This window comes from Oryx dammah, unplaced genomic scaffold, assembly GCF_014754425.2.
Source record: "Oryx dammah isolate SB20612 unplaced genomic scaffold, SCBI_Odam_1.1 HiC_scaffold_11209, whole genome shotgun sequence".
In the NCBI taxonomy this organism is placed as follows: Eukaryota; Metazoa; Chordata; class Mammalia; order Artiodactyla; family Bovidae; genus Oryx; species Oryx dammah.
In genome coordinates this window covers 2,418,133-2,489,697 of record NW_024080602.1, presented here as the reverse complement: position 1 = coordinate 2,489,697, position 71,565 = coordinate 2,418,133, and the positions used below count along the sequence as shown (strand labels likewise).

Genomic DNA, 71,565 nt, shown 5'->3' with positions numbered 1-71,565 from the left:
AGTCAGGTTGAATCCATTGAAAGGGGACCAGAAATTTCAGTCACTAAAAAGAACAAGTGGCACTGAGTGAGCTGACGTAGAACAATCTTCAAAGCAGATGACAGAAGGCAAAGTACAGAACAGTACATTCTGGCACACAGGGGTGTGTGTGTGTGTGTGTGTGTGTGTGTGTGTGTGTGTGTGTGTGTGGCAGCTGTCATGTGTATACCACCAACACCACTCATGGCATCACCTGTGGGAAGTGAGACCAGCAGCTGAGGTGGGAGGGGTGTTCCTCTCCTTGCCTACTCTCTTGTGCTTTTGCAGCTTTCACTACATGCATGGCTCGCTTTTATTAAAAGGACATGGAATTATTTTGGACCCTCCTTAAGTAGGAGGGGTGTATCCTGCACAGTCATATCCTCATATCCTCACATAGTCATATCCTTGCTTTTTCCTCTCCCCTGGGTTTACAAAAGGCCCTCTAGGGACTTTGCATTCTTAAAAGGGGGTTTTGCAGCCTCCAGTTGCCATGGTAGCTGTTGCTCCTGGTGACACAAGATGCAGGCCTGGCCCTCCTGGCCCTCTGTGCAGGGAGCTTGGAATCCCCACCGGGGGATGATAGCACCCCCACATCACCCTCGGTCCCAGATGTTTAAAAGATGTCTCTATCAATGCTAGTGTGGGAATGAGTCAGCTGTGTCATTTCAGGAAGACATTGTGTTCAGTGATCTGTGCTGTGTGGTGTACTCTTTCTAAAGACAAATGCTCTTCACCTAAAAACACATTTACCTCTATCTTAGAGCACCAGACCCATTCTCCTCCCCTCCAGGCTAATCTGGTTTAACTGCCTCCAGCTAAATATAAGAGTCCTGTTTAGAGATTGTAGAAGGGCAGCTCATTCTCACACCAGGGTTCCCTCCCAGCACACTCAACTTCCTCTCAGACCCAGAAACAGGAAGAATTGTTTATTGCTTCTTAAGGGACGGGAGAATGCTTACTGACCATAGGAAGAAAACTGAGTGAACTTCCAGTGGGTGGGATGCGTCAAGATAGTTATTGTTCTTTCCCAGTAAGTCAGTAAGAGCAATATATGACATAAATTAATTTGTTAATAAATTATGGTGGTAGTTAAATTCCCATGAAATTCTTCTCCTTCAATAACAGAAAGGTCTTGCTTTTCATAGGTGCCATGGTTAGTGGTATTTGTTTGTGTATGTACACATGACATCTGATTACAGAGCTCTCTCTCTCTCACACACACACACACATACACACACCAGAATGTACCATTCAACATTGTGTGTTGACAGAACAAAAGTAAAGTTCAGTGAGAATTGGAGGAGAGAACCAAGTAAGCTCTTCTCTTGGGGAGGAGTGGGCTGGGGAGGGCAACATTTGTGGTGGCCCTTGAGGTGGGGAAGGATTTCGCCAGGTGGAGATATAAGGAGGAGAGCTATCACATCCTTGGTGCTAAAACTAGGGTCCTGAGTCTCTCCAGAGATTTTCCAAACTATGTCATGCTGCCATGGCCCTGACCCCTCTTCATCTCAAGGATCAAAGGCATAGGTTCAGGTGAACACAAAGCCTGGAGAGAGGCAATGAGTTTTTGTCACCTGACCAGGATATGCTCAGTCCAGATGGAGCCTGCAATATGCTGATGTGCACTGGATTGCCAGACTCCACTTCTTCTCTAGTGGAACCAGTGTCCTGGGGACAGGCTGGGGCTGCTGCCCTAAAGTAAGGCTTTGTCATTCATGCTGTGATTTCTGTGGGTGCAAACTAGATAGGGTTAAAGGAAGGAGGGGGAGGGAAGAAAAGAAAGGCAAGACAAGGTGGAGAAATCAGGGAAGGCCAGGCAAATCTACTCTGCAGAAGGTCTCAAGCCACGACTCACAGTAGGAACCAGAGACAGACATCCTTCAAGGCCTGTTGTTTGAGGCCCACATTTCCTCCCTCTGGGATTCCCAAAGCCTAATGGTTCTTGGCACCTCTCAAAAACAAAAGGCAAAAATAATGTTTTAATTTCCTCCAACAAAAGTTTGAGTTATAAATACTGATCTTGTTTCAAGAACCAATTCTTAGGAAATGGGATTAAGACATAAATTAACTGAGTTCCTAGATGAGCCTGGATTCTTTTCCCACTTAGGCCACATGTGCTCCACCCTGCCTTTTTCCTGCCTGTGTCTACGAGCCCAGCCTCAGGGATTGTAATCACCCCCTTAGCATGGAGCCTGGTGGGAACAGTCTGCGTTAGGGGACTAGGACTCTAGTTCCATCTCCACCAACTCCTGAGTGACCGCCAAGAGGCCACATCCACTCCAAGGATTCTGCTTCCCCATCTAGAAAAGAAAGGAGGATACTTCCTTGATGTTCTAGTGGTTGAGAATGTGCCTTGCCAAGGCACATGGATTTGATCCCTGGTCAGGGAACTAAGATTCCACTTGCCAGGGAGCAACTAAGTGCATGTGCCACAACTAGAGAGTCTGTGTCCCACAATGAAGATCCTGCGTGCTGCAGCTAAGACCCAATGCAGCCGGATAAAGAAATGCATGATTTTTTAAGAAAAGAAAGAAAAGGTTACACTAGATCTTTCATAGAAAAAAATCTGCATACACAATTTTAGGGAGGTGAGTCAGTTAAAAATTTACCCAAATAAGTAAAAATTAATTTTAAGTGTTTGGAAGTCATGGAACAAATCATCTTCAAGGCTATGTGCTGTGACGTGTTTAGTCGCTCAGTCGTGTCTGATTTTTTGCAACTCCATGGACTGTAGCCCACCAGGCTCCTCTGTCCATGGGGATTCTCCAGGCAAGAATACTGGAATGGATTGTCACGCCCTCCTCCAGGGGCTCTTCCCAGCCAGACCAGGGATCGAAACCCGGTCTCCCGCATTGCAGGTGGATTCTTTACCATCTGAGACACTAGGGAAGGCCAAGAATACTAGAGTGGGTAGCCCTTCAGTTCTCCAGGGGAACTTCTCGATCCAAGAATCAAACTGGGGTCTCCTGTATTGCCAGACAGATTCTTCACCAGCTGAGCTACCCGGAAACCCCTTCAAGGCTATATCCAGATCTAACTTCTATATGTCTTTAGACTTCTCCACCCTCAAAAGTGGAAGTAGAGTGGGGAGGAGGGAGGTGGCTTGTCTTCTACAGCCAGGTCCCCATAGCAACCCTCCCACCATTGCCCTCTTTTATGAAAGGAGAGTGTCTCACACATGTCTTCTGTCTCTTGGGCTGGAGTGGTGGTGGTAGCAGCAGCTGGCCCTTGTTGCGTGTGTTTCTGATGGCTGGAGCAGTGAAGGCATTTCCTGTGCTAAGGGTATAGACGGGGGTGAGAAGAGAGTGGGGTAGCCGAGGACAAGAGGTTCTTGCCCAGCCTCTAGGTCCTTCCCCACCCTCTCTGAAGAACAGCCCCCTCCAGAAAGGAGAAGGAAGGGAATCAGAAGCATGTATCCAGTGGGGCCCATTGGAATGTGTACTCGAAGGGTCTCAGTGGAGCCACATAACCTCACAGGAGTAAGTCTGATGTTACTGAGTCCAAGCTCGTCCTGCTTACTGCACAACAGGCCAATCAATAGAGAGATGAGTTGTTAGGGCCAAGAATCGCAATTTCATTCAGAAAGACAGCAGACAAGAAGATGGTGGACTGGTGTCACAAAGAACCATCTGGCCCAGGTTTGGGTGTTGGTTTGTTTGTTGTTTGTTTTTTTCTTAAATAGAACAAAGAGGGGAGGGTAAGGAGGTAAAGTAAAAAGAAGGTGGTAAGTTGTTGCATATATTTCCTGGTTCTGGCCAGACTCCAGAGGGAATGTGTTGTTTCTTCTTGCCTGCAGCCATTCACAGGTGGGTCTGGTCAGGGGGTTTCCTGTGAGCTAAGCAAAGGTATTTTAGCTTAACGCTCAAGTGTTCCTTGGCAGAGTTCCTTGTTGTTATTTACTGGCTAAGTTGTGTCTGACTCTGATCCCCGTGGACTCTAGCCTGCCAAGATCCTCTGTCTATGGGATTTCCCAGGCAGGAATATTGGAGTGGATAGCCATTTCCTTCTCCAATGGGATCTTTCCTATTCAGGAATTGAACCCTGTGTCTCCTACATTAACAGGTAGATTTTTTTTTTTTAAACCACTGAGCCACCAGGGAAGCCCACAGTGTTCCTAGAGATGGGCAGTTATGTATACTTTAAGCTACAGGCAACATCCCTTTAATAGTAAAAGCAATACAACGCAAAGGTTAAAGTGACAGAAACATCCAATATGGAGTCAGATTTGTTTTTCCCTATCTCATGAGCAGTCCCTTTCTACAGGTAAGAAAAGTGAGGAACAGGGAAAGGAAGCACGTCGGCTTCAGGCCTCAAGTGATGAGCCCAAAATACCCATTCTGAGGGTGGCTGGATGAGCAGGAGCATCAGGACCATGACCCCTGGAGGAGGCAATTGCGGTCACATGAACTCACTGATTCCTGCTTCAGAACGACTAGCCAGGATGCTTTTTCCGGGATTTAGGAAACAAAGGAGGTGGTTGGGAATAATGGAAACAGCCTTCTGAACGAGTGAAAATGAACTGAGTGTCTGTTCCAGGACAGGTGCTTCCTCATATGGTGCTTCATTTAGTCCTCAACCATGTGATCTGGTAGGCATGGCAGACACACCTCCACCTACCCTACACAGAACCCTCAGAGAGGGTCAGAGGGCTTCCAGGGAGGGCAGAACTCCAGTCAATCTCAGCCCCTCTCACTCACAGGTCTCGCTCCTATCAAGGGGCCCACTGGCCACAGCTGCCAAACAGCTGATCATCCTGTGTGATTTCCTGGAGTACAGTCAGCCCGCCCCCCATCCCATGCCCAGTGCTGGGTATGGAGGAGACACTCAGAATCAGAGCACAAGTGTTTTCCAGCCTATTTAAAAGTAATGGAAGCCACTGTTGTGAATTGGTCTCCCCACTCCTCTTTCCACCTGCCAGTGTGCCAGAGTGACTTCCAATAGCTAAGTGGGAAAATAAATCTTTCCCTTTCGCAGGAAATTACACCTCAGGGGGTCCTAGGAAAAGACCACTATGCTCGGAGTCCTGCACTGGATCAGCCATAAGCCTGCTGGATGCCTCAGTTTCCCCATCTGGGCCACGAGAGTGCCTTTGGTATGCCTAAAGGCCTCTTCAGAACCCACAACTCTGACTCTTTTGTGGTTGGAGCTTCCAGTCTCTCCCAGAAGGAATTCCCTTCTAGGCTTGCCGTCCAGAGGCAGCCCTGCTCTGGCCCCATCTCTGTGGTCCTTCCTGCTTTTCTACTTAACAATAGTCTTCACTAGTCTATGACCAGATAAAAGAGACACACGCAGCTGGAACTTTCTGGCCAGAGACTGTCACTATTAACTCCTGCCTGCTGGTTATAGATGGATTATAGCAGGTCCTACAGGGAGCCAGAGCAGGGACATAAAAAATAAATGGGCAAAAAAAAAAAAAAAAAAAGAATAAATGGGCTCCCCTAGTAGCTCAGATGGTGAAGACTCAGCCTGCAATGCAGGAGACTCGGGTTCAAACCGTGGGTTGGGAAGATTGCCTGGAGTAGGAAATGGCAACCCACTCCAGTATTCTTGCCTGGAGAATTCCATGGACAGACCATGGGGTCACAAAGAGTCAGACACAACTGAGCAACTAACACTATCACTATGAAAGAATAAGTAAGGAATATGAGTTCTGTGAGGGCAGCAATCGTGGATCATCTATTTATTGCAGGGATGGCATAGAATATTTCTTAAAGGAAAAACTTGAGTGTACTAGTGAATGAGTGGAGGTGATTCCTACTTAGAGCTGATAGGCATGTTGGGGAGAGAAGAGATATATACATGAAAAGTTAAATAATGACCTAAGTACCAAATCCTCCCCCAACCCCCCACCCATACAAAGCAATGGTATGAAATGTTGCAAGACAGCATGTGTTCAGCCAAATCTATGGGCAGGAACACGGTGTAATTAACTCTGGGTTGGGGACAGAAGGAAGAGTCTCCAGAAGAAGGTGGACTTTGGGCCGGCTCTTGAGGGATGAGCCCAGTTTGAGGGGTGTGGTGTCTCCAGATGCTTGCCCAGAAGACCAGGCAGTTCCTGCAAAGGTTCTGTGTTGAAAATGAGTAAAACATGCTCAAGTTTTCCAACAGAGGCTGTGTCTCTGCTTCAAGAGTTGGGATACTGGGCAGGACTGATGGAGCTTAGAGTATTCTGTTCCAGACTCTGCCCCTTAGTTTGTCAGATGGATCTCAGAATATCTGCCCCACTGGGATCTTGTTGGGAATTCCTGGGATGTATTTGCACAAACATTTTGGTCTGGGAAATGTTTCGTAAGTACCCATTGTAACCCCAAGGGGAAACCTGTCGCCTGAGGCAGGCACACTGTTGGCTCTCTCCACATTTCCCTCAGGCTGAGGGCAGTTACTCAAGGTCCCAAATGCTGACCAAATCGGTAAGCAGCTCGTGGAGCCCCACGGTTGTATACGAGAGGAAGAAAATAGGTCCCAGCCTTCCAGAGCTTAAAGAGGAGATAAGAAAAGCTGGTGAAAACTTAATATCCTCTGAGATTTTGTTTATCAGTTTAAAAGGATGATAGAACTTGCTGGAATGATATTAGGTCAACTTAACTGCCCTGTTTTCTATGAGGTCATTTCAACCCCAGAGGGGTGAGACTAGGGTAGGGGTGATAAGCCATATTCAATCTCATTAAAAAGAGACCTAGTGACATCAGCAGGGAGACAGAGGCTCTGTTTACTTCTCTTGGCCCCAGGAACAGCACCTCGTGAGCCTCTCTCCCAAACACAAAGTGCACAGTGTGGATGAAGTGGAGTGTTAGTCACTCAGTCGTGTCCAACTCTTAGCGACTCCAGGGACTGTGGCCTGCCAGGCTCCTCTGTCCATGGGATTCTCTAGGCAAGAATACTAGAGTGGGTTGCCATTTCCTTCTCCAGGGGATCTTCCCGACCCAGGAATTGAACCTGGGTGGTCTGCATTGCAGGTGGATCTTTTACCATCTGAGTCACCAGGGAAGCCCAGTGTGGATGAGGTCAGTTTTAATGGCTTTAAACGTGTATATCCCTGTGACTGCTCTAACAGTGTGTCTCAAGGCAGGGAGAACAGGAGAACATCTCCACTGAGCAGATGAGGGACTGGATCTGGAACAGGGGATGTGACTTTCCTAGGCCAGAAAGTGAGTTAAGCTAGCCATGGAAGCCCCTTCTCCTGATTAATGCCTGGAGCTGGTTCGGTGCCTGCTGGCCCTGGTTAGAACTGAGTTGGGCATTGGGAGTGGTTGATTGAAGTTGGAGGATTCCTCTGTGGGATGCTGATGTGGCTAGCCCACTAAGCTGCATGCTTGCTTAGTCATGTCCGAATCTTTCCGACCCCATGGACTGTAGCCTGCCAGGTTCCTTTGTCCTTGGGGTTCTCCAGGCAAGAATACTGGAGTTGGTAGCCATTCCCTTCTCCGGGGGATCTTCCTGACCCAGGGATCAACCCCAAGTCTCCTGCATTGCAGGCAGATTCTTTACTGCTTGAGCCATTGGGGAAGCTCAGGCTTGCTAAGTCATTTACTAAATACAGACTGACTGACTGTTACAGTCCAAGCACTGCTCTAGTGTTGAGATTCGTTCAAGAATGAAATGGACACAAGTCCCTACCCTCATGGAGCTTAAATTCTAGTGTGGGGGGAGGCAGACAAGAAACAATAAGAAAGCACATTATATAGCACACTGGAAGATGATACATGTCATGGAAAGAAGAGGGTAGATCAGGGTAATGGGAACCAGTAGTTTGGGGTGGGTGAGGTTCAACTTTAAGACAGGATGCTCAGGGTAGACTTCATTAAGAAGATGTGAGATGAGTAAAGGCTTGAAGGAGGTGAGTGAGTTAGCCAGGTAGATCTCCGGAAGAAGAACGTTCTGGGCACAGAGAATGGTCAGTGCAATGGCCCTGGGGCAGAAGTGTGCCTGGTATGTTCAAGAGATACTGAGGAGGCCAGTGTGGCTGGAGCTGAGTGAGCAAGGGGAGAGCCTGAGATGAGGGCACATGGGTCATGGGGTCATGTCATGGTGGGGGTTATGGAGGGCTTTGTGGTTATTCTAAGCAGGATAAGAGCAGTTGAGTACTCATCTAACTTGCATTTGAACAGGATCCCCAGGGCAGCCAAATAGAGGATAGACTCTAAGGCAATGATGGTGGAACAGAGGGTGAGTTAGAAGGCTGTCAGCATGGTTCAGGTGAGCAGCAATGGTGCCTCTGGCTAGGCTGGGACCTGTGGAGAAGCAGTGAGATTCTGTATCTATTTCTAATGTAGAAGTACAAGCTACAAGATTGGCTTGCGGGTTAGATGTCAGACATGTAGGAAAGGAAGGAATAGATGAGTACTCCATAGTGCTGAGGGGAATGGGGGAGGGGTCATTTACTGAGATGGGAATACCAGCTGGCTCAGAGTTAGGAACTGTGAATCCAGTTTTGGATGTGTTCAATTTTAGATGTAGATTGACAGCCAAGTGGAGATAGTAACTGGCAGCTGGAATTACTGGACCACAGTTCAGGGCCAAGGTTGGGGCTGGAAACATGCACTTGTAGATGAGCTAGTTAGCTTAACAAGGAAGTTATTAGTTTAGATAGAAAGATAGGCTAAACCCAACTTACAAAGGCCACATAAAAGAGCAGAATCTAGGGACTTCCCCTGTGGTCCAGTGGTTAAGACTCCGCACTGCCAGTGCAGGGGGCCTGGGTTTGATCCTTAGTCAGGGAACTAGATCCCACAGGCTGCAACTAAAGCTCTCACATGCTGCAACTAAGACCAGGCAGAGCCAAATAAATACATATTTTTTAAAAAGAGCAGGGTATATCAATAAGTTAGGATACTGACAGGGAGACAGTGAGTGAGAAACCGGAAGAGGGTGGGATTCAGGAAGTCAAGAGAGGACAGAGGTTCAAGAAAGGAACTCACCTTCATCAAATGCTGCTGTGACCCCTGGGCTTGGAGGGACAGAAATCTCATTGGAATGGGTTCCAAAAAAAGGGGGAAAATGAGACTGAGTATAAGCAACTCTTTCAAGAAGCTTTGCTATTAAGGAGAAACTGGGCACTAGCTGGAGAAAGAATGATCTAGCCGAGAAGGGGAAAATGCTGCAGAAAGCACAGGGTTGCCATCCTCGAATGGGCAAGGGGATGCAGGCTCCAGGGCACAGGGGGCCACAGGGAGGAGCGCAGGCACGTGACCTATTGCCTTCCCCACGGCTTGTCAGCGTGTCAGCTGCTTTTCCTGACTCATCCAGGCGGAGGAAGCATTGTTTCCACTCTACAGCAAGCAGAGAAAATCCAGGCGCTACAGACTCAGAACTTAACATCAGCCCCAAGAATTAAATCATATGTTATAGGGCTGGAGTGAAGACATCATGACTTTGACAAAAAATGTAGAAGAAAAATGCTTTCTGGCAAAAAGCAACCAGTTGGGAGCATGGCGTGTAATGAAGTGCTGTGTCCCCTCTACAGGAAATCATGTCCTACTTTACTCACAAAAATGAGGGAAAGAAGTTTTCATATTTTTCCTTCCATGATGGTGTTTCACTTTGTTACTAATCAGACAAAGGCAAATAAAAACTGAAAGCAGTATTTTTTTGCCAAATGGACAAATATTTTAAAGAATAATTCTTAGTATTCAAAAGTGTTTGGTAAAATAGACATTTTCTTCAAACATGGGTGAGAGTGAAAAATTGGTTTAAGATCTTTGAGAAGCAATTTTGCTATTGGCTGTAACCAAAAGACTTAGACAGTTTCATACTTCAGTAATTCCTCTTTTGGAAATGCAATCTAGAGAAGTGATTGAAAATTTGGACAAAGATTTAATAACAAGATTTCTCACAAATTTGTTTATAGTAATGGAATAGATATACAAAAGTTAACTGTCCAAACACAGAAAACTAGTTTACAACATTTTGACATGGTCATATTTAATGGTATGGAGAAATGTAAATGCTGGTAAGTGAAAAGAAGTTACAAAATTATTCCAAGTGAATTATTCAATACTATCTTAGGAATTGTACATCTACTCTTCAATTATGTACAGACTAAAAATTATCTTATTTATTGAATTATTTAAAATTTTAACAACTATATTCTTCTCCACATTTCTAGTTGTGTTTTCTAACAGATGTTTTTCTTTCCTTTCTTTGAGGATTCTAAATATGCTTAACATCTATTATTTTCACTTCTTATAGAATGAAATCCCCCTACTGTTGGTTTGATTGGCTGTCTTTTTAGTACAGTGCTCTGCCAAAAGACTTACTTTTGGTTTTAGGTTAAGAGGATTCACCAGCAAAACACCACTCTGCACTTAAGTAAACAAGAAATAAGTATTATTATACTGATAGCCAGACATCCTGGAATGTTAAGTCAAGTGGGCCTTAGGAAGCATCACTGTGAACAAAGCTAGTGGAGGTGATGGAATTCCATTTGAGCTATTTCAGATCCTGAAAGATGATTCTGTGATATGCTAGCAAATTTGGAAAACTCAGCAGTGGCCACCGGACTGGAAAAGTCAGTTTTCATTCCAATCCCAAAGGGCAATGCCAAAGAATGTTCAAACTGCACAATTGCACTCGTTTCACATGATGGCAAAGTAATGCTCAAAAAAGCTTTCAATCCAGGCTTCAACAGTATATTAAACAAGAACTTGCAGATGTTCAAGCTGGATTTAGAAAAGGCAGAGGAGCCAGAGATAAAATTGTCAACATCCACTGCATCATAGAAAAAGCTAGAGAATTCCAGAAAAACATTTACTTCTGCTTTATTGACTATGCTAAAGCCTTCAACTTTGTAGATTACAACAAACTGTGGAAAATTCTGAAAGATACGGGAATACCAAACCATCTTACCTGCCTCCTGCGAAACCTGTATGCAAGTCAAGAAGCAACAGTTAGAACTGGATATGGAACAACAGACTGGTTCCAAATTGGAAAGGAAGTATATCAAGGCTGTATATTGTCACCCTGCTTATTTAACCTATATGCAGAGTACATGATGTGAAATGTACTGGGCTGTATGAAGCACAAGCTAGAATCTAGATTGCCGAGAGAAATATCAATAAACTCAGATATGCAGATGACACCACCCTTATGGCAGAAAGTGAAGAACTTCTTGATGAAGGTGAAAGAGGAGAGTGAAAAAGTTGGCTTAAAACTCAACATTCAAAAAATGAAGATCATGGCATCCAGTCCCACCACCTCATGGCAAATAGATGGGGAAACAATGGAAACAGTGACAGATTTTAAGGGCTCCAAAATTACTGCAGATGGTGACTGCAGCCTTGAAATTAAAAGACGCTTGAACCTTGGAAGAAAAGGAATGACAAACCTAGACAGTATATTAAAAAGCAGAGACATTACTTTGCCAACAAAAGTCTCTACAGTCAAAGCTATGGTTTTTCCAGTAGTCATATATGGGTGTGAGAGTTGGGCCATAAGGAAGGCTGAGCACTGCAGAATTAACTGATGCTTTTGAACTGTGGTGTTGGAGAAGACTCTTGAGAGTCCCTTGGACAGCAGGGAGATCAAGCCAGTCAATTCTAAAGGAAATCAATCCTGAATATTCATTGGAAGGACTGATTCTGAAGCTGAAACGCCAATACTTTGGCCACCTGATGTGAAGAGCCAAGTCATTGGAAAAGACCCTGTTGCTGGGAAAGATTGAAGGCAGGAGAAGGGGATGACAGAGACGAGATAGTTGGACGGCATCACCGACTCAATGGACATGAGTTTGAGCAAACTCTGGGAGATGGTGAGGGACAGGGAAGCCTGGCGGGCTACAGGCCACAGGGTCACAACTGAGCAACTGAATAACAAAAAAGCTCAAATATTTCAGTAAAACTTACTTTTTCAAATTGAGTGAACTCTATGACCCTGAAGTCTCTCCAGTCCTGAATTTAAGAAAAGCAAATCAAATCAAATAAGCTAAAACCAAAAGACTGAACTCCTGGATTGTTGTCATCACATCATAAAACCTGGACAGTTCCCCCGAAGGAAAAACAGATGCTCTTTATCCTTTCTGATACTCTGTCTTAAACCATTTGGACCCAATAGATTTGATCTCTTGTCACATTGGAAGGGAAGCACTTGCCAAGGTCACCAGATAAGTTCCACAGAACTCATCTTCCCTTGGGACTTAGTCAAATGAGAACTGCTGAGCCTGTGAGCAGAGGAGCATGTGGGCAACAGCAGAGGGATTTGAGGGAGCATTTTAGGTTCAGAGGCTACCTTGACTGTCACTCAAGGAGCCCTTTAAATATCCCACCAGGGGCCAAACAATTGGAGAAACTTCTTTAAAACAAAGCAATAATTATTTCCCCCATTTTGGAAATGAACCAGGAACATCTGAAATAACCAATAGGAGGTCCTAATGCGCAACAGATGTCTAGGAATATCAACCTGAGCTGACATCTTACAGACAGGAGAAAAAGTGAAAAACACTTGGCATTTTAATTGCAGGGTGGCCTTATCTAAATGACTGCACAATTTCTTTTTGTGTTTTAACAAACAGAGCTTACAGACCACCAATTTCCCCCAGACCCCTTGGACAGAAACCCCTTACAGATGACTGTTCCAACTTATTTTTACACAGGACACTGGGTCCGAGTTGCACTCCCCACATGGTTAAATGCAGTCTCCAGATCAAATTCTTGCTGAGCTGCCTGGGCATGTTACTTCACTTCTCTGAGCTTCACTTTCCACATCTGCAGAGTGATGATGCTAACACCCCCAAGCAGGGCTGGGTTACATATTCAATCAGGCACCATGTGTGAAGTCCTCAGCATTTTTGTTGGTAACTGATGGGACTGTGGGCCATGAAGTCTCATGGAGCACTTTTTTTCATGGTACATTTCTAGATCTCCTGCCTGTCCAGTCTCCTTGAGGGAGGGAAGGTGGAAGGTACTGGACTAGATGGAACATAGCCAACATCATTCCCAGGAAAAGGCTTGCCCCACTCTGTTCCAGGTTTCCTTCTTAAAATTTCTCTGAAACAAGCTGGCCACCAGCCAGCACATGGCTCAATGAGCAGCTGTGGGTGTGAGCAGCTTTGTAGGAAAGGCAGGAAGAGTAGCTGGGGAGAGATAAACTGTGGGCTTCAGGACGCGGGCTGCTGTACGAACAGCAGCCTTTCCGGGACCTGTGGTCTAAAAGACAGTGAAGAAGATGAGTGCGCTGGGAGACACAGCCTGGACAGACTCTGAAGGCTTCAGAGGGTGAGTGGCTCATTTGTCTCACATTCCATACCAGGGACAAGGGAAAGGCAGGAGTGCTTATTCCTTTGGGGGTCCACAAAGGGTAGACTACCTGTGGCAGAAGTAAGGAGATCCGAGCATGCTCTTTTCTGGTTACTAGCAAGCTGTATAGTCTTGAGCAAGTCACCTGCCCTCTCTGGGCCTGTTTTCTCATCTATAAAATAAGGAATTGGCCAAGTCTAATAACCAGACTAATAACCATACCTAACATTTGTGCAGTGTTCACCAGTTTCACTTTTGAAACAGAATCTCATTGGGTCCCCGTGGCAACCCTTGGTTGAAAGATTGACTGTCACATTTACAGGTGAAGAGGGCTTCCCAGGTGGCACTAGTGATTTAAAAAAAAAAAACAAAAAACCCACCTGCCAATGCAGAAGACGTAAGAGACATGGGTTCAATTCCTGGGGTGGGAAGATCCCCAGGAGAAGGAAATGGCAACCCACTCCAATATTCTTGCCTGGAGAACCCCATGAACAGAGGAGCCTGGCAGGCTACAGTCCATGGGTTTGCCAAGGGTTGGACACGACTGAAGTGCCTTAGCACACATGAACACACAGATGAGGAAACTATTACACACTGGGGCCAGTGGACCTAAGAACCGGGTCTCCTGGGGACAGTTCTGGGCTCTCGTCAGCACCAGCTTCCCCTTGAGCTCTGAAACCTGCAGATTCCTGGTTTCTTGTCGAGGACCACCTCGTTTTCCCCACCCTCCCTCACTCTTTACTTCCCACCAGTTGTCTCTTCCCCAGCCCCTTTGCAGAGTTTCCTTTCTCATCCTGTAGGCCAGGCACACTAATATTTCTGAGACGAGGGAGGTTAATATTTGATACCCTGCCCCCATGCTCCCTGGGTTAGCAGTGGTGTGCAGCCTGTTTCCTAGAATTCGCTCTGCTTATGGAATGTCTTCTTGTGGGGTCCCAAGAGAAGTAGTGGGTGAGGCTGCCTAATCCTCAGGGCCATGCTTCTCCAGGTGTGAGCCTGGGCCACATTGTGTGGGTCACAGTCAGGGTGCTGCCTACACATGCAGATTCCTGGGCCCCGCCCCAAAGTTGGTGAATACGCAGATTCCTGGACCCTGCCGCAAATTTGGTGACTCAGAATGGGCATTTCACCAGCTTCCTCTGTTTCTGACAAGCACTAACCAGGGTCTGAGAATCATGCTCTTAGGAGACTGTCCTGTTGGGCTGCAGAGGGCTGTTGATAGACTTCTTAGAAGTGAACCACACTTATATTACTAAAGTAAGTCCTTCCTGATGATGATGATAATTGATTTTTACTTCCTGGCCATGCCATGTGGCATGTGAGATCTTAGTTCCTCGATCAGGGGTGAGAACCCCCTGTAGTGGAAGCTTGGAGTCTTAACCGCTGGACCACCAGAGAAGTCCCTAATTTTTAAAGTAAACTTTAGGATTTAACTAGGTTATATTTTAGAGTTTTGCATCTCTGTAAGTGAAACTTGTCCAGAATTTTCTCTTTTCACATGCTGTCCTCAGTGGGATTGGGTAATGATAGCTTATAAACTAGGGATCTTACCATCATTTTCTACAATCTGAGATAGTTTGTCATTGGACTTGTTTTCTGAAGATTAAAGAAAGCTCAACTGTGAAAACAAGCTGGGCCTGACATTATTTTATTTTATTTATTTATTTTTTTAATTTTTATTTTTACTTTATTTTGCATTACAATACTGTGTTAGTTTTGCCATACATTGACATGAATCCGCCATGGGTGTACATGAGTTCCCAATCCTGAACCCCCCTCCCACCTCCCACCGCATACCATCTCTGGATCATCCCCGTGCACCAGCCCCAAGCCTCCTGTATCCTGTATAGAACATAGACTGGCGATTCATTTCTTACATGATAGTATACATGTTACAATGCCATTCTCCCAAATCATCCCACCCTCTCCCTCTCCCACAGAGTCCAAAAGACTGTTCTATACATCTGTGTCTCTTTTGCTGTCTCGCATACAGGGTTATCATTACCATCTTTCTAAATTCCATATATATGTGTCAGTATACTGTATTGGTGTTTTTCTTTCTGGCTTACTTCACTCTGTATAATAGGCTCCAGTTTCGTCCACCTCATTAGAACTGATTCAAATGTATTCCTTTTAATGGCTGAGTAATACTCCAGTGTGTATATGTACCACAGCTTTCTTATCCATTCATCTGCTGATGGACATCTAGGTTGTTTCCATGTCCTGGCTATTATAAACAGTGCTGTGATGAACACTGGGGTATACGTGTCTCTTTCGATTCTGGTTTCCTCAGTGTGTATGCCCAGCAGTGGGATTGCTGGGTCATAAGGCAGTTCTATTTGCAATTTTTAAAGGAATCTCCACACTGTTCTCCATAGTGGCTGTACTAATTTGCATTCCCACCAACAGTGTAAGAAGGTTCCCTTTTCTCCACACCCTCTCCAGCATTTATTTCTTGTAGACTTTTGGATCGCAGCCATTCTGACTGGTGTGAAATGGTACCTCATTGTGGTTTTGATTTGCATTTCTCTGATAATGAGTTATGTTGAGCATCTTTTCATGTGTTTGTTAGCCATCCGTATGTCTTCTTTGGAGAAATGTCTATTTAGTTCTTTGGCCCATTTTTTCATTGGGTCGTTTATTTTTCTGGAATTGAGCTGCGTAAGTTGCTTGTATATTTTTGAGATTAGTTGTTTGTCAGTTGCTTCATTTGCTATTATTTTCTCCCATCCAGAAGGCTCTCTTTTCACCTTGCTTATAGTTTCTTTTGTTGTGCAGAAGCTTTTAATTTTAATTAGATCCCATTTGTTTATTTTTGCTTTTATTTCCAGTATTCTGGGAGGTGGGTCATAGAGGATCCTGCTGTGATTTATGTTGGAGAGTGTTTTGCCTATGTTCTCCTCTAGGAGTTTTATAGTTACTTGTCTTACATTTAGATCTTTAATCCATTTTGAGTTTATTTTTGTGTATAGTGTTAGAAAGTGATCTAGTTTCATTCTTTTACAAGTGGTTGACCAGTTTTCCCTGCACCACTTGTTAAAGAGATTGTCTTTAATCTATTGTATATTCTTGCCTCCTTTGTCGAAGATAAGGTGTCCATAGGTGTGTGGATTTAACTCTGGGCTTTCTATTTTGCTCCATTGATCTATATTTCTGTCTTTGTGCCAGTACCATACTGTCTTGATGACTGTGGCTTTGTAGTAGAGCCTGAAGTCAGGCAGGTTGATTCCTCCAGTTCCATTCTTCTTTCTCAAGATTGCTTTGGCTATTCGAGGTTTTTTGTATTTCCATACAAATTGTGAAATTATTTGTTCTAGCTCTGTGAAAAATACCGCTGGTAGCTTGATAGGGATTGCATTGAATCTGTAGATTGCTTTGGGTAGTATCCTCTTTTTAACTATACTGATTCTTCCGATCCATGAACATGGTCTATTTCTCCATCTATTAGTGTCCTCTTTGATTTCTTTCACCAGTGTTTTATAGTTTTCTATATATAGGTCTTTAGTTTCTTTAGGTAGATATAGTCCTAAGTATTTTATTCTTTTCGTTGCCTTGGTGAATGGAATTGTTTCCTTAATTTCTTTTTCTACTTTCTCATTATTAGTGTATAGGAATGCAAGGGATTTCTGTGTGTTGATTTTATATCCTACAACTTTACTATATTCATTGATTAGCTCTAGTAATTTTCTGGTGGAGTCTTTAGGGTTTCCAATGTAGAGGATCATGTCATCTGCAAACAGTGAGAGTTTTACTTCTTCTTTTCCAATTTGGATTCCTTTTATTTATTTATTTTTTCTGCTCTGATTGCTATGGCCAAAACTTCCAGAACTATGTTGAATAGTAGCAGTGAAAGTGGACATCCTTGTCTTGTTCCTGACTTTAGGGGAAATGCTTTCAATTTTTCACCATTGAGGATAATGGTTGCTGTGGGTTTGTCATATATAGCTTTTATTATGTTGAGAAGTGTTCCTTCTATTCCTGCTTTCTGGAGAGTTTTTATCATAAATGGATATTGAATTTTGTCAAAGGCCTTCTCTGCATTTATTGAGATAATCATATGGTTTTTATTTTTCAATTTGTTAATGTGGTGAATTACATTGATTGATTTGTGGATATTGAAGAATCCTTGCATCCCTGGGATAAAGCCCATTTGGTCATGGTGTATGATCTTTTTAATGTATTGTTGGATTCTGATTGCTGGAATTTTTTTAAGGATTTTTGCATCTATGTTCATCAGTGATATTGGCCTGTAGTTTTCTTTTTTTTGTGGCATCTTTGTCAGGTTTTGGTATTAGGGTGATGGTTGCCTCATAGAATGAGTTTGGAAGTTTACCTTCCTCTGCAATTTTCTGGAAGAGTTTGAGTAGGATAGGTGTTAGCTCTTCTCTAAATTTTTGGTAGAATTCAGCTGTGAAGCCGTCTGGACCTGGGGTTTTGTTTGCTGGAAGATTTCTGATTACAGTTTCAATTTCCGTGCTTGTGATGGGTCTGTTAAGATTTTCTATTGCTTCCTGGCTCAGTTTTGGAAAGTTGTACTTTTCTAAGAATTTGTCCATTTCTTCCACGTTGTCTATTTTATTGGCATATAATTGCTGATAGTAGTATTTTATGATCCTTTGTATTTCTGTGTTGTCTGTTGTGATCTCTCCATGTTCATTTCTAATTTTATTGATTTGATTTTTCTCCCTTTGTTTCTTGATGAGTCTGGCTAATGGTTTGTGAATTTTGTTTATCCTTTCAAAGAACGAGCTTTTGGCTTTGTTGATTTTTGCTATGGTCTCTTTTGCATTTATTTCTGCCCTAATTTTAAAGATTTATTTCCTTCTACTAACTCTGGGGTTCTCCATTTCTTCCTTTTCTAGTTGCTTTAGGTGTAGAGTTAGGTTATTTATTTGACTTTTTTCTTGTTTCTTGAGGTATGCCTATATTGCTATGAACTTTCCTCTTAGCACTGCTTTTATAGTGTCCCATAGGTTTTGGGTTGTTGTATTTTCATTTTCATTCATTTCTATGCATATTTTGATTTCTTTTTTGATTTCTTCTGTGATTTGTTGGTTATTCAGAAGCGTGTTGTTCAGCCTCCATATGTTGGCATTTTTAATAGTTTTCCTCCTGTATTTGAGATCTAATCTTAACGCATTATGGTCAGAAAAGATGCTTGGAATGATTTCAATTTTTTAAAATTTATCAAGGTTAGATTTATGGCCCAGGATGTGATCTATCCTGGAGCAGGTTCCGTGAGCACTTGAGAAAAAGGTGAAATTCATTGTTTTGGGGTGAAATGTCCTAGAGATATCAATTAGGTCTAACTGGTCTATTGTATCATTTAAAGTTTGTGTTTCTTTGTTAATTTTCTGTTTAGTTGATCTGTCCATAGGTGTGAGTGGGGTACTAAAGTCTCCCACTATTATTGTGTTATTGTTAATTTCCCCTTTCATACTTGTTAGCATTTGTCTTACATATTGCGGTGCTCCTATGTTGGGTGCATATATATTTATAATTGTTATATCTTCTCCTTGGATTGATCCTTTGATCATTATGTAGTGTCCTTCTTTGACTCTTTTACAGCCTTTGTTTTAAAGTCTATTTTATCAGATATGAGTATTGCTACTCCTGCGTTCTTTTGGTCTCTATTTGCGTGGAATATCTTTTTTCAGTCCTTCACTTTCAGTCTGTACGTGTCCCTTGTTTTGAGGTGGGTTTCTTGTAGGCAGCATATATAGGAGTCTTGTTTTTGTATCCATTCAGCCAGTCTTTGTCTTTTGGTTGGGGCATTCAACCCATTTACATTTAAGGTAATTATTGATAAGTATGATCCTGTTGCCATTTACTTTATTGTTTTGGGTTTGGGTTTATACACCCTTTTTGTGTTTCCTGTCTAGAGAAGATCCTTTAGCATTTGTTGGAGAGCTGGTTTGGTGGTGCTGAATTCTCTCAGCTTTTGCTTGTCTGTAAAGCTTTTGATTTCTCCTTCATATTTGAATGAGATCCTTGGTGGGTACAGTAATCTGGGCTGTAGGTTATTTTCTTTCATCACTTTAAGTATGTCCTGCCATTCCCTCCTGGCCTGAAGAGTTTCTATTGAAAGATCTGCAGTTATCCTTATGGGAATCCCCTTGTGTGTTATTTGTTGTTTTTCCCTTGCTGCTTTTAATATTTGTTCTTTGTGTTTGAACTTTGTTAATTTGATTAATATGTGTCTTGGGGTGTTTTGTCTTGGGTTTATCCTGTTTGGAACTCTCTGGGTTTCTTGGACTTGGGTGGTTATTTCCTTCCTCATTTTAGGTAAGTTTTCAACTATTATCTCCTCAAGTATTTTCTCATGGTCTTTTTTTTTTGTCTTCTTCTGGGACTCCTATAATTCGAATGTTGGAGGGTTTCATATTGTCCTGGAGGTCTTTGAGATTGTCCTCATTTCTTTTAATTTGTTTACCTTTTTTCCTCTCTGATTCATTTATTTCTACCATTCTATCTTCTATTTCACTAATCCTATCTTCTGCCTCCGTTATTCTACTATTTGTTGCCTCCAGAGTGTTTCTGATCTCATTTATTGCATTATTCATTATATACTGACTCTTTTTTATTTCTTCTAGGTCCTTGTTAAACCTTTCTTGCATCTTCTCAATCCTTGTCTCCAGGCTATTTATCTGTGATTCCATTTTGATTTCAAGATTTTGGATCATTTTCACTATCATTATTTGGAATTCTTTCTCAGGTAGATTCCCTATCTCTTCCTCTTTTGTTTGGTTTGGTGGGCATTTCTCCTGTTCCTTTACCTGCTGGTATTCCTCTGTCTCTTCATCTTGGTTATATTGCTGCGTTTGGGGTGGCTTTTCTGTATTCTGGGAATTTGTGGAGTTCTCTTTATTATGGAGTTTCCTCTCTGTGGGTGGGGTTGTATCAGTGACTTGTCACAGTTTCTTGGTTAGGGAAGCTTGTGTCGGAGTTATGGTGGGTGAAACTGGATTTCTTCTCTCTCGAGTGCAATGAGGTGTCCAGTAATGAATTATGAGATGTCACTGGTTTTGGAGTAACTTTGAGCTGCCTGTATATTGAAGCTCAGGGCTGTGTTCCTGTGTTGCTGGAGAATTTGCCTGGTATGTCTTGCTCTGGAACTTGTTGGCCCTTGGGTGGTGCTTGGTTTCAGTGTAGATGTGGAGGTGTTTGATGAGCTCCTATCAATTAATGTTCCCTGGAGTCAGGAGTTCTCTGATGTTCTCAGGATTTGGACTTAAGCCTCCTGCTTCTGGTTTTCAGTTTTATTTTTACAGTAGCCTCAAGACTTCTCCATCTATACAGCACCAATGATAAAACATCTAGGTTAGAGATGAAAAGTTTCTCCACATTGAGGGATACCCAAAGAGGTTCACTGAGTTACATAGAGAAGAGAAGAAGGAGAGGGGAGTTAGAGGTGACTGGAATGAGATGAGGTAGGATCAAAAGAGGAGAGAGCCAGCTAGCCAGTAATCACTTCCTTATGTGTGCTCCACAGTCTGGACCGCTCAGAGATGTTCACGGATTTATACAGGGAAGAGGAGAGGGAGGAAGTAGGCAGAGGTGGCCAGTAGGATAAAAGAGAGAAGTGAAAAGGAGAGAGACAGATCCAGCCAGTAACCAGTTCCCTAGGTGTTCTCCATTGACTGGAACACACAGAGATTCACAGAGTTGGTTAGAGAAGAGAAGGGGGAGGGAGGAGACAGAGACAACCTGGTGGAGAAAAAGGAGAGTTCAAAGGAGGAGAGAGTGGTCAAGCCAGTAATCTTGCTCTCAGGTAAAATTGGGTACTGAAGATTGGGTTTTTAAATGTACAAAATTGACAACAAATACCAAAAAGCAAAGATTAAAAATCTAGAGTAGAGGTTGGATTTTCAAAAATACAATATTAAAGAAAAGAAGAAGAAGAAGAAAAAAACAAAGTCACAAGAATTATTAAAATACAACAACCATAAAAAATATATATATACGGCGTTTGCTTTAAAAATAGGGTCTTTTTTTTTAAGTAATAGTCAGTCAGTCAGTCAGTTCAGTCGCTCAGTCGTGTCCGACTCTTTGCGACCCCGTGAATTGCAGCACGCCAGGCCTCTCTGTCCATCACCATCTCCTGGAATTCACTCAGACTTATGTCCATCGAGTCCGTGATGCCATCCAGCCATCTCATCCTCTGTCGTCCCCTTCTCCTCCTGCCCCCAATCCCTCCCAGCATCAGAGTCTTTTCCAATGAGTCAACTCTTCGCATGAGGTGGCCAAAGTACTGGAGTTTCAGCTTTAGCATCATTCCTTCCAAAGAAGTCCCAGAGTTGATCTCCTTCAGAATGGACTGGTTGGATCTCCTTGCAGTCCAAGGGACTCTCAAGAGTCTTCTCCAACACCACAGTTCAAACACATCAATTCTTTGGTGCTCAGCCTTCTTCACAGTCCAACTCTCACATCCATACATGACCACAGGAAAAACCATAGCCTTGACTAGACAGACAGACCTTTGTTGGCAAAGTAATGTCTCTGCTTTTGAATATACTATCTAGGTTGGTCATAACTTTTGTTCCAAGGAGTAAGCGTCTTTTAATTTCATGGCTGCAGTCACCATCTGCAGTGATTTTGGAGCCCCCCAAAATAAAGTCTGACACTGTTTCCACTGTTTCCCCATCTATTTCCCATGAAATGATGGGACCAGATGCCATGATCTTTGTTTTCTGAATGTTGAGCTTTAAGCCAACTTTTTCACTCTCCTCTTTTACTTTCATCAAGAGGCTTCTTAGTTCCTCTTCACTTTCTGCCATAAGGGTGGTGTCATCTGCATATCTGAGGTTATTGATATTTCTCCCGGCAATCTTGATTCCAGCTTGTGCTTCTTCCAGTCCAGTGTTTAGGTTATAGAAATAAAAATTAAAGGAGAAATGGAGGACTTAAAATTTTTAAAAAGTTAAATAAAAAAAAGAAAAAGAAAAGAAGAAAAAACAATCAAACAGCAACATCAATTTAAAAAAAAAGAGAGAGAGAATGATCGTAAAAATAGTAAAGATATATCTGGGACTTTCTCTGGTGTTGTGGGCAGTGTGGGGTCACTTCCAAGGCGGTTGCCTCTGCTTAGCTTCTTCTGTTTGCTGGTCTCTTCAGTTTCTGATTTCCTCCCTGACACAAGGGGGACAGTGGTGGACACTTTTTTTTTTTTTCAGGCTCACTTGTTCAGTCGCACTGTTGGGAGGAAGGGATGCTGCAAACAAATAATACTGATGTGTGCTCACAGTGTCTCAGCCACGCATGCTCACGGTGCACACTGCTCAGGCTCTACGTTGCTCCCCCAGGAACCGTCTGAGGCTGGCCCTAGGTTGCATGCACCTCCCCGGTCTAAGCTGCTCAGGCTTGGCTCTCAGGTAGCCCTCAGAGGTGCAGATTCGGTTGGGCCTGCCTTTTGGGCCCTTCCCAGGTCCGAGTAGCTCAGGTGTTTGGCGAGCGTGGTCGCTGCGACTTATCACCTTTCCCGTGCCTGCTGCTCAGTTTTCTGGGTATACTGCTGGCGCCCCTTCAGAGGCGGATGGTGACTGTCCAGAACCCCAAGAAGTCTTAGCAAAGAAGCCTGCTTACAGTTTGGTAGGAGATGTCTCTCCGGGGCTGCAATTTCTCCCTTCCAGCCCTTATGGCTGGGGCTGCCTGTCACCAGAGGGGGATGGTCTACAGCCGGCTATTTCTGTTCCGTCCTTTGTTCTGTGCGCAGTCCTGGTGGTGTCTTACATTAGAGCTTTTCGCGTGGTAGCTATCTGACTGTGTGGTATGCTAGCCCAAGTTAGGTCGCTCTGGTTACACTCGGGGCATTCTGGCCTGATTCTTAAAAAGCACTGCAGCCCGCGCCTCCCTGCCCAGCCCCCACTTGCTAGTGATGGATGCAGGCGTCTGTGCTGCTTCTCCACTGGGGGAGTTACAGTTGGGCTCGTAATCTGTTGGTTTTAATTATTTATTTATTTTTCTTCCCTGTTATGTTGCCCTCTGTGCTTCCAAGGCTTGCCACAGACTCAGCAGCGAGAGTGTTTCCTGGTGTTTGGAAACTTCTCTCTTTTTAAGACTCCCTTCCCAGGACAGGACTCCCTTCCTGGGACGGAGCTCCCGCCCTACCTCCTTTGTCTCTTTTTTTGTCTTTTATATTTTTTCCTACCTGTTTTTGAAGACAATGATCTGCTTTTCTGGGTGCCTGATGTCCTCTGCCAGCATTCAGAAGTTGTTTTGTGGAATTTACTCAGAGTTGAAATGTTCTTTTGATGAATTTGTGAGGAAGAAAGTGGTCTCCCCGTCCTATTCCTCCGCCATCTTCCTGACATTATTTTAAATGCTGACATTTAACCCCCTTACTATTTAAATGATTATTGGTCTGTTCAGAGTGTTACTTCTTGAAATTAATTCATTTCTCTATGTTCACCAATTGGTTGCACAGAATAGTCGTATTTCTGTAGCTGTTTTCTGGATTCTATTGCCTTTCTCAATATTAATATTTTATTTTTTCACTTTCTCTAATCCTGCTTTTTTACTTAGTATTATCATAGAACCAACTTGTTTTTTCACTATGTGCATGCATGCTTAGTCGCTCAGTCATGTCTGTTTGTGACTCCATGGACTGTAGCCTTCCGGGCTCCTCTGTTCATGGGATTCTCCAGGCAAGAATACTGGAGTGGGTAGCCGTTCCCTTCTTTAGAGGATCTTGCTAACCCAGGGATCAAACCTGGTTCACCTGCATTGCAGGTGGATTCTTTATCACCTGAGCCACTAGGGAAGAAGCCCTTTTTTCACTATACTGAGGCATAATTGATGTACAATTATTAAAATGAACAATTTGATGAGTATTGACACGTGCATGCATCTGTAAAACCATTGCTGTAACCAAAATCAGTTTACCATTTTGACCTTTTTTTCCCCAGTATTCTAGTTTCTTAATTTCAGATTTTATACTTGAGTCTATCCTTCTATTTGTGTATGTGTGTGTTTTATTCTTTTTCTAGTTTCTTAAGTGAAAGCCCATTTATTTCATTTTTCTAAAGGTTATACTCCATTTATAGTTAAAAATATTAGCTACATTCCCTGTGTTATACAATATATACTTGTAGCTTATTTTATACATGGTTTGTACCTCTTAACCCCTTACCTCTATCTTTCCTCTCCACCTGTCCTCTCTCTATGGGTAAACACTAGTTTGCTCTCTATATCTGTGGATCTGTTTCTTTTCCATTATGTTCATAGTATGTTTTAGTTTTTACATTCCACATATAAGTGATATCATAAAACATTTGTCTTTCTCTGACTCATTTCACTTTAACTCATTTATTTTTAATCTTATTTATATATACAATTAATTCTCATTTTTTGTGGTAGTTGTATACAATAAACTGTGGAAAATTCTGAAAGAGATGGGAATACCAGACCACCTCATCTGCCTCTTGAGAAATCTGTATGCAGGTCAGGAAGCAACAGTTAGAACTGGACATGGAACAACAGACTGGTTCCAAATAGGAAAAGGAGTACGTCAAGGCTGTATACTGTCACCCTGCTTATTTAACTTCTATGCAGAGTACATCATGAGAAACGCTGGACTGGAGAAACACAAGCTGGAATCAAGATTGCCGGGAGAAATATCAATAACCTCAGATATGCAGATGACACCACCCTTATGGCAGAAAGTGAAGAGGAACTAAGAAGCCTCTTGATGAAAGTAAAAGAGGAGAGTGAAAAAGTTGGCTTAAAGCTCAACATTCAGAAAACAAAGATCATGGCATCTGGTCCCATCATTTCATGGGAAATAGATGGGGAAACAGTGGAAACAGTGTCAGACTTTATTTTGGGGGGCTCCAAAATCACTGCAGATGGTGACTGCAGCCATGAAATTAAAAGACGCTTACTCCTTGGAACAAAAGTTATGACCAACCTAGATAGTATATTCAAAAGCAGAGACATTACTTTGCCGACTAAGGTCCATCTAGTCAAGGCTATGGTTTTTCCTGTGGTCATGTATGGATGTGAGAGTTGGACTGTGAAGAAGGCTGAGCGCCAAAGAATTGATGTGTTTGAACTGTGGTGTTGGAGAAGACTCTTGAGGGTCCCTTGGACTGCAAGGAAATCCAACCAGTCCATTCTGAAGATCAGCCCTGGGATTTCTTTGGAAGGAATGATGCTAAAGCTGAAACTCCAGTACTTTGGCCACCTCATGCGAAGAGTTGACTCATTGGAAAAGACTCTGATGCTGGGAGGGATTGGGGGCAGGAGGAGAAGGGGACGACAGAGGATGAGATGGCCGGATGGCATCACGGACTCAATGGACGTGAGTCTGAGTGATCTCCGGGAGTTGGTGATGGACAGGGAGGCCTGGCATGCTGCGATTCATGGGGTCACAAAGAGTCGGACACGACTGAGCGACTGAACTGAACTGAACTGAACTGTATTCTGTAAAGTCACCACAAACCCTGAATGAGGAAATTCTGTACCTTTATTCCTAGGGGAAATAAATACAGGATTTGATTCCTACCAGCTCATGAGCACAAAGTTGCATATAATGATCAATACATGATTTTGTTTTATGTGTGTTTCTGGTTAAAGACTTCTTTAAAAGCAGAAATTGTTGATTCGTTAACATAGACCTTATGGTCAACAGCACTAGAACTCGTGTCTGAACAAAGCTTATCTAACAATGTAATTTCTGCATAAGGCAGATCACAGCCTTTTGTGCTGAGGAACACTAGACAGTGCTTTGTATTACTCCTGAGGGCCACTTTAAAGAGCGAAATCACCAATGAAGAGTGCAAAGATGTGAAACACACAACACTAAATAGATTGTGGGAAAGCCGTTTGTTTATAGTCTGAGAGCTGAGACAAGTAGGCAGACTGTTGCTTGTGTTGACCTCAATAGGAAACATGCGCATCGAGTGACTCAAATGCATTCCCACCTTACCCATGTCCACGGTGACCTCAGAAATGCTGCAAGTATCGATTTGGGGTTACAAATAAATTTAGCAAGTAGGCTTATTTCCATATATGGAATCTGCAGATAACGAAGATTGATTTAAAGTTATATTAAACTCATGAGATATAGACAAAAGCCATTCTCACAAAGGAAGTTTAGAGAATAAGATGACATAAATTCTCACTCACTGACTCATCATTGACTCAAGTTTGGATTGCTGGGTTCTGATGCCACAGGAAGTGTTCATCTCTGTTCTCATCACAGTATAGTTAGCCCATCTATGAGGGTTTAAGATGGCTGATGCCCTTGTGACATTGCTGATACATCCTGGACCTGGAGAGTCAAGCTCTCGGTCTCAGCCCTCGCATGGCTTATACTTGAAATGTTCAGGCAGAGGGTGGAGGTTCTTGGGTTTGATGGGAAAAGCACTGGCCTTGGAGCTGACCTGCTGAATAAAGTCTGCTAAATAACTGAAGGGCTCTGAGCCTGTTTCCTCCCTGTAAAATGTCTTAGGGAGGAAGGAAGCTCAGAGCAGTCGAGTATTTTACATTCGGTAACAAGGACCAAAGCAAAGAATGAGTGGGAAGGATTCAGAACACAGTAAAGAGCCAGGTAAACGTGAGGTGGGATGTCACTGTCACCGTGTTAACAACACCCGTGGAGCGAGCCATTCTCTGAACTTAAGCCCATCGTCTGCGGCCCAGTTCACTGGGGCCCTGTCATCCCAGAACCTAAAGAGACTTAAGCCGGGGTCAGCCAATGCCCTAGATAGAAGGAAGAGATTTAAAGACATCAAGAAGCAGCTGTGGGGAAGCACTGCTCCCACCCTGAAGCTAGTTCAACCACATGGGAAGCCCGAGACCCCAGCTGGAGGAAGATAGAGGTCCTGGGGCCACCATGAGGCCTCCTGAGCCCTTAGACACCCCAAATCCACACACCTATCTCCTTTGTCTTCCAGCACCATGAATGCCGAGGAGGATGCCAAGTGGCTTCAGTGGGTGACGCACCAGTTTAAGACCATTGCCGGAGAAGATGGGGAAATCAACCTGCAAGACTTCAAAAAAGCCCTGAAGGTGAAAGAGGCAAGTGTCTGCTCCAGAAGTGGGTGCCCTGTGCTCATATTTTGTAGAGGAGGAGCAAGCTGGTTTGCAGGACACAGTACCTCACAAGGAAGGAAAAGTTGCTTCTCAGATTCCTTTGGGCTTGAGGCTCTACTCCTTAGCAGGGCCAGAGGATATTTCTGTCTCTGTTACTGGGGCCCTTCCATCCATGGTGGCAGCCATGGCCTCCTGGGATCTTCCAAACAACACATGAAGTTGGAAATCAGTAGCTTGTCAAATCTTAAGAAATATTATTGACCTTACATTTACCGCCAGCCTCATGGGCAGAGGTAATGCCAAGACTTAAGTTTCCTGCCAAAAAACCAAAATTTTCCATGGTTTGTATCCATTAAAGTCCTGTTGGCACTGCTACACCATCCCCAGTCCTCTCTCTCGGTGTCCTCTGCCCATCCCCATAACATTTGAATGCCCCTGTTTGGATGGGAGGACCCCTCACTTGCTGGTACCAAGGCACTGCTTTGAACTCTAAACACTGTCTCCTTTCATAGTCAATATGGGGAAGGGAAAAAAGGCCTTCTGCCTAATAGGGGCTGTAAGACATCTTAAGATGAAGGCCATTCAGGATGGTAGAATGATATTGGGAGAGTGATAAAGGCATTACTAAAGGGACCCAGGTGAAAAAGAGTGAAGCCAAGGCAGGGCTGACTGCCCACAGTGGACCTCATGCTTGTGAATTAGATCAGACACTAAAGTCCTCAGGCTCCTCTCCCTGCCTCAAAGAGCAGATCTCAGCCTGGCGTATCTGTGACCCTGACCCAGCCTGTCTTCTTAATTTCTGTGTTTTCAGTGCCTAACACAAAGCCTGCCTGGCAAGCAAGGGCTTGTGCAGATATGATTCTTGAATGAATGAATGGTTGAATGGTGAATGGAGTGAGTGCACCAGCAACTGAGAACAAGTGCTGTTAAGAACAACTCTACATTAAGAACATTTAGTTGTAGGCTATAGGCAGCCCAAACAAGGCAAAGACACAGGTATTCAAGTGGCACCTTCTTTATAAATCCTTCCTGGCTTCACTGTCACCGGGGTCACCTTAAGGGGAAAAAGACAGGACCTGGGAGGAGCCTGCAGGGGGACACTCAATCTGACCTTTTCCCCATGTTGAGTAAGGGGCCACCAGAGGTCTGGACTGCAAGGCTGATGACAGCGGTGGGTTGTGGAGACAGAGAGCCTATGCAAATTACCAGGCCCGAGAGCCAGAAGGGGGCCCAGGACCCAGACACAAGCCTATCCTCGCTACAGGGATCTGAACAGTTCTCCTACCAGAACCCAAAGTTGTTCTCAGCTGACAGGATGGGCCATGGACACTGTCCCCTAGTGTGGCTTCACTGGGCAGATCGCAGGCTATTTCAGTCACTTGAGTCCTCCCTGAATCCCACCACCCCATGGCATGCGTACATACACACACACACACACGCACATACACACACAGAGTGAATGAATTCAAAGCCCAGGCTCCATGGCCTCATTTGTACCCATCTCCCGTCCTCCTCTGGCCACAGTCTTTCTTTGCTGAGAGATTCTTTGTCCTGTTTGACTCGGACGGAAGTGGCACCATCACACTTCAGGAGCTGCAGAAGGCACTGACCTTGCTCATCCACGGCAGCCCCATGGACAAACTCAAATTCCTCTTCCAGGTGTATGACGTCGATGGTAAGCATCCTTTGTGGGATGGGAGGAGGACTCAGAGGGAGGGACAAAGGGAGCGGGCCCATCTCAGTGACTACCCAGCACTGGGCTAATGTCTACAGGGGAGGCTGACAGCTTCCTCTCCCTCTGTGGGTTCCCTGCCCAGTTTCTGGTCCTCATCTCCCTTTTGTTGGGGGAGAGGGTGGGACACTGGCAGGCAGACAAATGCCCTTGATTCAACTCACGAGAAGCCAGAACTTTCCTTTGTTATTTTCCATGTTTGAAAAAAGAAATTGGTTTGTTGCTTTTTAATAATAGTAATAGCCCACTATGAACATTTTAGGCAATATAGAATGGTTTTAAAAAGACAGCAAAAATCACCCACTGCATTTTTCTATACTGCCTTATAACTGATCGCATATACACATTCATCACACGTTTTTTAAAAACAAAATGGGATTATAATACTATATACACTGCCTTTCTTCACTCAACAATATAAACAATCGTTCATATAAGACTGTATTGCTTTACAATGTCATTTTTATTATAGTAAAATAGTCATAATATTAAATTTATCACTTTAATCATTTCTAAGTGTATAGTTCAGAAGCATTACATAAATTCACATTGTTGTGCAACCATCGCCACCATCCATCTGCAGAACTTGTTCATTTTTCCAGACCGACACTGTACCAACTAAACAATAACTCCTTACTGCCCCCTTCTCCAAGAATTTGACTATTCTAGCTACCTTATCGGAGAAGGCAATGGCACCCCACTCCAGTCTTCTTGCCTGGGAAATCTCACTGATGGAGGAGCCTGGTAGTCTACAGTCCATGAGGTGGCTAAGAGTCGGACACGACTGAGCGACTTCCCTTTCACTTTTCACTTTCATGCATTGGAGAAGGAAATGGCAGCCCACTCCAGTGTTCTTGCCTGGAGAATCCCAGGGACGGGGGAGCCTGGTGGGGTCCCGTCCATGGGGTCACACAGAGTCGACACGACTGAAGCGACGCAGCAGAAGCAGCAGCAGCAGCAGCAGCAGGCACCTTATATAAGCGAAATTGTATAATAGCTGTCCTTTTGTAACTGGCTTATCTAACTTAGCATAATGTTCCCAAGGTTCACCCATGTTGTACCGTGTGACAGGACTTCATTATTTTTTTAAAACTGAATATGATCTGTTGTATGTATATACTACATTTTGTTTATCCATTCATTTGTCAATGGACACTTGGGTTGCTTCTACCTTTTGGCTATTGTGAATAATGCTGCTATAAATATGGGAGCACAAATATCTCTTCAAAACCCTGCTTTCGGTTCTTTTGGGCATGTACCCAAAAATGGAATCACTGGATCACAGGACAACTCTTTTCTGTTTTTTGAGGAACTACCATATTGTTTTCCACAGTGGTTGCACCATTTTACATTCACAGCAGCAATGCATAAAGGTTCCAGTTTCTCCAATACTTATACTTTTCTGTTTTTTTTTTTTTTTTTTTTTTTTTTTTTGATAACAGCTATCTAACAGACGTGAAGGGGAAACTCAATGGAGTTATATGACTGTGTTATATGCTACTGTGTGACTTTGACCCAATGATTCCATGAAACACAGCCTAGTAGTTAAGATCTCTGACTCTGAGACCAAGTTACCCAGGTTCAAATCTCAGCTCTACCAGTTGTTGACCCTGGACAAATTGCTTAACTTTTCCATGCTTTAATTTCCCCATGTATCACATGAAAATAATGATCATCATAATAGTACGTACTTGTGAGGTTGATAGGATTAAATTAGTTATGTAAACTCAAAACAATGCCTAGCTCAGGACACACCTTTACAGGGGTCAGTTGTTGCTTATTTACTCAAACACCATTTCCAAAATGGAGACTTCCATTGTTCTCAGTCCTTATTTTGGCATCATAAATGACACTGCAATAATTATCCTGGTTCTTACATCATTGGCAACTTTGTGGCTTAGAGAGGCTCTGAAAGCCCAGAATCATCAAAGGAAGGGAGTCTGAATGGGAAAAAGGTACCCAGTGAGACTAGGGTGGTTGGTGAAGCCAGACTGGGCAGGCCCCAGAGGTCATGGTTTGGAGTCTCAGTACAATGAGTAAGTGGGGGGCCACTGACGAGCACTGAGAGGAGTCACTGGGCTGGATTTGCATCTGCTGTTGTGCTCCTGGGCACGGCCCTCTGGCCTATGGGGTTTCTCTAGCTCCTGTATGATTTTGGCTATGAAAAAAGGCCTGTTATCACTTTGGAAGGACTTTGGAAGTCCAAATCAAGGAACTGTTTCTTTTAAAAGAGACATACAGACATCCATAGCCTTTTTGGATCAGATAGGGAAGGCTTCATCCCATCCTGTGCAATAGTTGATCTTGGGGTTGGGGGGCTCCCTCTTTCCAGGTTTTAAGAACCTGGTCCCTGGATTTATTTGTGAAGGAATGGCTCCTTCCTTTGCATTTTTAGTGGGAGCTTGCAGTGCCTTTTGGGCATAGTCATGGATCGCCTTCTGAATGTGTCCAAGATTAATAATATCTGGACACACCCTGGTTCACACCCTCATCCCTTAGAATTCCTCAGTAGTAAGAAAAGGCCTCCATAGGTCACTTCAAACGGGCTAAATCTCAGACTCCTCCTGGGGGCTACATGGACCCTGAGGAGTGCGATAGGAAACAAGTTGGTCCAGGGTTCACGAGTTTCTTGGCAGAGCTTTACTAAGGTTTTCTTTAAAGTATGGTCCATGATGGCTTTTGGCTTGGGCTCTTGCCTAAGCTGAAGGACAGGAGGTGTGACTGGAGAGTGGTGTGTTAGACTCTGCACTGTACTGTGATTACAGGCTTTGACTTTGGCCCAAGTATTGATCACAGTACCAATAAGACTTTCATTTATGTGTAGCTGCTTTCCTCCAAATACTGCATTGTTGTTGTTGTTCGGTCACCCAGTTGTGTCTAACTCTTTGTGACCCCGTGGACTGCAACATGCCAGGCCTCCCTGTCCCTCATCATCTGCTGAAGTTTGCTAAGTTCATGCCCATTGCATTGGAGATGCCATCCAGCCATCTCATGCTCTGACCCCCTCTTCTCCTCAATCTTTCCCAGCATCAGGGACTTTACCAATGAGTTGGCTATTTGCATCAGATGACCAAAATACCAGAGCTTCAGTTTCAGCATCAGTCCTTTCTGCTTTATAATTATCTATTATCCTTGAACCAATACTGAAAGGGAGGAATGCTGCTGCTACTGCTGCTATGTCGCTTCAGTCGTGTCCAACTCTGTGCAACCCCATAGACAGCAGCCCACCAGGCTCCCCCGTCCCTGGGATTCTCCAGGCAAGAACACTGGAGTGGGTTGCCATTTCCTTCTCCAATTATGAAAGTGAAAAGTGAAAGTGAAGTCGCTCAGTCGTGTCTGACTCTCAGCGACCCCATGGACTGCAGCCTACCAGGCTCCTCTGTCCATGGGATTTTCCAGGCAAGCCCCATTTTAGAGATGAACAAAGTCACAAGATTCTAAAGGACTTATAGCCCACCATCACACAGTAAGGGGCAGAAGCATATTGCTACCTCATGAGTGTCTATATCCAAAACAAGTCAAGAAATTTCTAATCAAGTACTTATGAAGAATGAGAATATATACAGGAAAAAAAAATGCCTCAGATCCCATCTCAGTTGATACAGTTGTTTCTCAAGTTAATCCCAGGATCCCTGTGGATACCCAAACCCATGGATGTTCAAGTCCTTTATATAAAATGTAGACATACAGTCTACCCTTGATAACCTGTGGGTTCATGCATCCACAGATTCAACCAACTGTGATCAAATTTGCAGGTGAGGAATCTGTCTATACTGAGAGGCAACTGTACTTTTGGCTTCCTTTTCACATCACTCTTAGCCACTCATGTTTACATAAGGTTACAACGCTGGACTTGAGGGGCCAGCTGTGGCCTCTCAGGACAACATGGATGGATGAGCAGAATCTGCTGCACGTTGGGGAACAAAGGGAAACCTCTTCACCACCACCTCATATACAATCTGCCTCTGAATAACTGGGGCTCTGGGCACATAGCTCCTTACAGATTAAGTAAGCAAGTGTATCTTCTGGGCAGATGGTCTTGGAAGTTGAGTGGTACTTAGAGAGGAGGCTGCAGATTCTAGAGGAAGGCATGCACTGAGGCCAAAGATTCTTCCTGCTTGGGAAGGTGTTTGCCTCTGTTGAGCCCAGTAGGGAGCCATGGAAGGTTTGTGAGCTGGAGGTGCCATATGTCCTTTGATTGCCTGGTCTTTACTCCTAAAGACATCAGGTTGGCAAAAACCTGAACGAACAGGAAGTTAACCCCACGATGTGGGGTTGTGCAAGGCAGGGGGAAGTTTGCAAGTACAGAGTGAGGCGCGAGGGGGGTAGGTGCAGGTCCCCACTAGGCTTCACTTCACCTGAAACAGGCAGCGGCTCCATTGACGCTGACGAGCTGCGCACCGTGCTGCAGTCGTGCCTGTACGAGAGCGCCATCTCGCTGCCCAAGGAGAAGCTAGACCAGCTGACGCTGGCGCTCTTTGAGTCGGCCGACAAGGACTGCAGCGGCACCATCACCTTCGAGGAGCTCCGAGACGAGTTGCAGCGCTTCCCCGAGGTCATGGAGAACCTGACCATCAGGTACTTCTCTGTCTGGTGCAAGGACACAGCCCGGGCCGGGAATAGACCCCAGGTGCAAAGTGTGGTCTGAGCACAAGGATGATCCCTCGGCCTGGCCCTGCCCCGCCCTGGTCGGCCCCACCCAGCCCCGCCCCTCGGGTTCCCTCCCTGGCCCAGCTTAGCTCCTCTGCCTGCTTTCTCTTGGGGCCAAAGGTCTGTCCTGCCCTCTGCAGGGCAGCTGTGGTCATGCGTGCATTTTCTACAGGGTTCCTTAAGAATCAACTCAATACTAAAGCACCAACTATGTGCTGGGCATTTTTACAAGTGTATCATTGCAAGCATGGAAAAGGAGATTGAGGGTACACAAAGAATGAAGTAACAAACAGACATTAAAGTTATTTCAGCTGAAGTGACCCGCCTGCTGCCACTGCTAAGACGCTTCAGGCGTGTCCGACTCTGTGCGACCCCAGAGACGGCAGCCCGCCAGGCTCCCCCGTCCCTGGGATTCTCCAGGCAAGAACACTGGAGTGGGTTGCCATTTCCTTCTCCAGTGCATGAAAGGAAAAGTGAAAGTGAAGTTGCTTAGTCGTGTCCGACTCTCAGCGACCCCATGGACTGCAGCCCACCAGGCTCCTCCGTCCATGGGATTCTCCAGGCATGAGTACTGGAGTGAGGTGCCATTGCCTTCTCCGAGTAACCCGCCTAGGAGCACACAAATAATTAGCAAAGACAGTTATTTATTCAACTTGTTCGAGCAGCTACTCTGTACCAAGCCTTGTTCTCAGTAATGGCAGAGCTCTGCTGGGGCTGCATTCCAGGCTGAGAGAGGTAATTTATACCAATAAACAAGTACATAAACTAGACAAGTACGAATTTGATAGGCGCTGTGGAGAGAATAATATAAAAAGGGTGTAACAGCAGACCTAAGTTTGTCTGACTCCACGTTCTGAATAGTGCCACTTTTGTACTTCATTCTTTCTGTGTATTAACTTCAAAAATTTCTCAGATTCTTCCACCCGTTATGATTGTCTCCCCACTCGAGACAGTAAAAAAAAAAAGTCGTGGGTGTGGTATCAGACAGACAGGAGACTGATCCCAGTTCTACCTCGCTGTGTGACTGTAAGCAAGTCACTTGACCTCCCTTTCCTGATGCAAAAGGAAGCCAGCCTGTGTGCCCCGAGGCTCCCAAGAGCTGCGGAGGGAGTGCGTCTCCAGGTTCCCGCTCCGGTGGTCCCCGCCGCCCCGCGTCCCTCTGAGTGGAGTCCTCTCTTACAGTGCTGCTCACTGGCTAACGCCTCCAGCTCCCCAGCGACACCGGCGCCAACCTCGCCCGCTGACCTCTGCCTACTGGCACAACCACCGCAGCCATGCGCTCTGCCTGGCCGTCTTCGTGGGCCTCCACGTGCTGCTGTTTGCCCTGGCAGCTAGTGCCTACCGGGCCTTCGGAGCCAGCGTCATGGTGGCCAAGGGCTGCGGCCAGTGCCTCAACTTTGACTGCAGCTTCATCGCGGTAGGGCTCTGTGGACACAACACAGGGAAGCAGGCAGGGGGACTGATGTAGGCTCCTCTCAGACCAAATGACCCATGCATGGCCACCTGCATTGGCAGCGCAGGATGGCACCTTAGAAATCCACTGGGCCAACACTCAGTGGTGGGGACTAAGGCTCAGGGAGGGGCAGTGAGTGGTCTCTTGTCACACAGCAGGTAAATAATACAGCTGGCATTTTTGTGTGCTTGCTATGTACCAGTCACAGTGCTAAGCACTTTCCATAGGGTAGATCCAGAGGAGGTCAGGCTAGCTCCTGTGCAGGGCTCCAGCCAGAAAGAGAATACTTCAAGAAGCCTTGAATGCCAGAATGTGATCCCCTGGACCAGAGCCTGAGGTTTCCAAGTGTATTTGATAACACACTTCTACAACTGGAATGAAATAAAACACAACAAAAATAAACAAAAAACAAAAACCCCTTCCAATTACTCAATGTATGCTCACTTATAACTGTATGCATGCCCTGTTATTGTTGGCCAATAGGTTTAGGCACAATATAAGGCAAGGCTCATCTTTAATGATCAGAGATGTACATCTCTAGTTCAAATACTCCTTTTGACACTATCATCTCCTTACTAGAGTGGGTTTTATTTTTAACCTCATAACTGGCTACAAAGAATTCACACCAGGAGAGGGACACACATAACTCATTTTGGTGGTCACTTGCTCTTCCCTTATTAACACTATTTTCAATCTGTATTTTCTCTGTGGGGAATCTTTTTAAGCTACTTGTCCTTTCTGAGGGGTAGTTAGCTTACTTAAATTAAAAGCAGTTAATGTAATCCGCAAGTTCACACAATAGGACAGGCATAAATTAAAGCAAATGAGTAAGGGAGAGGGCCCTCGCCACAAGCCCCTTGAAAAGTGCCATCTCCCCTCAGGACATCTCAAGAACTACATGGGACATGGTGCCTGTCTGACCTGTGACTAAATGAGGACTCCATGTCTACACAGAGCCTAAATATTAGTAAAAGTTTACGTGCTTCCCACGTGTTGAGATAAAAGGAATACAAACAGACATTCTGTAAGATTTTCTTCTTCCCTGCCCAGTTCTGGAGGTCCTACTTTGGGACCCCAGCTATGAATCTAGGGCAGCAATGGAAGACTTGAGGGCAGGGGAGGTGGTGATGTCCCCTAGCCTCGCCCACCCTCCAGCCCCGCCCACCCGTAAGCACAGCCTTCTCAGGGGGAGGCAGGGAGACACTGCTGCGAAGGGGAAGGCCTCAGGTTAGAGAGCGAGACAGATGGGCTCTCTACCGCTTTGCTTGGCCAGGTGCTGATGCTCAGGCGCTGCCTCACGTGGCTGCGGGCCACGTGGCTGGCTCAGGTCCTGCCGCTGGACCACAACATCCAGTTCCACCAGCTTATGGGCTATGTAGTGGTTGGGCTGTCCCTCGTGCACACCGTGGCCCACGTGGTGAACTTTGGTGAGTAGCCTGGGGCTGGGGTTGGGTAGGGATCTGGGCTTTCCACAAACCACTAATTTATCCCACCCATGTGTCCCGGTGGGCAGAGAAGGGTGTCCTGGATAAGCTGGATGGGGAGAAGTGGGAACCCCAGCAGAAAGGTGCAGTGGGCCGAGCTTGTCTTGTGCTCATCCCCAGCACTCCAGGCTCAGTCTGAGGCCAGCCCCTTCCGGTTTTGGGAACTCCTGCTCACCACGAGGCCTGGCATCGGTTGGGTCCACGGCTCAGCCTCCCCGACCGGCGTGGCTCTGCTCCTGCTGCTGCTCCTCATGTTCACCTGCTCCAGCTCCTGTGTCCGCAGGAGTGGCCACTTTGAGGTGCCCCAGCCTTTCCCCTTTGCCTGGCCTATCTTGGGCTCCCACCTTCATTTCTTCCCTTTTTTAAAAAAATTAATTTTTATTGGAGTATAGTTGGTTTCTGTTGTTCAGCAAAGTGAGTCACCCATCTTCATTTCATGCTGTGCCCCCTCCAACTTATAGAGCCCAGGAAGTTCCAGGTGGTTTGCATACTGTGGACATGTGACTTGGGTTCTGCCACTGAACTGTGATGTATGTCTGGCGAGTGAAATGTTCTGCTCTAGAAGATTCTACCTTTTTTTTTTTTTGGCTTATCCTCTTGCTCTAATTGGATTAAACTAGGCTCAAGATGGCACAGAGAGGGCAAGAAACAAGCTCTTGAGAGTTCTAATCCCCACCCCACTCCTTATTGGTCATTCCACTGCCCTCATCTGTAAAGCGGAGCTGTGACTCTCTACCTTTGGAGTTATTTTAGAAATTAAATGAGATAATACAGGTGAAGTCAATAACGACACACACCTGGCACGTGGGTGCTCTACAGGTGTTAGGTCTAGCCTTGCTTCCCTCTCTCTGGCCTCCTGGAGATATAGAAGGTCCTAAAGGATCTAGTTTGGAGATTGTATCCCCTGGACTGATTTGGTCATAGCAGAAATATATATATATATATATATATACACACACAATCACCTACTCTGAGCCAGCAATGATCCATTGAAGTCATAATCAGCATCCTCACTTGACCCACGAGGAATCTGACTCATAGAAGTAACTTACCAGGCCAAGGCCACACAGCTAGTAGCAGAGCAGGTATTAAAACTCAGGGCTTTGCTCTTTCTTCTCTACTGCCAGAACATCATTGCTCTCTTTCCTTCCTTCCCCCTGAGAAAGGGTCAGTGGGTCGGGACACTGGTGCTGATGAGCCCGTCAGAGGGGCCAGTCCACCCTGCCCATAACACACCCAGGCAGATGCTCTAGGTGTTTGTCACTAGTGCCAAGAATCTTCACTTACAGACTCTCTGAGCCAGGCCCTCAGAACAAAGAGGCAACAAAGCTTCCCACCCCCAATCTTCTATGCAAGCCTGTTCCCAGGAGAGGGTGTGTATGGCCAAGGCTCTGGGCGTGAACCTTGGCTCTGCCCCACCCCCGTGCCTTGACACCTTTACTCCCCCACCCCCACAGCTGTTCTACTGGACCCACCTGTCCTACCTCCCCATGTGGGTCCTGCTCACCCTTCATGGGCCCAGCTTCTGGAAGTGGCTGCTGGTCCCTGGCACGTTGTTCTTCCTGGAGAAAACCATCAGCCTGGCAGCGTCCCGCATGGCAGCCCTGCACATCGTGGAAGTCAATCTCCTCCCTTCCAAGGTACAAAGGGGGCCTGAGGTCAGCCAAGAGGTGTCCCAGGTGGTGGGGTGCAGCAGCTGGGTGCTCTGTTAGACCTCCACCCCCAGGAAATAGGGAGCACAGTGGAGGAGACAAGCAAGTGCAAGACGTGGTCCAGCCCTGCAAGAGTGACACTTCTGGAAGGGGAATGGCAGGTAGGCAGGGCACTACTAAAGGCCAGGTGTGCATAGAACACCTTCAGTAAGTATATATTACATGTCTGCAAGGGGCAGGCCCTGCGCTTGGTGACAGAGATGCAGAGAAAACGGAGGCACTCTTCTACTCTCCACAGACACACAGGGTAACAGGAGAGTCAGCCCTTTCATCAGTGCAAGGCTGTGTTGGCAAGAGAAGAAAATCTCAGGGGGCGTTAAACTGCTTGAGAGATGAATAGAAGTTTGTTGGATAGACAAGACAGGGAAGGGTATTGCTGGGAGAAGGAACAGCATGGGCAAAGGCAGAGAGTAATGAAAGGGCATACTGTACTGAAGGGACTATAAGTAATTTGGAGCCAAGGTGCCAGGGAGAAGCTGGAGGGGTGGGCAGGGCCTAATGGTGAGTGGCCTCACTCTGCAGACCGTGGGAACCTTGAGCAGGGTGGGGAAAGGATGGTGGTATCGGGCTGGTGTATACTGCAGCTGGATTTCTTCAGTTGCTCTGTGGAAGATGGCTTAGAGGGGACCACTGGGGAGGCTGTCGCACACATGCAGATGAGAGCTCATGAGAGCCTTGACCTTGGCCAGGGTGGGGAGGGGCATATCACAGAAAGACTCGAGAGATAGCTGGCTGTATTTGGGGTGGGAGTGTGGGGGGAGGAGTCTAGGCTGTCTTGCAGGTTTCTGAGTAATTGGGGCCGTTTTTGGAGAAAGGGCAGGCAGTTTTGGAGGGCTTGACTCTGGACAACTTGAAAGTGAGGACACGGAAGCTGGACAAGAAACTGAGGTTTGTGTCTAGGCCCTGGCATCAGACAGAGTGGTTAGATTCAGATCCCATAGTTTTAGCTGGTGCTCTTGAGCAAGTCATTTAACCTTTCTAACTCAGCCTCTCTGTAGAGTGGAGTAGGATGGACATTCGTCTCAGGGAACTGTTGTAAGGACTAGAGATAGCACTTGGAGTTGTCCTTCAGACAACTAGAGGCAGCACTTGAAGCCTCCACACAGCTCTGGCACCTGTAAGTGCTCAGTAAACCAAAGTTACTCTCCAGGAGGCTGTTGTGTCCTGGGGGAAATGCCTGTTCCTGGTTGGAATGCCAGCAAAATGCCACAGCAGTTCCAGAAAAGGGGCTGGAGCAGTCAGGGGGGCTTGACAGAGGAGGGGGGCCACTCGGAAGCAGTATTTAGACCAGAAGAAGTGGGATCACACCATGAGCCCCTCTTCAGACACAGCCTGCCTCCCCTTCTCCGATGGCCACCTACTACCCATGTGCAGTAGGGTGAGCCCCCACTCAGGGACACAGAAGGTCTCATGCCAGGCTGGCCTGGGTGATGGTGGAAGAAGATGGCCCAGCCTATGGCAGCTCTGAGTCTGCACAGATGACCCTGGTCTCTTTCTCTCCCCAGGTCACTCATCTCGTCATCAAGAGGCCCCCTCTTTTCCACTACAGACCTGGTGACTACTTGTATCTGAACATCCCCAGCATCGCACGCTATGAGTGGCACCCCTTCACCATCAGCAGTGCTCCTGAGCAGAAAGGTAGGCCTGCACCAACTCCACCAGTCCCTCAGGGGGTATTACGGCGTCCTTGCCATGTGCCAGGCAAGGCTGTGAACCAGGAACACAGAGGCAAACAAGATCCGAAACAAAATTCGGCCTCCCAGATCTCCCTCTGGAACACGGGGGCAGATGTGCAGATGCTGACTAAACGGGGTGATCGGGGCTATCTGGCTTCCGTGAGGGTCACCGGGGAGGGCCTGATCTGGTGGGGGAAGTGGGCAGGGTGGCATTTCAGCTGAACCTTGAAGGGTTTGTAGGCGTTTACCAGGTAGGGAAGGGCATCGGGGTGGAGGCAGAAGGGGAAGCATGAAACCTGCAAACATAGAAGGGTCTGATGTCGTTTGGGCTGAGGGTCAGGTGGAGTAGGGAGGAAGGAAGCAGAGGTGAGGGGGAGGAAGAGAAGTTCAGAGAAAGGACTAAAGTGGCTGGCAAAATTGATAAGAGCTAGTGTGGGGTCAGGAAGGTCTTCGAATGCAGAGTGAAAAGTGGAATGGTGCAGGCAGTTGGGAGCCTGCAAGGGTCTTAAGCAAAGGAGTAGTGGCTCAGATGAAGGGGCACCAGGGCATTTCCAGAGGGCTGTGACAGGAAGCCAGGCTTCCCCCACTCCATGTGGGCATGAGACTTGGGGAGCCCCAAGGCAACAGAATCCATCCCATCCTTCTCCCCCAACCCTGACCACTTCCATCCTCTGGGTGCCCAGCACCCACAGAGCTACTCAGCTGACCTTTCTTTGCCCAGCTGTCCTCTGACCCCCGCCCAGGCATGTGCCTGCATGCCTGCCTTCTGGTCCTGGGCTGTTGGTGGGACCACAACCTGCACCTCTGATCTCCAGGCCAGGCCAAGGATTGGCCTTCCCATCTCAAGTGCTGCTTTTTTTTTTTTTTAATATTTATTTTTATTTATCTGTTTGGTTGTACTGAATCATAGTTGTGGGATGGGAACTCTTCGTTGTGGCACATGGGATCTAGCTCCCTGACCAGGGACTGAACCCAGGCCCCTGCATTGGGGGCACAGAATGCACTGGGCCACCAGGAAGACCCTCAAGAAGTGCTTCTGATGGGGGAGGCCTTGTATGGCCTGTTGCAGCCAGACCCTTGCTTGGCTTCATGAGAGGTAAAGGTTTCTGGTTGCCGGGATTCTCTGACCCTGCTCCATGAAAAGCTGTAGCTCCATTCAGGATGCCCCTCACCCCAGCCCAGGCCCCACCCCTGGCCCAGCTCCCACAGCTCAGGGCACAGACCCAAGGCCAGGGTTCCCCACAGAAGCTATACAACACCTGCCCTGGAATCACATGAGTGGTAGCCTGGATGTACAATGGGTTGGGGGTGAGGGTTAGAGAGAGTGGATTATTTTCTTCCTATTTTTATTTCCGCCCTCCCCTTTTTTCTGCTGTTTCATAAAGAACAGATATGCTCCCAGAAAATTCAGACAGTATAGAAATAGGTGCCAAAGAAAATTAAAATCCCTCAAATAATTCTACCCAAGGAAAACTATTGTCAATCATTTGGTGAATAGCTTTCCAGATCTTGATGTATCTCCATGAATAATCAGATATAGAGATAATTCTGCATATAAGGGATTATGGTTTTGCATATAAGGGATTACACTGTTTTGCCATCCACTTTTTCTCCATGAATAATATGAAGATCTTTGCATGTCAGTTCTTTTAAAAGAAGAACTTTTCCTTTTTGTGGCTGCATGCTATTCCACTGTATTAATGGTAACAGGATTATAATATAGATGTGTAATTTATTTGACCAGTTTTTTAAAGTATTTATTTATCTATGTGGCTGCACTCAGTCTTAGCTGTGGCATGTGGGATCTAGTTCCCTGACCAGGGGTCAGATCTGGGCCCCCTGCATTGGGAGTCTTAGCCACTGGACCTCTCTTGGGAAGTCTCTATTTGACCAATTCTTGAAGGGTTTCTTTAGGGTCTGTGCTTGGAATCTCTTAGTCCTGAGTCCCCTGCAGTAAATGAGTCCATGTAAATAAATCCTCTGATTTTGTAGAGCTGGTTTCCAGGATCAGGAGTGGGACTTAGGCTGGCAACTCTGGCTGACTTGTGCAGACAGGGCACAGCGCAGCCCTCCTGCTGCTTTGCACCTTGAAGAGGGAGGAAGTGCCAGGGAGGCTCCTGGGAGCCAGGGTCCCAGGACCTGACTTTTTCAGTCCCCTCCTCACAAAGCTGTGAGAGCGTGAAAGTTGCTCAGTCATGTCTGACTCTCTGAGACCCCATGGACTATACAGTCCATGGAATTCTCCAGGCCAGAATACTGGAGTGGGTAGCCTTTCCCTTCTCCAGGGGATCTCCCCAGTCCAGGGATCGAACCCAGGTCTCCAGCATTGTAGGTGGATTCTTTACCAGCTGAGCCACAAGGGAAGCGCTATGAGAGCATGCCTCCCCTCATTCAGGAATACAGATGGGCAAAAAAAAAATGTTTGTTTTTACCAACCTCTGACTGAGCTTTACCATTTTCTTCTATTATAAATGCAGGTTACAAATCACAGTAGCATTACCGACCCCTGTGACTTTTTCGAAATGAAAACCATGGATTCTTCTTCATATCATGTTATGGTTGTTGTCCATACTTTGACATGTCATTCATGCTCATGGCTAATTCACATCTCCAGTGACCAGGCAATTCCTGCTGTATCTCATTATTTCATGTGTTAACAAAAAAACACGTTTTTTTTAAATCAAAAATTTTTTAAAAAAATTTATTTTGGTAACTGTCTCATTATAATTGGTTTCATTCATAATTTCTACATATATTATTCAAAGTATTTAAAAACCTTATTCTGAGAAGGAGTTTATCCTTGCCTTCACAGGACTGCCGAAAGAGTTCATGATTTAAAATAAAAGAAAAAGGATGAGAACTGCAGACCAGGAAGTCTCTTAGGGGCCTCCTTGCTCTAATGTGTGTTCTTTCTGGTACCCCTCAACACCCTTCTACCAGTCATCCACTTAATAGGAAACCTAAGCAGACACCCACTGTATCCCAGACACTGAGGGCAGTGAAAGCTATTGGTCCCACTATTGATTGAGCACCGAATGTGTGCAGAACCATTGACAGGCATCTCATAGAATGTGGGAGAGAGACGGTCCCCAACCTTGGTGAGACCCTGGCTTGATGGAGGAGGCAAGGCCCCCACCTCTAGGGAGCCCCCAGTGTGCTCAGGGCCACTCGGACCCCTGCCTTGGCAGAGGAAACTGAGCCCTTAGTTGACTTCACCGAGAAAGATTGCAAGGTCTGCACCAGAGAGGCCAGCTCTCCCAGTCTCATGGCTGTGGCTGCTAGTTTGGACCTGAGGAAGGGTGTTCAGAGGAGAGCGTAAGGGGTCGATGCCCAGTCCCAGTCCCTCCAGTGAGACAGGCCTGTCCCTGCTGGAGGCCAGCACTGACCCCTTTCCTCCTGTCTTGTCTCTTGCTCAGACACCATCTGGCTACACATCCGATCGGAGGGTCAGTGGACCAACAGGTTGTTTGAGTCCTTCAAGAAATCAGACCCAGTGTTATGTGGTTCCAAGAGGCTCTCGAGGAGCTTGGAGATGAAGAGGAGTCAGAGGAAGCCCCGGGTAAGTGACTGAAGGGGAGAAAGGGTCCACCATGGTGACAAACCCATGGGGACCAAGTTGCCTTTGTAGCTAGCAAGCCCTGAGCAGTTGTGAACACTGGCTGGGACTGCACAGAAGGTAGGTCAATTCAGAATGTGTGGTCCAAGAGCCTCCTTGAAGCCGGACCACACCTGATCCTTCCTGGTCCAGTGTGCTCTGTTAGAAGGCAGGGGACAAAGCAAAGAGGGAGAAATTGAGATGAGAAAAATCCATGTCTACTTCTCTGCTCTAATACTTTCTAACTGTATGGACTTGGGCACACCCTTTAGCCTTACTGGCCTCAAGTTGTTCACCTATGAAATAGAGGTGGTTCCTGTCGTTGGCTCTCCTTTCTAACATGATTGTTTTAAGGACCCATGGAATGTATGCATGTAAAGTATTGCATGAACTGGGCAGCGTGGTCCAAGTGGACCATTCATTATCCCCATCAGCACTACCACCCCCACCATCATCATCACCACCACGAGTTTAACTATCTTTTGAGCCCTGATGAAACCCATACAATTGACAAGCTGCCATTGGATACAGGCTCTGAGAGGTTTGGGAGGAACGCAGAAAGATCAGAGCAGCACTTGAAGAAGCGGTAATCGATGTAGAAGGCTGAGGGTGCCGGAACACTAGTAGGCTGTGCCACCAGGCCTGGAATCAGGTTAATACGTGGAAAGCCTGCTGAAGGTCAAAGGAAGAGATCCCCCCAGGCCTGACCCAGCCCTGCCTTGCCCTTGTGGAATATAAGTCCAGAGAAGAAAACCACATGGAATCCTGCCTGGCCAGACCAGAGGGCCCTTCTAGAACAGTGCCAAGAGCAGAACTTGGGGAAATGGAGAGGTAGGTAGAAACAGACAGGGTGTTCTTTCCTGTTAATCAGAGGAAATCTCCTGAAGGAGGAAGCTGATTTTCAAAATCAGGTGAGTCCTGGCACACTGAGAATTGGCGGGCAGATTTACTAAAAGCTGTGTTTCCTTGGGGTCTTAGGCACCACTGCCAAAGAATAAATTGGTACAGACTCTCTGGCAGACAGTCTGGCTATATGTGTCTGCATTTTAAATATCTAAACACAGTGGCTTAAAAGTGAAAGTGTTAGTTGCTCAATTGGGTCTGACTCTTTGTGATCCCATGTACTGTAGCCCACCAGGCTCCGCTGTCCTTGGAATTCTCCAGGCAAGAATAGTAGAGTGGGTAGACATTCATTTCGCCAGGGGATCTTCCCCACCTGGGGATGGAACCTGGGTCTCCGGCATTGCAGGCAGATTCTTTACCATCTGAGCTACCAGGGAAGCCTTCCTACCCAATGGCTTAGCAATACCATTTTTAGGAGTTTAATCCTAAAAAGCTATTTGGACATGTATGCAAGCTCCTTAACCACTTCCTTCCTTCATTCAGTTAGCAAATATTTAGGGCTCCCCTGGTAGCTCAGCTGGTAAAGAATCCACCTACAATGCAGGAGACCTCAGTTTGATCCCTGGATCGGGAAGTTCTCCTAGAGAAGGGAAAGGCTACCCACTCCAGGATTCTGGCCTGGAGAACTCCATGGACTCCATGGGGTTGCAAAGAGTCAGACACGACTGAGCAACTTTTGCATCACTTATTGAGCGCAGGATCTACTGTTTTCCAAGTACTATTCTAAATGCTGGAGATTCATCAATAAGCAAAATACCCATTGTCACTGCTTCCAGTCCGGAGGGGGTGGTGGACAGTACATACACAATAGATACATAATGTGTCACATGGTAATAAAGGCTGTGAAGAAAATAAGTCAGAGTAAAGGGAAAGAGCTGTTTTATACACCATGGTTGTTAACAGTAATGAGAAAATGAGTATAATCAAAATGCCCAACAATAGGGAAGCAGTTTAAAAAATTACCAATCACCCTTCTAATGGAAGAGTAAGTTGCCTAAAAAAGATTATGTAAATTTATATGCATTAGCATGTAAAGCTAGCCAAGATGTAGTAAGTGGAAAAGCCGAGTTGCAAAGCAGTATGTTCTGTTTATGTAAAAGTGTGTGTGTGTAAGTCTGGAAGGACAGAGAAAATGGTTAGAGAAGTTGTGTTTTCTGATTCAGGGTGCTTTTTTACTTTATCCTTTAAAATTCTGTAGTTTCTGAATTTTAAAAAAAATTGTATTGATTTATGATTTAAATAGACTTCCTTGTAGCTCAAACGGTAAAGAATCTGACTGCCATGTAGGACACCAGGGTTTGATTCCTGAGTTGGGAATTTCCTCTGGAGAAGGGAATGGCAATCCACTCCAGTATTCTTGCCTGGAGAATTCCATGGACAGAGAAGCCTGGTGGGCTACAGTCCATGGGGTCACATAGAGTCGGACATGACTGAGAGACTAACACACACGTGATTTAAATAATAAAGCAATATTTGTTTTGAAACCAAGCAGGGCTTGCAGCGCCAGCCCATCGATTTTGGAGCCTCAGCACAGGGTGAAGTAGCCTCCAACAAGGAGGTGATTGTGGAGCTGATATCCTACAGGCCGGAGGGAGCTCCGTGGCAGGGACACGAAGGCCTGGTGAACACGGGGACAAAGGATAGGACTCGGGCACAGAGGGAAGCTACAGCCCAGGACCCAGCCCTGGTAAGGCTGAAGAAGCTGGGGCTGGAGGTTGGAGAGCCAAAGATTTTTCTTCCAGGAATGGTGGGTGGGTCCTTGGAACCTGGAAGAGAGGGCCACAGTCAGGAGGGACCCCATGCCACTTGGTGTTTCTGCAGCCTCTCACCTGTATGGCAGGCACCTTTGTAACTTTTACCATATTTACTTCCCATAGGTAATATTTCCCACTGAATATTTCTCCTTACATCCCAACATTACTTTAAACTTAATTGTATTTTAAAAGGACTCTTTAGATTAGCATGTTTAATGGAAAATAAATATCACGTGCCATAAAAAAGGTAAGTCTAAAAGCAAAAACAATGTTATTAAATTCTTGCCAGATGTTTCTGCCTGTTAAATGAGGCTTTGAGCCTGAAGCTGCTCTCTTCGGCTTGTTCCTTCTCGGTCTCTGTCATGCTCTCCATTTCTTTCTTTCTCACTTTGTTAAAAGGAAAAAAAAGAAGAGGGAATAGTAAGTGTTAGAAGTTAAGGGGATATAATAACCATGATGTAAGGCTTTCTCCTTGCAATAGGAAGGATTTTTTAAAAAACTGTTAGAGGAGTAGCCCTCTCACAGTGCACCTCCTAAAATAACCATCACAGTAGTTCCAGGCCAGCACCATGTAGGACACAAAATTCAGTTGCCCCTGGACAAAGAAGCGACGTGGTGTGACGTGGTGAGCGCAGGACAGGCAGAGACCCAGGCTCCACCCCAGCTCTATGGGAACTTGAGCAAGTCACACTCCCAGATTCAGCTTCTCTTCTGTGAAAGGAGGGATTTGCCTGGATGACTGTGAAGGTCACTCCTAACCAGAGAGAAGCTATCACAGGCCTCTGAAGCCCTTTTGCGGGTCTGTTTCCTTCATCTTCAGGAAGGAAGCACATGAGCCTTAAGGACTCTGGTCTGCCTGTGCTCAGGGCTGGAGGAGTCAGGCCGAGTACACAGAGGAGGCTGCTCCCTGCCCTCAGGTGGCTCCCCATCAGTGAGCCCAGAGCAGGGTCCCCAGGGCAGGGGTGAGCTGTGAGCCAGGCCAGCACCTGGCTTTTCTGCCTGGAGCCGCTGGGCAAAGACTCTAGGAAGGTGGCCACTCTGAGCAAGGTGCACACTGAGGGATGCGCAGGAATTTGCCAGCGGGGGAAAAGGAAAGTGTGGTGTGCTCTAGGCACAGGGAAAGCATGTTCAAGGCCAGGGCTGTGTCTAGAAACATGAAAGCAAGCGGATGTAACTGAGCCCACGAGGCAGGCTGGGCTGAGTGTTCTCCTGTCACACCTGAAGCTGACTTGTATTGGACCACGAGAGCGATTGTTAAATTTTCGGGAATTTTGAGAGCCTGTTTTTTTTTGTTGTTGTTGTTATTTATTTTTTATTGTTGGGTCTTCATTGCTTTGCTTGGGCTTTCTCTAGTTGCGCTGCCAGGACTTCTCATTGCAGTGGCTTCTCTTGTTGTGGAGCACGGGCTTACGGGCTCAGTAGTTCCAGCGGGCCAGCTCAGTAATTGGGGCTCAAGGGCTCTGGAGCATGAGGTGGGTGGGGGGAGCCAGTTATTAAAACCAGCCATTGGTGGGAGCCACGATGACAGTGTTTACAGCAGAAATCTCGACACAAACAATCAGGACTTTGGTTTTGGTGGTCCTTTCTTCTTCTGAGGAGTCAGTTTACCAGCACATCACTGATGTTTTCCCTCAAAAGCACCCCATGCTCATTGGAATGGTTTGGGTAGAAAAGGCAATCCCCTTTTTGTAAGGTTGCTCAGACTGCAAGGGCGAGTAAACCTCTGAGAAATGCCTGGCCCACCCACTCCCAAAGACCCACTTTCTCTGCTCTATGCTCTGCAGGTCTCTGAGATGTCCTCTGAGAACCACCAGTTCTGTAACATCAAGGTGAGAGGTTCTGGGGGTGGCCGTGACCAAAACCGCTGCCCCAAGCAGAGGAAGCAAAGCCTCTGCCCACGGGAAGGGCTTGCCGGGGCGCTCAGTTCCTGGGCTCTTCAGTACCCACAGCCTGACTCCTAGGTCTCCAGATAATGGGAATCAGACCCCTGCCCACTCTCACAGGGCACACGGCTGTGCTGGTTGGACCCTGCTGCACGTGGGAGTTCTAGGGTGCCCCCAGACTTGAGCTCAGAGCGCAGTGTGTGAACAGGGCTCTGAGCAGGAGCCACTTACCCCTGGGTTCCAGCCCAGGAGACAACTGCCTGCATATACAAGGGGGTCTGATGTGTTGGGGTCCACTTCTCACCCACCCACCCGTCCCTCTCCTCTAACCCCTTCTGTGTGCAGTGCTACATCGATGGTCCTTATGGGACCCCCACTCGCAGGATCTTTGCCTCCGAGCATGCTGTGCTCATTGGTGCAGGCATTGGCATCACGCCCTTTGCCTCCATCCTGCAGAGCATCTTATACAGGTGGGTGGGCAGGCTGTGGTCCTACCTGTATCCTGGGGCAGAATCTTGAGAGATGCCCACCCCTCGCCGCTCCCTTCTGTTACCTGTCTCCATCTCCCCTGTGACCTCTTTCCTCTTCTATTCCTCCTCCTGCTCTTTTTTTGGGGTCTCATCCCTCCCCCTCCTCATGGGCTCATCCCTTCCCCTGCCACTCCACCCTCCCTCCCTGCCCCCTGCACTGTTCTCTAGGGTCCTGAGAAATCTCATACTCACCCCAAACTCAGAATCCCCTCCTCGCACCTGCCCTCAGACACCAGAAGAGAAAGCACATTTGCCCCAATTGCCAGCACTCCTGGATGGAGAGTGGTCAGGACGAGGACATGAAACTCCACAAGGTGAGTGAGCATTGCCTCCTACAGGCAGGACTCCAGAGCTTCTCCCCAGACACCAGAGCTAGTTCCTCCCCACCACTGCCCCCGCCCCACCGAGGCAGGCATGTCATTAAAGAACACAGAGCCTGAAGGTCAGGCAGCCGGGATGCAGTCACAGCCATGATGCTTGCTAGCTGTAACCTGATGGTGATTTTAAAAATGAAAATGTTTGCCATTTGAAAATTCATTATTCTGTGTAAGCCACTTAAAAGAGTTTCTTTAAAAAAAAAAAATGTTTTTCTGGCTTAATAAGCTTAAGAGCTCAGAACACTGCTTGCTGTGAGCAATAGATTGTTAGAGAAAATCCTGACCTGGCAGTCTAGAACCCAAGTTCTGGTCCCATGCTGCTCCGTAGCCTCATTCTTTACCTCTGTGAGCCTCAGTTTACACCCCCATCCCACTCCCCTCCCACCACCCCAGTTAAATGGGAATGATAGTGGATAGTGTATGCTGTGCTAAAAGCAGGGTGGTCACATGAGCACAGATAAGAGTGAATGAGGTAACCCCCGCCACCCTGATCTGGGCCCTTCTCCCTAGGTGGACTTCATTTGGATTAACCGAGACCAGCAGTCTTTCGAGTGGTTTGTGAGCCTGCTGACCAAACTGGAGATGGACCAGGCAGAGGAGCCGCAGGAGGGTAGGAGAGGTGGAGGATGATAGGGTGCGGGGGTGGGGGGTGGAGGGTCTCTGTAAGAAAGTGTTTATTCTTTCTGTCAGAAATGTAGGGGAGAGGGAGCTGCTTTTTTCCCCCGATAATACATAATAATTTGCGAAACTTAAGAGAGGGGCGAAAAAAAACCCATGAAGGATTTCCTTCTGATATTTTTTTCTTATTCACATTTTATAAAAATGTATAGCCTGTTTCCCTGGTAGCTCAACTGATAAAGAATCCACCTGCAATGCAGGAGACCTGGGTTCATTCCATGGGTTGGGAAGATCCCCTGGAGAAGGGAAAGACTACCCACTCCAGTATTCTGGCCTGGAGGGGTATATAGTCTGTATAGTCAGTGGGGTCACAAAGAGTTGGACACAACTGAACGACTTTCACTTTCACTTTCCACCCATTTCTCTTTTTTTAAATGACATTTCTTTTTGTTCAAAATGAGCACGTATTAAAAAGTTAGATTCCCAGCCCTCATTCCAGACCTTCCAAATCAGATTCTCTGGAAGTAGGGCTAGAGAAATTACATTTTAACATGCTTCTCAGATGATTCCTAATCACACTTCTTTAAGAAATTTTTTGAGGGATAATTTATGTACAGTAAGATTCATCAGTTTAAGTGTCCAATAAATATAATGGCACTTTGACAAATGTGTCCAGTTGTATAACCTTAAAAGCAGGGTGGTCACATGAGGGAGCCTAGGGAGCACCATCAAAACATGGACCATTTCTTTTACCCCCCAAAGCTCCCTTGTCTCACTTTGCATCAACACCCTCTCTCCAATTAACAGCCCTTGGGAACCAGCGATCTGCTTTCAGTCACTATAGTTTTGCCTTTTCTAGAATTTCATAACAATGCATCTTTCAGTAAAGAGTTAATTCCTTTTTGTTGTTGAGAAGTGTTCCCTTTTGTGGACATACCACAATCTGTTTTTCCATTCAGTGGTTGGTGGATATTAGAGTTATTTCCACTTTTTAGCCATTTTTGACTATGAAAGTCTTTATGTGGACATATGATTTCCATTTCTCTTGGGTCGATACTTAGAATTGGGATTGCTGGGTAGTATGGAATGTGCTCAGTTTTACTTTATAAGAAACTGTCAAATTTTTTTTCCCAAGTGGTTGTACCATTTTGTATTTCCATCAATAATGGAGTTCCAGTTGCTCCACAACCTCATCAACTACAGCCTTATTTGATGTTGGCAGTCTTTTTAATTTTAGCTCATCTAGTGGGTGTATAGGGGTATCTCAATATGCTCTTTTTTTTCTGTTTTGTTTTTAATTTTTTGAAATTGGAGGGTAATTGCTTTCCAATGTTGTGTTCATTTCTGCTGTACAATAGCGTGAATGAGCCATAAATATCCACATATCCCCTCCTTCTTGGGCCTCCCTTCCCTGCCCATCCCACCCCTCTAGGTTCAAAATACTTAAAACTTTTTTTAATTTATTTTTTATTTTAGGTTCAATATACTCTTAATTTGCATTTCCTTAATTACTAATAATGTTGAAGATATGGTCTTGCTATGTATACCTTCTTTATAAAGTGTCTGTTCAAATATTTTGTTTGCTCTTTAAATCCAATGTTTTTCTTCTTTTTATTAAGCTCTGGGAGTCATTTATATATTCTGGAAACAGGTCCATAACCAGGTGTACATTTTATAAATATAGTCGCCCAGTCTGTGGTTTGTCTTTTCATTTTCTTAAACTCTCTTTTGAAGAACAAAATTTTGAAATTTTAATGATGTCCAGTTTATCAGATTTTTTTTTCTTGTAGAATTCATGCGTTTTGTGTCTTATCTAAAATCTTTGCCTTACGTGAGGTCACAAGTATTTTCTTTTATGTTTTCTCCCAGGAGTTTTATAGTTTTAGCTCTTTATTTAGATTAGTTTTATAATGAGTTCAACAAGGTCCAGGATATAAGGTCAACATGCAAAAGTCAATTCTATTTTTATTTGTCGTTGTTGTTCAGTTACTCAGTCATGTTCAACTCTTCGTGACCCCATGGACTGCTGCACGCCAGGCTTCCCTGTCCTTTACCATCGCCTGAAGTTTGCTCAAACTCATGTCCATTGAGTCCATGATACCATCTAACCATCTCATCCTCTGTCACCCCCTTCTCCTCCTGCCTTCAATCTTTCCCAGCATCAGGATCTTTTCCAACAACAAATAATTAGTATTTGAAAATCTTTAAAATATTAAAAGCATGAAATGCTTATGGATAAACTTAGCAAAATACAAGCAAGATCTGAACACTAAAAACTATAAAACATTTCCAAGAAATTTTTAAAATATATATTTCTTGTACTTGGAGTTTATTGAACTTCTCGGCCACATGGCCTTAGAGTTTTCATCAAGTTTGGATAAATTTCAGCCATTCTTTCTTTGCATATTTTTTTCTGTCTCCCCTGCTCCTTCCGGTCACGTCAGTTATACAGGTGTTATACTGATATCTCACAGGCTATTGAGAATCTGGTTGTTGGTTTTTTCCACTCAACCTATGCCACATCTTAGATAGTTCCTATTGCTGTGGTTTCAAGTACATTTTTCTTCTGCAGTATAGTACAGTACAGTGCAGTGCTCAGTCCTGTCTGACGCTTTATGACCCCATGGACTGTAGCCCTCCAGGCTCCTCTGTCCATGGGATTTTCCAGGCAAGGATACTGGAGTGGGTTGCCATTTCCTTCTCCAGGGGATCTTCCTGACCCAGGGATCGAACTGGACGTCTCTGGCGTCTCCTGCATTGGCAGGCAGATTCTTTACCACTGAGCCACCTGAGATCCTTCTAATTCTTGTAAAAGTCCCAGCAGGTTTTTAAAAGTAGCTATCGAGAAGCTGATTCTAAAATTCATATGTAAAAACCGAAAGACCTAGAATAGCTATGAGTCCTATCCATTGTGTTTTCCATTTCTGTTATTGTGCTTTTCTTCTGCAGAACTTGTATTTGGGTATCTTTTTATGTCTTCTGCTTCTTTCCTCATCACGGCCCTCTGTTCTGTCTTTACATTCTCAAGCGTGCTTATAATACATGTTGTAACATCTTTGGCTAAGTCCATCATCTCTGACATTTCTGGATCTGTTTCTAATCACTAATTTTCTCCGGGTTATGAATTGTATTCTGTTTTTTTGCATGCTTGATAATTTGTTACTGGATGTCACGCGTTGTGAATCATATGTTGTCCTGTTCTGGATTTTGTGTATTTCTCTAAATAGTACTATACTGTGTTCTGGTAAACAGTTACATTATTTAGGATGATTTGGATACTTTCAAGCCTTGCTTTTAACTTCTGTTAGGGTGAGTCCAGAGCAGCCTTTACTGTGGGTCTAACTCAGCCCCAGAGCTAAGGTGCTACACCTCTGAGGACTCATTCTACTGCCTTGTATATTACAAGCTCTCTGCATCCCTGATGGTGGAATGCAGATTATTCCCAGCTCTGTTTGAGCTCCAGGCACTGTGGCACCTCTTGTTTCCTGGTAGTTTTCTTTCACGTGTGTATAGACTAACACTCTGCCGAAGACTGGTAGCTCAGAGGTTAAAGCATCTGCCTGCAATGCGGGAGACCTAGGTTCGATCCCTGGGTCGGGAAGGTCCCCTGGAGAAGGAAATGGCAACCCACTCCAGTATTCTTGCCTGGAGAATCCCATGGATGCAGGAGCTTGATGGGCTACAGTCCATGGGGTCGCAAAGAGTCGGACACGACTGAGCGACTTCACTTCACTTCACTGCTGAAGACTGAAGGGGAACTTGATGAAGCTCTCTAGCGCGGGTGAGTCCCTGTCCTCCCTTCCTCTTTCTCTTCTTCCTCTTCTCTGTTTGTCTGCAGGTGCCTTTCTTCTAGTTTTGTGCCTGGCACGTTCTATCTGTCTTGGCCTCTCTGAATTCCAGTATCTGTCTCCTCAACTCAGTGAGGCTGACGCTAGTCAGTCGTAAGGTACATGTCCTTATTTCCTCTCTCAGCAAAGACAGTTCTGCACAACTTGTTGATCAGTGTCTGGAAGCCATTGTTTTCTATATCTTGCTCATATTTCTGGTTGTTCAAGAAGAGAGAGTGTTATGATTCCTTTTACTCAAATATGGTTTTTTTTAATATTTTATTTTATTAATTATGTATTTGACTGCACTGGGTCTTTTCTCTAGTTGTGGTAGGCAGGCTTCTCTTGTTGTGGAGCCCGGCTCTAGAGGGCGCGGGCTCAGTAAACAGAGTGCGGGCTTAGTCGCCCCACAGAATGCAGGATCTTAGTTCCCTGATCAGGGATCAAACCCACGTCCTCTGTGCTGGAAGGCAGGTTTTTAACCACTGGACCACCAGGGAACTCGTTCCAATATTGATTTTTAATAGATGTAATCTGTAGTAGAGATGAACATATATATTTATTTGTGGTGTGTGCTCAATATTTTTCCTGATGAGGTGGCAATCAAAAAATTCAGAAAGTGGTCTAAGATAAAGATTATATTGCTTGGCATGTACAAATTCTTTTGTGGATGGTCCTTTCTTTTATATGTTTGTTAAATTGGAATGTTTAAAGTCCTCCTCCAGCCCCTGCAGTCTCCCCTCCCCACCCAGCAGGTGTTGTACCCTACGTTTTTTACTGAGCACTGTATGATAACATGTTTCTATGGGATACATAGTAGTCCTCTTGGGACATTTTTGTGGATACTGAGGTTTTGTACTATACTTAAAGTTAATCTGTTAGTCATTGTTTTGTTTTGTTATGCTTTACTTGTGGAAAATCTTATAGGAGAAGGAACATTTTAAGATATGTTTCTAACTTCAAGAGAATTGGTGAGGTTTTTTTATATTGTTGAGTTCACTGGAACTAGATATTATTTGGCTGTTTAATTATCACAGGGTTGCCATGAGTAAATTCAAATTCCTATGATAAACATAGTTTATGAGCTCAAGTAATCAAACACAGTTTTCTACAAAAACATTCCAACACATGTAGTTTACTATCACAAACATCCAAAGCCTTAAAGCACAAGTCAACAGTCTTTGGAAGATGACAGTTAAACGCTAGATGTTGCAGTAAAGCTTCTTGCCCTTTCTTGTAAATAATAATTAAAGCAAATATTTATATAGCACCGAGTTTATTCTAAATGCTTAAGTATTTTAATTCATAAGAAACTTGCTTTTATGCTGATAGCCTCAGGGGAAGTTTAGATTTAATTTAAATTTTCTGGTTGCTGGTATATAAATATTTACTGTTTGCTTCTTCCTAATCTATGTAAGCAAAGGGTAACAGTGAACCCACTGCTTTGCATTCTCAAAGTCACTTGAGTCAACAGCTTTTCTACCTCAAATTTTTTGCAAGGTTTCTCATTAATTGCAGCTGAAGCACATGGCCTCTGATTTCAACTTTAATTATATACCAAGGTTTGGGTTAAAGAATTTGTGGCTTATAATTTTTAATGTCTATAGCTTAAGCTTCAGTCATTTTGTTTGACTTGAGTCTTCTACTCTAATCCAAAATAACTCTAGAAACTTGAGCACCTTGTTTTGCCTCTACTTCCTGATCTGAAAAATATGGATACTAAGTACCTACCTCATAGGATTGTCATGAGGATTGGATGAGAGATCATCTGTATAGCACCTAGAACAGGGGCTGGAACTTAATACCTGCTCAGTAAAGTTAGCGGTAGCAGAAATAGTACTCAGATTAGTAGCAGCAGTAGTAGTAACTGCTCAATAAATTTAATATTAGAAGTAATAATAGTCATAGTAATTGCCCCATAAATTTAATAGTAGTAATGTATCAGTGCTGCTGCTGCTGCTAAGTCACTTCAGTCATGTCCGACTCTGTGCGACCCCATGGACAGCAGCCCACCAGGCTCCCCAGTCCCTGGGATTCTCCAGGCAAGAACACTGGAGTGGGTTGCCATTTCCTTCTCCAATGCATGAAAGTGAAAAGCGAAAGTGAAGTCGCTTAGTCGTGTCCAACTCTTAGCGACCCCATGGATTGCAGCCTACCAGGCTCCTCCGTCCATGGGATTTTCCAGGTGAGAGTACTGGAGTGGGGTGCCATTGCCTTCTCCTAGTAGTATTTAATGACTTATCTAATGAATAGTACAGTTAATGGTTTGCCATAAATTATTCAACCATGCCCCTACTATGGAACATTTTATTTATTCCTAATTCTTTATTATCACAAGTAAAGCTGCAATTAATATACATGTGCACATAGATTTTTTCCCCCCTTTCTTTGGATGATTTCCTTAAGGGAGAGTCTCAGAAATGGGAGGACTGTCTTGAACACAAGTGTCTTGGAGAGAGTGAAGACCACCACAGCACCTCCTTCTCCCTCCCACCCTGGTGTCTCCTCATCTCCTTTTTCACCCCCATGTGGGGGGTAGTGACTGTGCAGGAGGGGGAAGAAGGATCAGGGTTCTTTCGGGTGGGCATCCCTTATGGTGCATCTCTTTCCCTCCTGCGCCGCCAACACTGTTCAAGTTCAGTGATGTGTGAAATAAAATGTGTCCCTCCTAGGGTCATTTGCATTAAATTTTTTTAATTGGAATATAGTTGCTTTACAATATTGTGTTAGTTTCTACTGTATAGTAAAGTAAGTCAGCTATATGTGAACATATATCCCATCTTTTTTGGATTTCTTTCCCATTTAGGTCCCCACAGAGCACTGAGTAGAGCTCCCTGAGCTGTACAGTAGGTTCTCATTCAGTTCAGTTCAGTTTAGTCGCTCAGTCGTGTCCGACTCTTTGCGACCCCATGAACCGCAGCACGCCAGGCCTCCCTGTCCATCACCAGCTCCCGGAGTTCACTCAAACTCATGTCCATTGAGTCAGTGATACCATCCAACCATCTCATCCTCTGTCGTCCCCTATCCTCCTGCCCTCAATCTTTCCCAGCATCAGGGTCTTTTCAAATGAGTCAGCTCTTTGCATCTGCATCAGGTGGCCAAAGAATTGGAGTTTCAGCTTCAACATCAGTCCTTCCAATGAACACCCAGGACTGATCTCTTTTAGGATGGACTGGTTGGATCTCCTTGCAGTCCAAGGGACTCTCAAGAGTCTTCTCCAACACCACAGTTCAAACCTATTTTATACATAGTAGTGGATATATGTCAGAGAGCTTCCCAGGAGGCACTAGTGGTAAAGAACCCACCTGCCAGTAGAGGAGATATAAGAGACACAGGTTTGATTTCTGGGTCGGGAAGATTCCCTGGAGAAGGGAATGGTAACCCACTCCAGTATTCTTGTCTGAAAAATCCCATGGACAGAGGATCCTGACAGGCTACAGTTCATAGAGTCGCAAAGAGTTGGACACGACTAAAGTGACTTAGTAAGCATGCACACACTCAAATATGAGGTCTAGCTCCTAGGGTGGTTGTAAGGCTTACATTGGACAGTGGCAATGAGGTAACTCGTGTATGCCGTGCATAGGGCCTGCCCAGCTCAAGCAGCCCAAGGTGGCCATCTTTCCCTTCTATGGTGTTGGTCAGATGGAGGTACTGGATGAACACATTAGCTGATGGTATTTGTATGAGCCCTAGGGCAGAGTGGCTGGCGTCCTGCCCTGTCCCCATCACAGGTGCTGGCCCCTCAGCCCTGCCCTCTGCTCCCACCATGTAGGCCGATTTCTGGAGCTGCACATGTACATGACCTCTGCGCTGAGCAAGAACGACATAAAGGCCATTGGTCTGCAGATGGCCCTCGACCTCTTGGCCAAGAAGGAGAAGAAGGACTCCATCACGGGCCTCCAGACACGCACCCAGCCTGGGCGGCCTGATTGGAACAAGGTAAAGGCCACCTGGAGTCCTGAAGCCTGCAGGGACTAATGGGGCTGAGAGCCTAAGGCACTGGCTAGGGAGATTTGGGCCAAGCAGCCAGAGTCCAGCTAGGACCTCAGGGCTGGAATGGGAGGCAGAGTACCTACATTCTGGCTCCATCACTACCTCACTTTGTTCTACCACTAGCCTCTGTTTCCCCATCTGATCACAGAGGAGGTTAGTCCATAGGACCTCCAAGGCCCCTCCCAGCCTGCAAATACCCTGCAGATCAGAGTCCAAAGGCCCTAGTGGACAGAGTTCTGGGGAGATATCAGGCCTTATCCCAGTCTATTATATTCCTCAGATTGGTTTTATTATTATTTTTCCTCCCTGAGCACTTACCAACTGGGGTGTAGTGTTTGCCTGAAATGACCAGAAGGTATTGCATTTCAAACTACTGTGGTGATCCATGTTTAGATGATAAGAGCTGATGGGGAAGGGATGCCAGCAGGCCTTGAACTCCAAGAAAACTTTAGGCAAGGCAATTCTTAAGCGGAACTTGGGGTTAAAAATGGTCCTCCCTGAGGGAGAAAGCCTGACTTCAGGACAGAGGCATTTCAGTGGAGGCCTGTGAGCTGGCATGAAGTTGGGGCTTTGGAGCTCAGTGTGCCTGCTGGGCTCTGCCATCGCCCCCCAGCACTGCAGCTGGTTAGTACATGTCTCCCCCATGGATGCAGCTCCTTGAGTGGAGGGCCTGGGTCTTATCTGCTTCTGGTCCAGCCCTCCCTGGGGTCTAGATCAGGTTATGCATTGAGCATATGGCCTCTAAACTAATGGCCAAAGCCAAGCAGCTATGCCCTGGAGCTCCTCATGAGGAGGACAGCCACCCTGGCCCATTATATCCTCAGCCCCACTAGGTGAGTCACTGGGTGGGTCCGAAGTCCCCCTCTTCTCCCTCTGCTCTTCCCCGATTCTGTGGACTCTAGGTGTTCCAGAAGGTGGCTGCTGAGAACAAAGGCAAAGTGCAGGTCTTCTTCTGTGGCTCCCCAGCTCTGGCCAAGATCCTCAAGGGCCACTGTGAGCAGTTCAGCTTCAAGTTTTTCCAAGAGAACTTCTAGCCCTGCCCCTCCCAGCTCTGCCCAAACCCACTGCCTGCCAGCCTGATCAGACTGCTGCTAGTGCCTTGCAGGGACCAGCCTCAAGGGGACCCAGCGAATCCAGCTCCATGTGCAGAACAGGAGGCCCTAGGAGGCAGACCGACTTCCTTGAGAGCCCAGGGAGAGGGCGGGGCCTTGTGGGGTGCTGCTGTGAGTTTGGGAATTGCTGTGAGGCTGGGCAGACTTGGCCAGGGGATAGAGGGGTGGAGGTGACATGGTTGGGAGACACAGGGGGCCTTCCCAGGCCAACCCCTCCTCCAGAAGTCCTCTGAGGACATCTTCCCTCCTCCTACAGTGGTCCCAGACCCACCTGATCATCACGGTCATTCTGGAACTTACACACACACAGCATTTTATTCTGAAAATTTTCAAACATACAGAAATTTAAAGACTTGTCCAGGGAACAGTGTTACCCATTGTCTAGATATCCTCAGTTAACATTTTGCTATGTTTGGCTTAGTACGTATTTTCCATATCCTCTTCCCTCTGTTCATCCAGGCTATCCTGTTTTTCTGATGCATTTCAAAGCAAACCTTATTACTCAGAGGAACTTTCTTTAAAGGTAGATTCCTGGGACCCATGCCCAGAAATTCTGATTCTGCAGATCTGGGGTTGAGACCTGGAATGTGTGTTTTATCCAGAATCCATGTCCATAGGGAGAGATGGCAGCTAATTTTCCCTTCTCTTTATGTTGTTGTCTTCCCATCTCTCTTTATATCGTGTCCTTTTTCTTCTCTCTGCCTTTCTCTTTGTGTCTCTCCCCTGTGTGTGTCCCTTCCTTGCTCGGCATGATGCTTTTCCCTTTTCTCCACACACTGAGTCATTAGAGAAGTGGGATGGAGACAGAGTCTCTGTGTGTGTCTCTCCATGGGGGTCACAGAGAAGTCCTGTGCCTGGGAATCTGGCAGGTTGCAACTTGTAGCTCAGTTCTGCTGTGGCCCAGTGGTATGGCCCTGGAAACCTCCTCAAGCTTGTTTCTTCATCTGAAGGATGGGCCTGATGCCCCACCTCCCTGATCACAGTTGCTGGGGTTGAAATGAGACATTACCAGTAGTGCTCAGGACATTCATCCTCTGTCCCTGGGTGGCTCTTTATTGCTCCAGCATCTGAGTTTCTGCATCTTCTCTCTACTTCATGAAAGTGAAAGTTGCTCAGTTGTGCCCAACTCTTTGTGACCCCATGGATCATATAGTCCATGGAATTCTCCAGGCCAGAATACTGGAGTGGGTAGCCTTTCCCTTCTCCAGGGGATCTTCCCAACCCAGGGATGGAACCCAGGTCTACCACACTGCAGGCGGACTCTTTACCAGCTGAGCTGCAAGGGAAGCCCAAGAATACTGCAGTGGGCAGCCTGTTCCTTCTCAAGGGGATCTTCCTGACCCACAAATTGAACCAGAGTCTCCTGCATTGCAGGCGGATTCTTTACCAACTGAGCTATCAGGGAAGCCCATTCTCTACTTTATAGCTTCCTTTGTTTTGGAGCCTGTTTGTATCTTTCACCGTCCAGACAGGAGTCGATGGCAAGGACAGCAAATACAGAAGCTCCCCTGGGAGACTCTTTGGGGAAGAGATGTCCTGGGTGGTAGGCAGGGGCAGAAGAGCTGGCCTCACCCCTCAGATCTGAGCTGGGTGTTTTCTCTCTGCCCCGCACTGCAAGCCTCTGGGGACTTCACAGTTGCTGCACGTCCTCCGCCTTGGCAGCTGGTCTTGCTGGGTTCCGTCTCTTCTGTGACAGTCTAAACTCTCCTCCCCAAAGCGGCTTTCAGGGGGTTGGAATCAGGCACTTTCCAATGGGATTGTAGAATATGCCTTTCTATTCTGTGGGTTAGAAGTCCTGGGCACAGAACAGGTAAATGTGACAACCGTGATGGTGACACCTCTTATAAAGGGCTGGGCATCAGAGAGGAGCCTGGGACACAGCAGGTGAGGGGAGTTCAGAGGACACGGAGTCATCTTGGCGACAATGAAACAACAGGGGTGAGAGAAGTTCTTTTCAAATAGCAGCAGCAAAAGGGGACTTCCCTCATGGCCCCGTGGCTAAGACTCTGTACTCCCAATGCTGGGGGTCCAGGTGTGATCCCTGGCCAGGGAACTAAATCCCACACGCCACAACGAAAAGTTCCCATTCCACAACTAAGGTATCCCACATGCCACCACTAAAACCCAGCACAACCAAATATTAAAAAAAAAAAAAAAAAAAGCAGCAGCAGCAGCAAGAACACAGGATTGGTGGGTAAGGATGTTGAAGTGCAGCTTGGGGCAGAGGGCAGAGCACAGCATGAGGACTGGGACAGACAGAGAAAAGATGGGACACAGGACGTCATATTCCAGATGCAGGAGGAGCAGGAGGAAGGATGCGAGGGAGAGTGGGACCCAGCTGGCAGCCTGGAGGTAGAGGAGGCAGCCACGCGAGCCGCACGGAGGGCAGGAAGGAGGGCCACCAGGTTCACAGGGCCTCTCCTGGGGGTGGGCGTCAGCATATCTGAGAGGCCTTGTGTTGGTGCTTCTGTGCACGATTGTGTTTAATTTCCAACAAGCCTGGGATAGACATCTGCTGGGAGCCACCACGGGAGATCCCACCCATGACAAGGTCATGTGGAAGAGAACTGTTAAGCAAGGCTTCAGGGCTCAAGGGGCTCCCTAGGCTTTCTCGAGCATCTACCCCCAAACCAGAATCTGTCTGTTTTACTATTTCATGACTTTCACCAACTTCTCTGACATTAACAGGGGGCTATCCCTGACCAACTTTCTCTGGAGACAATCAACTTAGGGCTATAGCTAATAAGTCTCCTGGACATGAGAGGAATATTTCAAATCACACCCCCTCTGTTAGCATTCTAGCTTGCTTGGCAGGTATATCCAGACTCTCGCAGCTACGCATATGATTATTTACAGCCTCCCACCTGTGATAGGCACAGAAAGCCTAAAACATAGAGCCTTTCAAAGAGTTAAAAGTTATTAGAGTAGTGCTGGTATAGGATTTCAGTATAGAGCCAATGCTTGTTGCTAAGTTCCCGTATCTCTTACCCACTGTGCACCTGGGAATGCATTAGTTAACATAGTGAGAATGTAAGAAAAACAAGTATAGCCTTGAAATTAACCACATCAGAACTTTGAGCTAATTGGTTCTTTCTTGTAACTCACTGCACCTTTGCTCTGTAAAAAATGTAACTCTGTTTAGCATTTTCTGAGGCTGACATAGATTAGAAATATAAAGAAAAAACACTTTGAGGGAAAATAAGTTTTCTGGTTGAGCAGCCTTTATCAAAAGAGGGTCATAAAATGTTCACAGGCCTCCAAGGCCAAAAGATACTGTACACAACATCATTCGTGGGAAAGGTAGGCAGAAAAAATCCTGGTTTCAATAAGGGCAAAACTGCTGGAATGTTTTGGCTGACTCTGTATGACCTTGCATCTTTCATTTCCCTCTATGTATAAGGCAAGGTATAAAAGTACCTTTTAAAAATAAAGCTATTGGGCCTCACTTGAAGAAGCTTGGTCACCCCGTGTCAATCATTTTCTCTCTCTCTCTCTCCCTCTCCCTCCCTCTCTGTTTCAGGCTGATCCCTTGGAGCATAGAGGCTCCCTGTGTTCACTTATCTGCCTGGGTTTCTAAGACCTGAACGGGAAGACGTTCTGCGTCTTCACTCCCTCGGGAAACCGGGAGGGCACCTGTGGCCTCTGTGAACAGGGCAAACTTCTTGTCTCAGAGTTTTATTGGCTTTCTATGTAAACCAAGGAATATCAGCCTCTTTCTCTCCTCTATTTTCTTATCTTCAACATTCTTTCCTTATCTCTCTCTAAATCAATCGCCGATGCCATTTCTCCTTCGGGTTTCCCTGGATCCTGAGGGGGCTGGACCCCGGTGGACATCTAACTCCCATGGAGAAACTCGGACCAAGAACAGTTAAGTTACCAGCCTGGGGTCACACTCTTGGAGCCCATTTCTTCCTGTTGAGTCTGTGTTTTTGCCTTATCATCAGACTTGGGAAAGCTCGGGGAAAAAAGCAACTGTCACTCAGTGGAGTGTAGATGTAAGCTAGGAGGGTGTCCTGATGGGGGGGCTGGTAAAGAGAATATATCAGTCATGTGGCAAGAGTTGGCAGAGCATTCTAATGTGTGCTAACAGGACTTCACACACACACACACACACACACACACATGCACACACAGTCACCATTATCTTACAGCTTGCCCAGGACAACTGTTCATACTCCCCTGAAAAACTGGTCCCCAGTCCACAGTCCCCTGCTCTCTCATTACAGATTTCCAGTGATCTGCCACTGTATGCAAACAGCCAACTCTTCACATAGAATTTTATCTCCCAAAAGGCATGGGAGCATGCGGGGGAACTTGCACCTAGATTCTAAAATCCTTGAAGGATCCACAGGTGTGACTTGTGACCATGTGTGTCCAAGGCTTTCTCTCCAGACATATTCTAGTTACCCACTGGAGGGCACTGCGGAACCAGCGATCTCAAGAGGGTTTGTTTTGCTGGGAGGGAGAGTGGTTTCTGAATGGTAGTGAATCCGAAAGAGCCAGGGAAGAAAGCCCCACCCCAAAGCTCTCTGCTGGAGGCAACTCTCCCTTAGACAGAACCATGAAGTCAAGAAACTTCATTTTCAAGATTAGAGTTTCTTGGGACTTGGTGGTGGTCCAGTGGTTAAGACTCTGTGCTTCAGAGTCTTACACACCTTCAGAGTCTTATGCACAGGGTGCATGGGTTCCATCCCTGGTCGGGAACTTCCACATGTCGTGAGGCATGGCAAAGACAAAAAATCAATTTCTCTAGCTGCCAGTCTCTTACCCCAACACACAAACACACAAATGCACACACAGCCCTCCACCTCCCCACCCCTCTGCTATACACCCATACCACACACACACACACACACACACACACACGGCCCTCCACCTCCCCACCCTCTGCTACACACATACACACACCACACCCCTCCCATCCCTGCACCCAGTGTACAAGTTCTGGGCTTTCCTCTTTCCCAGTCGCAAGGTCAGAGCAGGTCTGGGGCGGCGGGCTGGAGGGTGGGAGGAGTTCATTGGCTGAGGCTCTGCCACCTCACATCATCATAGGTGACAGGATCGAATATGTGGGTGTACAGATTAGCCGGGCCATCCATCTGGATGTTTCCTAGATGCTTAGATCGGGGGCCAACCTGCCGTTAACCAGAAACAAGCGCATCCCCGCGACTGGCTGACTTTTCTCCTTCCACCCAGGTGTTGGCAGTCCTCTAGGCGAACAGAAAGGGACTGCAGGTGAGCTCACGATCAGGGCGGGTTATTAGGGTGTGTACCACCCACTCCATCAAGTTGGGAGCTTCCAGAGGTCAGGCCTGTGGCCCCAGGGCCTCCTGTAGAGGGGGGGGGCCTCACGCGGATATAGCTCCCCCCCAGGGGAGGGGCTTCTTCTCCTCGTGTAACTGTCGCGGTAATCTGGGAAACAAAAGCGAGAACACAAGCCACTGAACGAATCGAGTTGTCAGCCTCCACGACACTGCTCTGCTGTGACGCCAGCTCTGGAGGGGACAGTAGCATCAGAGACGCAAACCGTCTGGCAGCCCCCGCACGTGCAGTCTATTAATACACTGAGAGCCGGCGGTGCTGAGGAGTGTGGCCGCCTTGCAGACAAGGTGGAGGTTGTCCAGTCACTCAGTCGTGTCCAACTCTGCGACCCCACGGACTGCAGCACACCAGGCTTCCCTGTCCACCAGCTCCCTGAGCTTGCTCAAATTCATGTCCACTGAGTCCGTGATGCCATCCAACAATCTCGTTCTCTGTCCTCCCCTTCTCCTTCTGCTTTCTTTCTTTTTTTTAAATTTGTATTTCTTTATTAAAGGTTATTTTTTCATATGTTTACAGATATTGGTGTTTCTCTTTTTTTTTAATTTTATTTTTACTTTATTTTACTTTACAATACTGTATTGGTTTTGCCATACATTGACATGAATCCGCCACGGGTGAAAAGGAGCTCCCAATCCTGAATCCCCCTCCCACCTCCCACCCCATATCATCTCTCTGGATCATCCCCATGCACCAGCCCCAAGCATCCTGTACCTTGTATCGAACACAGACTGGTGCTTCGTTTCTTACATGATAGTATACATGTTTCAATGCCATTCTCCCAAATCATTCCACCCTCTCCCTCTCCCTCACAGTCCAAAAGTCCATTCTATACATCTGTCTCTTTTGCTGTCTCACATACAGGGTCATCATTACCATCTTTCTAAGTTCCATATATATGTGTCAGTATACTGTATTGGTGTTTTTCTTTCTGGCTTACTTCACTCTGTATAATTGGCTCCAGTTTCGTCCACCTCATTAGAACTGATTCAAATGGATTCCTTTTAATGGCTGAGTAATACTCCATTGTGTATATGTACCACAGCTTTCTTATCCATTCATCTGCTGATGGACATCTAGGTTGTTTCCATGTCCTGGCTATTATAAACAGTGCTGCGATGAACATTGGGGTACACGTATCTCTTTCAATTCTGGTTTCCTCGGTGTGTATGCCCAGCAGTGGGATTGCTGGGTCATAAGGCAGTTCTATTTGCAATTTTTAAGGAATCTCCACACTGTTTTCCATAGTGGCTGTACTAGTTTGCATTCCCACTAACAGTGTGGGAATCCTCAAACATCCTCTCCAGCATTTATTGCTTGTAGACTTTTGGATCGCAGCCATTCTGACTGGTGTGAAATGGTACCTCATTGTGGTCTTGATTTGTATTTCTCTGATAATGAGTGATGTTGCTCTTTCTGCTTTCAATCTTTCCCACCATCAGGGTCTTTTCTAATGAGTCAGCTCTTTGCATCAGTTGGCCAAAGTATTGAAGCTTGGAGAGATTAGGCACTCCAGTCGAGACCAGTTGCGGGCAAACTCCTGAGAACTGTGCGGTATGGAAAGGCTTTTGCCCTCTGAAATCTAGGAGGCGGCCTCTGCATTTGCACTGTGACCTTGATCTGCCCTGCAACCTCTCGGAGCCCTCCCTCCCTCAATGAACAGATGAATGACGGGCGCATTTAAACGCTTGTACATGCACGGTCTTTCCAAAAAGAGATGTGTTTTATCTGCTCTGAGTGAGTGGAAAGGATGGTGTTGGGTTGTTTTTTTTCACCATTTTATTTTCTACCCCTCTATCAATTTTGAAATTTTTATGACAAACATATATTAGTTTTATAGCTGCATTTTAAAAAATCCAAAATAGAAGGTTAATTAAAAATTCAAATGCCATGTTTTGATGTGTTCCCATTCCATCTAACAAAAAACAAAGTGTCTGTGTGTCATGCAGGTATAGAAATGTGTTGGAAGAGGGTAAGAAGGACACACACCTAACAGTGCCCGGTGGTCAACTGGAAGGAGGTAAAGGAGCACTTTAAGCAGTCCTCTCTGTTCTATTTCATGTATTTCTGTATTACCCATGGAATGTTTCACAGCATAGAATTTTTATACCATGCACTTCATATATTACTTGGTTTTTATTTGCGTCCTTTTTAAAAGAATAAAGCAGAATGGAGAAAGCGTCTGAAGTGTCTTCTAAAGACCCCTCATATTGATTAGTTCTCCAGTGGGAGTGTTTGGGGCACTGCTGGCCCTAGGAATGGGCCCCTGACACTGGGGGCGCTCTCACCTCTTCTACGGAGCAAGGCTGCGCCAGTGCTCAGATTCAGAATGCAAAGCTGCTGGCCAAATGTGCTCTAAGTATTCAAATTAAAGGCCTTTCCAGGCCCAGGGCTGGTCCAGAAAGACTGCTTCGGGGGCACTGACTCTGCTAAACAAATACTCACATTAACCAGCCTTCCTGACAGATTGATGCATCTTTTTATGATCTGTCTTTACAACATGATGACTCTCTCCTTTTAAAAATAAGATTAATTCAGACAAGACATTTATTTTACAGGGAAATCCATCCCAGGGGGGAAGAAGACTCCAGCAGAAAGGCAGAGATGGCTGGAGAAAGACCACTCTCAAGGAAGCTTCCACCTCCCAACAGTAGCTCTGTGATAGTGGCCCCAAATTAGCTGCCCTAATCCTACACCACCTGGAATCACCCCAGTTGCATGAGTGTTGTCTCCTGGAGGAAACAAAATAAATCAGGGAGTGGGTTTCAGTGTTGGGGGGGGGGTGGCAGGAGAAAGTGAGGGAGGGAATGGGTATATTTTTTGTTTTGTAAAAGAACAAAGTTCTGAGATTCTCCCAAACTTGTTTGGGCATATGTGTATACAGATTAAGGTTGTCTTTAAAGAATAGAGAAGTACATCCAAGGGAAATGAATTATTCGTCTCTGTGTCTATGTCTGGAATAGCACTCCCATCTACCAGGTGCTTGGCAGTGGTTCATGAAAGCTTCTGCACTGTGATCCCTGTTTCAGCTGGTGGCATCAGCAAGGTACCCTTGACTCCTCTGTCTCCCCATCTTCATCCCTCAGCCAGCCACCAAGCACTGCCAATGTGTTTCTCACATCCATTCCTTCCTGTGTTCAGTCCTTCCCTAGACTGTTGCCTGGAGTATTATATGGATCTCCTGGTTGGTCTTCCTTTCTCCAGCCTCTCCGGGTCTAATCCATCCTCCACACTGTTGCAGATCTGATTAGACCCCTTCCTGTTGGATAACTGTCCTGTCACAGTCATCAGACTGCCAAGACTGGCACACAGGCCTTTCTGCACGAGCACTTGATTCAGTTCTGCAGACAGTATCATTAATGGCCCTTCTTCCTCTGTCTGGCCAACATCCATTTCATCTTCATATTCTAAAAATGCGGTAGAACTCAGCGTTGCCCCGAACACTATGCCATTTCACACCTTTACGCCTTTGCTTCTGCAGTGCCTGACATTTGGAGCATGCTTCCCCACCTTCAGATTGAGATCTCAGAACATTTTATCAGCTCGTCTGTGAAGACCTCATTGCTGGTCCCTCCCAGCGTAGAACAACCTCCTCTGTGTGATCGCATCGGACCTACTTCCACTACAGCACCCGCCGCAGGCATCAGCTTTACCTGTACCTGTCTGTGAACCCCTTGAGGGTAGGAACAATGTCTATGCATCTTTGTCTCCTCCATGACTGGCACATAGTAGGTGATCATGTGTTGGTGTTGGTGAGCTGCCACAATTCACTTGAAGCCCCGCCTGTCTCTACTCTCTTTCCCGGCTCTGCTCCGCCCCTTCAAGGATAAAGAAACTCCAACATCTCTGCTGGCAGACTGGACCAGCCTTGCATGTGGATACAGTAGGCAGCTGCCTTCAAGGTGTAACTGAAGGGACCCTAGAAAGATCCCTGCCTCCTTGCCTCGCCATCTCCCATCCCTCCCACAGTTGCTTCTCTTCTATGAGTGGAGGTCAGGATTCCTATAGGAATCCACGCTCCGCCTCCAGCTCCCCCTGTAGAATAAGGAGGTGGGACTCAGGGTCCCTTGTAACCCTTCGATACTTTCTCTTCCTCATTCTTCTTCTTTCTTCCTCTAACTCAAAAGAGATGAATGACTTAGAAAGAGCCAATGAATCAGAAATAGGGAAAGCAAAAAAAAAAAAAAGAGTAATTTTGCCAAGTTATTATTCAAAGGAGCTCTCTGGGACCAGGAGCAGAGCAGCGCCATCCATCACAGCGCAGAGCTCTGGGGCTGGGGTGGGGGGAGGTGGCTGCGCTGTCTGTGGACGGCTCTGGGCCCCGTGCTTGAGTGAGCAGCCAGCCCGGGGAAGCTGGGGCCCGCTGCCAGGCACCGCGGAGGGCGGGAGGGAGGCCAGAGGGCCACTGAAAGGGGATCGGCAGCCCCAAGGCCTGGGGCAAGGCTTACGGACCTGCTTTCCTCATCAGGCAGGAGCCCTGGAGCCTGCCCTCTGGACTGGACTGGGCCAGCTCTGGGGAAAGCACCCTTTGGAGCAGAGGGAAGAGGGATGCGGGCAGCAGGCCTCAAGTCTGGAGCCTCTTCCGCTCAGCTGCTCTCCCCAAGCCTTTGCTCCCCTGAGGGAGGCAGCCTTGTCCCACCAGAAGGAGACCTAGTTCACACTCCTCCCTGCATCCCAGGGCTTAGCCCGATGCAGGCTCCTTGGATGAGTGAGCCGATTTGAGGATGGCAAACTGGTTCCAGCACGTTGTTTGCTCCTCTTTGGGTTTTTTAAAAATTACTTTACTGTAATTTTTCTGCATAGGTTATCACTGCTTATTACATTGTAATTATAACCCACTTGGGGCAGAAGGGAAATCTGATTCCTCTCTGTGCACGTTCCACAAATAGGAAGCCCCTGAAAAATATGTATGGAAGGAAAAAGGACAGGAGGGAGAGGCAGAACTTCTCGATGGCTGCTAAGCCTCCATGCATCCCCAAGGCCCCACTGTGCCATCATCTGGGCCATTGTTGGCCCCAGCCTCTGCGTTAGAGGACATTTTGGTGCTGCTTACTGGATGAGTTTGTCGCATTCCTAGGTTCTAGGTGCTGGAGTTGAACAGTGGACAAAAGATTTCAGGGTCTGCTCTCAGTTTCCTCATCTGTAAAATGGAGGCAACAATAATAATGGCACCTGTCAGATAGGGCCATGGTAAAATGATTAAATAAATTAATGTGTATAAAGTGCTTAAGAGAGTGCTTGGCAGGTAGTAAGTTTTAATAAATGCTGGTTATTTCTGTCTTAGTCTGTTTGGACTGCTATAGCACAATACCATAACCTGGAGGTCTTATAAACTACAGAATTTATTTCTCACAGTTCAGGAGGCTGGAGTTGGAGATCAGGGTCCCAGCATGGTCCGGTTCTGGTGAGGACCCTCTTCCAAGTTGCCCCTCTGCCATCAGGAGGGGTCTGCAGCCCTCTGTCTTCAGGTTCATTATCACTAAACACATTTGTGAGCCTGATAAACAACCTTCCTTCCCGGGGAGGACTACCAGGCTCCCAGGAGTCCGTAAACACTGCCCGCCACCTACCATGTCCCCGGGGAAGCCTTGACCGGCTACGTGGACATCAGTGCATCGTTTCCCAAAGCAGCAAATCTCCCCATGCTGCAGGAGGCCCAGGAAGACGGGAAGATGGAAACACAGCCCCTCCAGCTCTTCAGCTCTGCATTGTGAATTCCGGGGATAATGTATCTTCTTTTCTCCCCTGATTGCTCCTGAAATCTCCTGCCTGTTTATCAAATCTGAGTGCTTCACTGCACTTGGCTCTTTAGCTCTGTCTGTGCGCCTCTTCTCTAGAAGAGGGAAACAGAGGCGTGCTCTTGGGGGATTTCCATCCAGTGTTGAGGACAAGAAGGCCAGTTTCAATGAGGCTGTCCCTGTGTCACCAGGGGAGCAAGCAGATGGGTGGGCTTTCAGGAGGCAGGTGGGCCTCAGAAAGCACCTGACACCCCTGTCTAGGCTGGACTGAGGCTAATCTCCCAGAAAGGAAAGTCCCCTCCTCACATTCCACTGTCACAACAGAACCCGGTCAAGTCAGCTGAGGCGCATTCATTCATTCACTCCACAGGCATAGCACCAGGTAACAAGTATGGTGCCAATGCAATGGAGTAAATGCCAGCACAGGGCCTCATGAGCTGCTGTGGTGGCCAAAGCAGAGGGGAATCAAAGTTAGGGTTGGAGAGAGATGTCCCCTGACCTTGATCTTGGAGGAGGCATGGGAAACGGGTGGAGGGTGTATTTGTACACAAAAGTCCAGGCATGTTCAAAGGCATAAAGGTGTGACTGTTTAATCTTAGGGTGACTGGATGGCAGGTCAGGAGCATAGGTAGGGAGGGAGTCAGATAGGACTGGAGGCTGAGCTATGAGGAGCTACTCAAAGATGTACAGCAAGGGCCTGGCAGGGTCATGTTAGAAAGACCAGTGTCTGCAGCGAACGAAATGAAGGGGAGAGCAAATGCAGGCCGAGCAGCTGGTGGAAGAGGACTTGGCCTAGGGCAGAGGCGGGGGATGGACTGCGGAAGGGGAGAGCGGTGGATACAGGGCTGAGGGCTGAGCTCCAAGTCTTCCCACGCCATGCCATTCAAGCTGAGGCACAAAACCTGTTCAGACCAGCCCTCATAAAAGGAACATTGGTGCTCAGGATGGAATGGCAACCCCAGCCCCAGTTCAGGATGAGTCAAGTTAGGAGTGAGGCTGCCCTTTCCTTCTTTTTTAAAAAAAGTGGCCTTTTTTTTTTTTTTTTTTTTTTGGTTGTGAAGCAAGGCATGCAAGATCTTAGTTCCCCGACCAGGGATCAAACCTGTAGTGGAAGCAGAGAGTCCTAACCACTGGACTACCGGGGAAATCCTTGTCCTTTCCTTCTTGAGGATCTGTGTGGTCTCTTGACACATCTCTCTTACCACGAGGTATCAGGACCTCTCACCCTGAGCAGTAGTCTCTGTGTCTCTTCAGATTCTCAAGACAGAACACTTGAGTGGCCCAGCTCATGTCCTTCCTGCCAGGTATGGATTGGCTGCCTTGGGCTCAGGGTCCACATCTGATCCCATCAGCAATGGCCGAGGTTGAGGAGGGGCCTGGCGCTTATAGGATCACAGGGTTAGGAGCTGTGACATGCTCCCCAGAGGGGTGCAGGCAGGGCAGGCAGTGAGCGAGCCTTGGACCATGACGGCCTTTACTTGTGCCTCTATTTGATACCGTGTGTTCAAGTCCTACCAAAGCCTTTTCACTCTCTCGTGGTCCCAGGTGGTTTCAGCTGTGTGTGTCATTTCCAGCTAGCCTGAGAGCTCCCCGAGACTGGATCCTTCTTCCACCACCCTCACATTTCCTACAGAGCCCTTGGAAAAGAGCTTAGTAAGCAGCCATACATAAAGACTTTTTGCCCCATCTTGGGTTGTATTAAAGAAAGAAATGTCCTTCTTTTTTTAACATTAAAAAAATTTTTTTTGGCTGCACCCCACAACATGTGGGACCTTAGTTCTCTGACTAGGGATGGAACCCACACCCCCTGCATTGGAAGGCAGTCTTAACCACTGGACCACCAGGGAAGTCCCTCCAGTATTATTTTTAACTGCTTTACTATTTACTTAAGATTTGCAATAGGATAGTTATCTCTTTGTCAGGGC

At 46.2% G+C, this 71,565-nt stretch overlaps 1 protein-coding gene and 1 long non-coding RNA gene across 2 annotated transcripts; both read left to right on the top strand.

Annotated features, from left to right (window-relative positions):
- The first annotated feature begins 13,032 nt into the window (after positions 1–13,032).
- On the top strand, positions 13,033–59,745 carry LOC120860870 (NADPH oxidase 5-like). The gene is given in 17 exon segments (XM_040236572.1): positions 13,033–13,229; positions 27,146–27,269; positions 28,809–29,015; positions 29,017–29,048; positions 33,367–33,594; positions 34,849–35,083; positions 36,393–36,546; positions 36,724–36,902; positions 38,061–38,243; positions 39,821–39,953; positions 43,408–43,550; positions 48,028–48,072; positions 48,472–48,596; positions 48,886–48,970; positions 49,544–49,643; positions 57,251–57,417; positions 58,374–59,745. Coding segments are annotated over 17 exon segments (2,322 nt in total). The 5' UTR covers positions 13,033–13,179; the 3' UTR covers positions 58,506–59,745.
- Positions 59,746–66,724: 6,979 nt separating this feature from the next.
- LOC120860871 lies at positions 66,725–67,583 on the top strand. Its single transcript, XR_005720451.1, has 2 exons — positions 66,725–66,948; positions 67,384–67,583. It is a non-coding gene; the product is annotated as an uncharacterized LOC120860871 (long non-coding RNA).
- The last annotated feature ends 3,982 nt before the right edge of the window (positions 67,584–71,565 follow it).